Source organism: Gouania willdenowi, chromosome 15, assembly GCF_900634775.1.
Source record: "Gouania willdenowi chromosome 15, fGouWil2.1, whole genome shotgun sequence".
Classification (NCBI taxonomy): Eukaryota; Metazoa; Chordata; class Actinopteri; order Blenniiformes; family Gobiesocidae; genus Gouania; species Gouania willdenowi.
The window spans coordinates 719,462-782,406 of record NC_041058.1 but is presented as its reverse complement, the minus strand read 5'-3'; the positions used below and the strand labels follow the sequence as shown (position 1 = coordinate 782,406).

Sequence of the window (62,945 nt, the reverse complement as noted above, 5' to 3'; positions counted from 1 at the left end):
CAGAATCATCTAATGAAGTCTGTGTCCACGTAAATCATTAATTAATTCAAACTTCACGCGTCTGTGCATACGTAGATACAGGTTTCATCATCTGACTGTAGATCAGTCCATCAGATATAAATATCTATGTTTCCTAAATGATGTCATCAGTAAATGAAGGACTGCATCAATGTCTAAATATTTTCTCTCCTGTCAGCGTCAGATCAGATCCACACAGTGACGTGTTCACACATCACCTTTTATTGGACAGCTCACTTTCTAAGTAATCTGATTGGTGAGGAGGCGGGACTTTAGCACTTGCTAAGATCCAAGCAGAACAAAACCTGCTCTCAACCAGGTTAGTCATTCAGCCTAAGTTACCATGGTGATTTAGCTCCGTAAGACGTTAGCGAGCTTCGTAGTCCAGCACACACAAGTTAGCGCGATAAGAGCTAATCTAGATTAATAACATACCACCTAAAAGAAACAACTACATAAATACAACACATGTCAGATAAATACGCAAAACATTGTGAAAAAAAAGGATCTGTGTTTGGTTTTTGTTTTGTTTCATTTTAAATCAGTAAAACTAAAATCACCAAACTGTTTATTTGGTTTTCAAACAGAATATCCAAAGAACAAACGATACACGGATTGTTAACCCAAGAAACTGTTTTAATACAAAATATTTTCTTCCATTTTGTGTTTTTGTTGTTTTGTGTTTTTCGTCGATTATTTTTCATGTCTTGGGAGTTTGTGGAGGAATTACTGTATGTGTATACTGTATATATTTTCCATTGTGTATATTTCTGTAATTTTCTGTTTTTTTAGTAATTTTGTGCGCACAATGAGGACCCACACTGAATAAGAGCACAGCAGCATGATGCTGCCACCACCATGCTCCATAGGGTGGTGTCACCAGGCAATGAGCAGATGGAAACGGTCAGTTATTGGTTGATGTTCTGGATGGTTCTCAGTAGAAGAAAAAAAATTATCTGTGATGTATTGCAATATTTGACTGCGCGATTATCGTATTGATCCAAAAAATGTCCAAATTGATTCTTTTAATCATGTTTTTTAACAAAAAATAAATAAATAATTGCACTAACATCTGCATAGCACGTAAACTCCCAGGTGTCAGTGAACACACCATCAGATCTACCGCTCCTCTATGCATTTTAGCTTTATTTTCATAAAACATATTGAGCACTTTGATCGATGTGGTTACTTAAAAAAAAAAAAAAAAAAACTGAACAGAATCAGTTGTAGAAGTAAAAGTTACATTTTTTTGAAAAATGTAATTTGACAGTTTGATAAAAAAAAAATATTAAAAAAATTGTAAAATGTTTATATTGATGCTTCAATTACAGTTAGTTACCATTTACTTGTTCTCACAAGTTTAAAAATTAAAGTTAAATTTGTAATTATTGATATAGTGATATTTCGTGATGTATATTGTATTGTTTAGTATTGGGATATATTGTATCGTCAGGTCTCAGTCACATCTGGGTTCTAGTCCCCTCTCTGACCCTGGGACTGATCTAAGGAGGGTCCTGGTCCACCTTTGGTCCCCGACCCACTGATGGAGACCACAGAGCTGCTCTCTGATCCTCAAACTGAGCTTCACTGATCCGCCCGAGGACAAACATGCAGAAGTCTGAAACTCCTGATGGACGTCCGTCTCTCACAGATAAGGAGGAGCTTTGATGTGAAGAAGCTCCAGGCAACATGAGAAACAAAGGAAGCTTTTAAAAGATTTACCCTCACTGATCTTATCTGTTTTATATCTATTTAACGCCGTATATTCTCTTCATCTTTGCACATTTATTCAAGTTTGCTTCATTTACATATCATTTATTTTCTAATTTATTATTAGATACTGATGTAAATGTATGCAGTGTCTGTCTTTTCTTTTTAGTTTATTGCACCACAAGGTCAATTTTAAAAATAGATAACATGAAAAAAAATCAAAAAAAAATAATTTAAAAAATAGACAATATGTAATTAGGACCCGAGCACAAAGGTGTGTGGGACCCTATTGTAGTGCACCTCGTTTTTATTATTGTTTTATTCACGGCCAAACAATCACATGTTTGAGGGCCTAAACATGTATGTACGCATATTAGGTGGAAAAATTGATATTTGGGGGGATTGCACATGTGAATGGTAAACTGACTCAATAGCGCCCCCTTGAAAATTGTGTTTGCTCCTAGCTGGCACTGATGACATCATCACTGTGGAATTTCTGCAAAGTGTACTGATAAGTATTACTTCAGTACACTGAGGATTTCCCTGATCTGTGTAAATACTGTTATTTACCACAACTAGGTTCTCACCATGAACCACAGCATGGTAGTTTTTAAGAGTTATGGTTAAACCCAACTGTCATTCATAGTCATAGCGCCACCTATTGGTAAAATGAAATCATAGACATTATATTTACACAGAACATTGCAGGAAAGTTTGTAAAATAATGATCAGCTACGTCTCAACACTTTAACATTTCTGCCACATGCCGACATGAAACACACCTTAACGTGTGCCACGTTCCGACGTGTGTGGTTACGAGAGCCCGTTCAACGCTGCTTGCAGCTTTAATTTTATTTTGTCATTTTTTAGTCATTTCACAATAAGTAATTTACTGATAAATTTACATACAACATCCAACACATTTTGTAGCTTTAACCAAAACATTCAAGCAAATTTCAAATAATAAAGTTGTGGTTTATACATAACTTTGTTTTTTTTACAGTGTATAAATATGTTATGTGTATTTAAGTTTTTCTATTTTTTTCTTTTGAATCATATTCAGCTTTTTTATTTAACCACTTCAACTCAAATAGTTACTAAACCAAAAGAGTTTTTACATTGCATGTACTTTTAAGTTATGTATTAAATTATTTGAAAAATATATATTATATTTTAGTCTTAATTTTAGAATATTTTAAATGATTCTCAACAACTTAAAATGACACATTAATACATTTATTGACTCAGTTAATTCCTACAAGCTTAAAATCCTTGGGGCTGTTTTTGTTTTGTTTTTTAAGCGCTCGTGCGCTGCTGACGCACGCACGCACGCACGCACCACTTTGTGAATGAACGAGCCTCTGTAGCTCGGTGACGTCACAGGTGAAGGTGGGTCGGGAGGCGCGCGGTGCTCCATAAAAGCGCAACGCAGGCTTTGGAGGAGGAGGAGAACGGGACACACTCAGCTGTGTGTGCGAGAGAAAGAGCAAAAGGTAAGGGCGCGTGCGTGTGTGCGCATGAGAGGGAGAGTGTGTGTTTGTTTAATGTGGAAAAAAAAGAGTTTTTCAGTGATTTTGTGCGTTTAGAGCCCGTCAGACCTGATTTACTGCCTCATGATGGACAAGTAGCTGCACGCACTAAACTACTGTTAGCACACACACACACACACACACACACACACACACACACACACACACACACACACACACACACACACACACACACACACACACAGTTCATCCTCATCCTCAAAAAGCTTCGATTCTTCGACAGAAAACTCGGAACATGTGTTTTATTCTGTTAAAAAGTTTAAATCCTGCAGGAAAAATAAGCCGACAGGTAAAGTTTGATTCAGAGCATCATCTACATCCTCACTTTCAATCACTAGCTTCACGTTTCTGCAGAAAAAATGTTGGAAAATGTAGATTTAAACACAAAGATTTGAAAGCACAACTGCAGTTTAAAGTGACAACATGAACAGAAAGTCATTCGTTTTCTTCTGTGGTTTGTCTGTTTGATTAAGTTTGGTTTTGACTCTAACTCTGATTTATGATGATCACATGCAGTAATATGTAATGTATTACAGTTAAAAAGATGTTTAAAGCAAAGTCTGACAGAAAGTTAGTTTCTACAAAAAAAGTGTGAAAATCAGTGATTCAATGAAGAAACCTGAGCAACATCTGCAACTCAAATCTCAGAAAGTTTGTGAAAAGTGTTGGAAAAGTGCAGATTTAACATGATAACGTTTAAAGTGACATAAAGTGTGAGTAAAAAGCAGATAGAGGACAGAAAAGGATGTGTTTGTGAATCAGACTCTTTGTGCTGAACAAACGGACTTAAACAACTAAAACTAATCCAGTTATTCATTTCTCACACCAAGAAAAAGACTAAAAAGTTCTAGTTTGTGATGATAAAGAGCTTTAAAAGGCATTCATGTTATAAAGATGCACAAAATGTATAAAATAAATGTGATAAATGTAATTATGGGGAAAAATATTGGACATGTTAAAATACCTTAAACTCACTTATTTTAACTTCTCACACATGATTAAACCTCATGTAGATTTAAATCTGACTTATTTTTAAAGTTATAAACTTTTAAATAAATGGTAAAAAGAAGCAAATTGTGAATAAAAGTGAATTTAAAGAGAGTTTAAGCATTAATTTTTACTTTCGTCTCTTTGTTTTATAAATAAACCATATGAACAAACTGGAAAATATTTGAAACTGTGTCTAAAAGTGAAATTTGTTCAACTTTCAAATTTCATAAAACTACGTTTTTTGGACGGGACATCTTTCCTTCCTTAATTTCATCCATAGACTGAAATGATAAAAGCTGCATAAAGTTTAATGAGTATTATTAACAAAAAGAACGAGTTTAAACCTTTGAATGTAAAAACATCTGAAAGAGTTCAAACGAAGATGAAACTTTAGATTTCACTCAAACTTTGTTTTTTGTTTTTTAAAGTTTAATATTTGAAGGTGTTTTATTGTCACTAAATCATTTTATAAATTACAATATTTCTCCAAAACCAAAACATCCCATTAAATAATAATAATAATAATAATAATAATAATAATAATAATAATAATAATAATAATAATAATAATAATAATAATAATAATCCAGTGAAAACGACAAAAAGTCTTTAAAACTACAAATATTTTAAAAACTACAAAAAGTTCTAGAAAGTGTCTTTTTTGGCACATTTTTAGCTGGTTATTCGGAGGCTTTTCAAATCCATATCAGCTCGATCCCCTCCTTAGCAATATTGCAGATTTGTGCTCGTATCGTTTGTTTTAAGGTCAAATATTTGATTTTTTCCCAATACTTTGATTGTAAATTGTTTCTGCTTTAAGAATAGTTGAACCTTTACTTTTGTACTCCGTGCACGGCTCTGACTCTCTCCTCTCCTCTCACTCTCAGACAGAGGAAAAAGCTGAATATTCCCAGAGAAGGGACGGACGGAGACGTTTTACGCACGGATTTACGCACGGACGGCCTCACGCTCTGTGGCTCGGCGGGCGGAGATGTTCCTGTCGGCCCAGTTCGGGCTCGTGTCGGCCCTGTTCTCAGCACTCATCTCCGTGCTGTGCGCGCTCCTGCTGCTCGCGCTCACCCGCCAGCTGTGGAGCCTCCGCTGGAGCCTGACGCGGGACAAAGAGAGCAGTCTGCCGCTGCCCAAAGGTTCCATGGGCTGGCCGCTACTCGGGGAGACGTTCCACTGGCTCCTTCAGGTAAGAAACATCTGGATTCCTCACACAAACTGCCCGAAGTCCTGTTGGAACGCGCATGTCATCCCCGCACGGAGCAGTGGAGTTTGCTTTGTGCTTTTTCGTGCGTAAAAGTCGTGATTTCACTCACTTGGTGCAGTTCTGGAGATCATTTATTCAGATTTAATGGTTTATTAGAATTTTAACATTTCATAATCTAAAGGATGAAATAAATAAGCAGCTGATTTCAGATTCAGATGCAGCAGTTTGTGCGTAAAAGTTGTAACGCGCTCACTGAGCTTTGGTGATATTTGGTGTTTTACGTTCATTCCATGTTTGGCAGAAGAATATTTCAGAGTCAGGGGTTTATTTTGTTGTTTTTCTCACTTTATGACTTCATAATCTGAAGCATTAAAAAATTCAAAGTTGATTTAGTGATTTTTTTTATGCATAAAAGTAGAATTTCCTCTTACATTGGATTCTGTTCTTATTCATGTTCAGAGGTTTGTTTTGTTTTGTTTTATCACGATGTGTAGCGTCATCATTTCAAACCAAGAATTATATAATCATCATATGACTGCGTCTCTCCGCCTGTTTGTGAAGCATTTTGTGCCAAAAACATCCACATGATTGATTTGTTTCATTTGTAAACGTCATCACTAATTAGTGGATTGGACAATCATTACTTTTCTGCTGAAGATATCAAGTTCACAGCTTCAGATTTATCAGAAATAAACGGTTTGGTACAATAGTACCAAACATTTAATTATTTTTTGTTTCGTAATCTGTCAGAAATCCTTCAGGGTTTGTTTTTAAAGTCGTTTGATGAAGCCGCAGTTTGAACTCGTGCCATCGTGCCACGTTACAGAGCGCGCAGTGGTGCGTAAAGCTGTGGATGTTGAGCGGATCTGATGTGAAAGGAGGAAGAAGCTGAGCTCACGTTATCGCCGTGACGCGCGAGGAGGAGGTGGAGGAGGAGGTGGAGGAGGAGGTGGAGGTGGCGCAGATTCTTGGAGACAAGTGCGGACTTGACGCTCAGTGCGTGAAAACAGACGTTTTTCCTGCGACCCTCCCGCCCCCACCTCATCCAGAACACGCGACGTGCTATTCAACGCTGAGACGTTCCGCGGACCCAGCTGTAATTAATCAGAACTTGTTAATCCTGAACTGATTTTAAAGAACAACTGTGACAAAAATGATCAAAAACATGTCCACATTTAACACCTAATGCAGGGGTCTGCAACCTGCGGCTCTGGAGCCTAATGTGGCTCTTTGACTCTTTTGCAATGGCTCCCTATAGCTTTAAAAAACTATTGAAACAAGTAGTTGTTTTTATTTTTTATTTATTTATTTTTTTTTACAGACGCTATTAATGATTTATGACAAATAAAATCAAATAAAATAAAGAAATAACAATTTATTAACCTAAAATAAATCACGTTGTACAATGACTCAGCACATTCCTACAACATCTACAGACCATCAACTTTCCTCCACCTGTGACTAACCTTAAGTTTTAAATCCCTGGTAAGAAACTAAACCAACAAAAACACTATTTCTGGAAGAAAATACAGATTTTAATTGTGTGGGAACAGATTCATTTAACCACCAATGTACAGGTTAAATATGTATGTTTTATGTGTGGCAACAAATGAGTAATTAGCATGTGTTGATCACATGATCATGTGTTATTATATTCATGTTACTTTTTATAGACTTTCATATAAAAAAATGTTCTTTATAAACATTGTGTTCATGTAAACTGAGATGTGTAAGAATTTGAAGATGCAAGAAGACATTTACATGATCGACATAAATAACTAAATCAAATTAAATTAAATCAAACATTATTCTATATAACTGTATATAATGTAATCCACTGTATTGTCTTCATAGAGAAGGTATTTATGGCTCCAGGAGGACTTTAATCCAGGTGAGATGAGGTTCAATGGTAAAGGTTGCAGACCCCTGATGAATAGATCATTATTTTATTTATTTTTAAAATAAGAACTTCAAATTATTTGTTATAAAAGACATTTTCTCTTTCTTCAAGAATTGATTTTTGATCATATTTGTTTTACTGAGTAGCCTGATTTTAAGCTTCATTGTATTTGAGAAAGTGAAAGTATAAAATACAGTTGGTAAGGATTGTGTGTTGTTTTAGTTTAAAAAAACCATCATTAAAAAGTATTAACAATACATTTCTAATCAGTGTTTTTATTTTTTATTTTAATTAATTAGTAAATATTACAAACCACTCCACATGGAGCCCCGACCCCAAGGTTGAAAAACACTCCTTATGGAGCAGGAATAATTAATAATAATTAATATTAAGTGAGAAATGAACACGTTTGTCTGAAACATCAGTGGTTCTCACACATGTTTGGCTCTAGTCCCTTTATCTCTAGATCATAATGATGGAATGAATAAGTGATAAAACACATTTGAAATAATCTCATTTTATAAATAAGTGAATGACAGTATTTAGTGCTTCCTGAATACATTTATGTTTATATTTTTGATCGTTTCCAGTAATCTTTGTATTTTCAGTTCATGTTCTAATCAAGATCATTTCTACCATCATTGTGTGTGTTATTGTGTGTTGATATGGTTTAAATTATCCTGTGTGTGTGTGTTTGGTGTCGTTTAGTACGTTTTGTAGTGATCTTGTGTGTTTTGATCTCATTTAGTGTGTCTCCATTTGTCGTTTTGTGTTTTTTCTCTCTTATTTTGTGTGTTTTTGTTGTCATTGTGTGAGTTGCTGGTAATATTCAGTGTGATTATCATTTTTAACTAAAAATAAACATTAGAAAACCTCATATTTTTAATGCTTTCATTTGTTAATTTTCTTCTCTCTATTGTGGTACACGTACCCCACTTTGGGAACCCATTGTCTACAGGACTGCACTCGCTCAGAGGCATTAATGTTATGGTTCAACTGGTCGTCGTGTTATCATGTGACATGCTATAAACCTTCCATTTCTCCTCAGGGCTCTAACTTCCACATCTCTCGTCGTGAGCGCCATGGAAACGTGTTTAAAACTCACCTCTTGGGGAAGCCAGTGATCAGAGTGACGGGGGCCGAAAACATCCGAAAGATCCTCCTGGGGGAGCACAGCCTGGTGTCCACCCAGTGGCCCCAGAGCACACGCATCATCCTGGGGCCCAACACGCTCGTCAACTCCACCGGAGAACTGCACAAGAGGAAGAGGAAGGTGAGGAAGAACATGAGAACACATGAAACCAGGATTAAAAAAAACATAAAAAAGAGAAGAAGCAGCAAAAAACAAATCTGTGAAAATAAAGGAAATTGTTTAAAATACGTTCATGGAAAAAGTTAGAAAAGGGGTTTTCAACCTTGGGGTCGTAACCCATGTGGGGTCGCCTGGAAATAAAATGAGGTCTTCTGAAATGTCTCGTAACAATAAAACAAAATTACACATTAAATATATATAAAAAGTGATTTAATGTTTAATTGCAGCAGTGTCCTTAGAGCAGTGTTTTTCAACCTTGGGGTCATGACAAGAAAAAGGTTGAGAACCACAGGTTTACAAAGAGAACGTGTGAGAACAGGAGGGAAAAGAGACGAGTTAAGAAAATAAAAGTAAAAAAACACAAAACTTTAACTAATTCTGAACTCCCACTAAATAAAACAAACTCTCCAACAACAACAATAAATACAAAGAAAACTATTGACAAACATCAACAAACATCACTTCCTGCCCTCATTTTGTTAAACAAAGCTAAAGATTTGTGTTTGATCCCTTTATAATTCTTACAGTGTGTGTGTGTGTGTGTGTGTGTGTGTGTGTGTGTGTGTACGTGTGTGTTACAATGACATCAGATAATGACATCATTAAACACCAGAGAAGAAGAATAGAGGCCTTTATAATAGTCCTGATTAAAAATCTAAATAATAATAATCCAAAAAATCACAATAAAACTACTACTACTGTTACCTTCCACCCCTGGTTTTTTGTGATTTAGTAATATTTTGTGTGTTTTATGTTGTAGTTTTTAGTGCGTTTGTTGTGGTTCTGATCCTGATCCATAGTTCTCATTAATCTCTACGTGTCCGTTTTCTCAGATCCTAGCGAAGGTGTTCAGCCGCGGGGCCCTAGAGTCGTACCTGCCGCGTCTACAGGACGTGGTGAAGTCAGAGATCGCTAAGTGGTGCTCTGAGCTGGACGCGGTGGAGGTGTACGCCGCTGTGCGCTCGCTAACGTTCCGCATTGCCGTGAGCGTCCTGCTGGGCCTTCACCTGGAAGAGGAGCGACTCGTCTACCTCTCCGCCATCTTTGATCAGCTGATGAACAACCTGTTCTCACTGCCCATCGACGCCCCGCTCAGCGGCCTGAGAAAGGTTGGTCAGCATGTGGAGTTCCTCAGGGCTCCGCCCAAGACCCAGCTTTGTTTCTATAGAAACGTATTAAATAAAGTTTGCGTTTGACTAGAGTTTGTTTCATTGTTTTAATGCTGATGGGGAGAACACTAAGATGCTAACGCTATTACATACATCCTCTTAAATGTTTGATTCATGTCATGGATCAAACATTGAGGAAAAGGCCGACAAAAATGAGGGAATGTTTAAGAAACTTTTATAGTAATTGTCACGTGCAGGTGTAGGTGGAAACCCAAATGCAGCGATGAAGGCGGAGCTCAGGTGCATTAAACCATTATTTATTGTTCGTTTAAGCATCGTCGGACAAGCAGGGAATCAGCACACAGGTGGTGAGTCCAGGATGCAGAGGTTTCCACAAAACCAAAAACAACGGAGTGAGAAGAATGTCCAAAAGGAATTAGTGGCAGGAAACTGTGATAACATAGCAGTTAATTACAGCTAGTGACAAATCACCAAAACCTGAAAAGTTCCTAGTGATGATGTCCTCCTTCCTGTTCCTCTTCTCGTTCCTGTTCTACTTCCTGTTCTACTTCCTCTTCTTATTCTACTTCCTGTTGTCCTCCAGGGGATCAAAGCCCGTGAGATCCTTCACTCCAACATGGAGAAGATCATCCAGGAGAAGATGGAACGTCAGCAGCAAAACGACCACGAGTTTCACGACGCCTTCGACTACATGTTAGCAGGAGCTAAAGAGCACGAGCATGAGCTCAACCTGCAGGAGCTCAAGGTACCAGTAACGAATGAATAATGACTAACGAACGACGAAATAACCATCAACAAATCATAAACAAACTACAACTTCTAAGCTAACTACAAACGCTAAATAAATTACATGTACTGGTTATATTGGTTATAACAGTTTATAATGGTTATAATAGTTTACATTGGTTTATATTGGTTTATACTGGTTTATATTGGTTTATACTGGTTTATATTGGTTTATATTGGTTTATATTGGTTTATATTGGTTTATATTGGTTTATACTGGTTTATACTGGTTTATACTGGTTTATACTGGTTTATATTGGTTTATATTGGTTTATACTGGTTTATACTGGTTTATACTGGTTTATATTGGTTTATATTGGTTTATACTGGTTTATATTGGTTTATACTGGTTTATACTGGTTTATATTGGTTTATACTGGTTTATACTGGTTTATACTGGTTTATACTGGTTTATACTGGTTTATACTGGTTTATATTGGTTTATACTGGTTTATACTGGTTTATATTGGTTTATACTGGTTTATACTGATTTATATTGGTTTATATTGGTTTATACTGGTTTATACTGGTTTATATTGGTTTATATTGGTTTATACTGGTTTATATTGGTTTATACTGGTTTATACTGGTTTATATTGGTTTATACTGGTTTATATTGGTGTATATTGGTTTATATTGGTTTATATTGGTTTATATTGGTGTATATTGGTTTATATTGGTTTATATTGGTGTATATTGGTTTATATTGGTTTATATTGGTTTATACTTGTTTATACTGGTTTATACTAGTTTATATTTGTTTATACTGGTTTGTATTGGTTTATACTGGTTTATACTGGTTTATATTGGTTTATACTGGTTTATATTGGTTTATACTTGTTTATATTGGTTTATACTGGTTTATACTGGTTTATACTGGTTTATACTGGTTTATATTGGTTTATACTGGTTTATATTGGTTTATATTGGTTTATACTTGTTTATACTGGTTTATATTGGTTTATACTGGTTTATACTGGTTTATACTGGTTTATACTGGTTTATACTGGTTTATACTGGTTTATATTGGTTTATATTGGTTTATACTGGTTTATATTGGTTTATATTGGTTTATACTGGTTTATATTGGTTTATACTGGTTTATACTGGTTTATACTGGTTTATATTGGTTTATACTTGTTTATACTGGTTTATATTGGTTTATACTGGTTTATACTGGTTTATATTGGTTTATACTGGTTTATACTGGTTTATATTGGTTTATACTGGTTTATACTGGTTTATACTGGTTTATATTGGTTTATATTGGTTTATATTGGTTTATATTGGTTTATACTGGTTTATACTGGTTTATACTGATGAGGTTGATAAACAGCACCCAGTAACCCTCAGCTCTGTTTGTATTTCATGTAAATCTGATTAACTGACTGACGGTGATAAACCTGTGGCTTTGGCCCCCATCAGGAGACGGCGGTGGAGCTGATCTTTGCGGCTCACTCCACCACAGCGAGCTCTTCCACGTCGCTGGTTCTGCAGCTGCTGCGTCACCCGGAGGTGGTAGAGCGGGCGAGGGCGGAGCTAGAGGCAGAGGACCTGGGCTTGGAGTGTGACGTAGAACGCACACGCACACACACCAAGGAGGAGGAGTCGACCCGCCTCCTGGACCAGACACGCCCCCACATCCCCACCCTCAGCCTCAACAAGCTGAGCCGCCTGAGGTACCTGGACTGTGTGATCAGAGAGGTGCTGCGGTATCTGCCGCCCGTGTCCGGAGGTTACCGCACCGTCCTGCAGACCTTCGAACTGGACGTGAGTCTGTTTCTCATGTTCTCATGTTTCACTTTAAACACCATCTAAAAAATATGGGGAAAAAACATTTGAAAACATAATAAAAATAATTTCAAATGTTTAAAAAATATAAATCCTCTTTTTTTAAAAGCCTGTGTATTAGTATTTGATTAATATTATTATTTTAATATTTAATCATCTATTCTTGTGTGTCACCAGAACAAAAACACACAACACAACTGTGAGAACAAAAACACAAAAAAACACACACAAATTCATAAAAATAAACAAAATGACAACAGAAACACACAAAATGATGGCAAAAATATACAAAATGAGAGAAAAATATACAAAATATACCAAGAAATCACAAGCAACAACAAAAAATACAAAAAATAACAACAAAAAACACAGAATGACAGTAAGATATGCAAGATGATGACAAAATAACAACACACAAAATGACAGAAGAATACACAAAAGGATGGCAGCAAAAATATACAAAATGAGAAAAAAAGTTTAGAAAATGATACCGAGAACAGACTACAAAGAAAATTTACAAAATACTGTAACAACAAAAACACACAAAATGACAAAAAAATAAACAAAATAACAATAAAAATACACAAAATGAAAAACACACTGAACAACAATTGTTCAATATTCTGATATTATGACTGTTGATCATGTGATCCTTAGATCCCTTGTTGGTTAGCATGTTAGCATGTTGGCTGTGTGTTTGATGTGAGACGACCTTTCTCACCTCAGTGTGTCCTGGGAAAACGCCGAGTCATGCCCGTCCTTAGAAAGCCTCAACAAGTCCTCGCCGTGGCCCCAATTTAGTGATTCTGCTACGTTTAGAGGAGCCTCTCCATACGTCATTATGTGTGTTCATCCAAGTGAATCTCAGTGGAACCTCAGCTCTGCTCCACAATGGGTGATGATGGGTTCACCGTGAGAGGAAAGGGCCAGCGGACGCTGATGGGAAGGTCCCAACGAGACGTTTAGAAAGAAAAACTTTCAAATATTACTATTAAACATCACCAAAGATACTCAGACCAGGATTTGAACACACAAACTGACTCCAAAAACACACACACAATTACAGAAAAATATACAAAACAATGACAAAAACACACAGCAAGAGAAAAATATTTATCCAATTATACCAAAAACACACAAAACAACAACAAAAGCACACAAAATAACAACAAAACACAAAATGAGTGTAAATAATACTAAGAACACGCAAGCAACAACAAAGATAGACAAAATACAGACAAAAACACACAGAAAGACAACAAACATACTCAAAGTGGGAGAAATATATCCCCAATGACACCAAGAACACAAAAACACAGAAAGACAACAAAACACACAAGATGACGACTAAAATAACAAAAAATGTTGGTCATGTGACCCCCAGCTCGTTGGTCCATCTCTCATTGATGTGATGATGTCACTAATGCACATTAAACTCCTCCCCCCTCTCTCTCTCTCTCAGGGTTATCAGATCCCTAGAGGATGGAGTGTGATGTACAGCATCAGAGACACCCATGAGACGGCCGCAGTCTTTCAGAACCCCGAGAAGTTCGACCCCGACCGCTTTGGGTCGGAGCGCGAGGAGAGCCGGTGGTCACGGTTCAGCTACGTGCCATTTGGCGGTGGCGCGCGTAGCTGCGTGGGAAAGGAACTGGCTCAGGTCATCCTAAAAACTCTGGCCGTGGAGCTGATGGGGACGTGCACGTGGACGCTCGCCACCGAGAAGTACCCCGACATGCAGACTGTGCCCATCGTGCACCCTGTAAATGGACTGCACGTCAACTTCACCTACAGACGCCCACTTTAGAGACGTTATGGCCTCCGAGAACAGCTCCAGACCAGCAGGGGGCGGGGTTTTGTCTGAACCTCACTTCAAATTTCACTCAGGCGCTTATTTAAAAACACTTTTTACTTTAATAATATTTTTTATTATTTCATCTTACCGCCAAACAGTAAAGTAGTAGAAATGTCGCGACCTAGAGTTCAGTGTGACTAAAATAAATAAAAATACAGGTTAAATAAATGCTTGTGAGCCACTGAAGATGGGTTCACCACCCACTATTGGGTCCTGACACGCATATTGAAAACCTTTGCTCTAAAAACACTAAAAAAAAACATTTAAAGCGTAATTTTTGATCTCAGAAAGTTTTTTCTTCCCTTGTGTCTTTAGGTGTCGTATACTTGCGGCTAACGAGCTAACATAGCACATCCCTTATTTCAACACTAAATAGTACGGTTATTTAAAATCTGCAAAAAACTTCTGCCATGCACTCTAGTTATGTTACATAATACAAGTATAAAATGATTGAGTGTTTTTGGTTGTTTTTTGTATTTCGCATCGCTTTCACAAACTGCTGACTCAGCACATTTCCAAAACAGGACGAGTATTAGACAGTATCAGATAACGGAAAAAAAGTAAATATCCAACGTCCTTACTTTACACACAACACTGATCTATTTCATTAGAAATAATCAATATTCTGAGGCCAAAAAGAGTCAGAATAATACATTTTATAATAATATTATAGTTGTGGTTACTCATATCGATCTCTAACTACACGTATTAATATCATCTAATGAAAAACTCAACAGTGTTAGCAAACGAGCTAATGTTGCACATGCCCCTTGTTCAGAGTGTGAATAAAATAAATAAATGCTTGTGAGCCAATGAAGACGAGTTCACGACCCATTGTTGGGTCCCGACACACAAATTGAAAACCTTTGCTCTAAAAAGCTTAGTTTTCTGAACTCAGAAATTTTGACTTTCCTCCTTTCTATAGGTGTCGTATACCTGCGGCTAACAAGCTAACAAGCTAACGTAGCTCGTTCCTTATTTCAACACTAAAAACAGAACGGCTATTTAATTTTAAATGAGCGTAATTTCAAATTTAAATTGCTAGTGATGTTTTTAATACAAGTTAAAAAATTTTGGCAGGTTGTTGTTTTTTGTATTTTGCATAGTTTCCACAAATTGCTGACTCAGCACATTTCCAAAACAGTAAAGGTGTTGGACAGTATCAGATAACGGGAAAAAAGTAAATATAAATAATAAATATTGGATGTCCCTACTTTAGACATTTTAGTAATCTTAAAATCTGAAAGATAATTGGAAATAATCAACATTCTGAGGATCTACAAACTGCTGACTCAGGAATTTTAATCCCTTTAATAATATTATTGTAGTTGTGGTTACTCGTATGGATCTGTTACCACCCATATCATAATCAGATAATTAAAAACTAAAATTCAAAAGTGTCAAACATTATTAGCAAACAAGCTAATATTGCACATCCCCTTTTTTTGTTTTTTTGTTTTTTGTTTTTTAAAAACATCAAAAATGGTAAAAAAAATCAATGTTTTAAAAGCAATAATTACCTCTAACTACAAATTGCTGACTCAGCAATTTGTGGCCTTGTTTCCGAGGTTCAGTGAAAGGTTTTATTTAACGGGACGACTTCTGGAAGTGCCTGATTGTGTGTCCTCCTCTGAATGTTGTACATACTGTAACTGTAACACACTTGTGTATCAAATGAAGTAGCGTAATTATTATTAATATTATTATTATGACTAAGCTGTATTTAAAACACAGATGTTATATTTACTTTGATTTGTAACACGGTAGCGTCACTAACCTTAGAGAGTAATATTATTATTATTATTATTATTATTATTATTATTATTGTTGGTCTGATGCTGTGTGTGTGTGTGTGTGTGTGTGTGTGTGTGTGTGTGTGTGTGTGTGTGTGTGTGTGTGTGTGTGTGTGTGTGTGTGTGTGTGTGTGTGTGTGTGTGTGTGTGTGTAGTAAAGCTGCTGGAAGGAGAGGAAGAAGCACTTTTTCCAATTTAAGGAGTGTGTAAATATATATCTGTGATGTTGATGTAACTGCTGTTCAGTGCATGACCGAGTAAAACTACACCATGAAGCTCTTTGTGTGTGTGTGTGTGTGTGTGTGTGTGTGTGTGTGTGTGTGTGTGTGTGTGTGTGTGTGTGTGTGTGTGTGTGTGTGTGTGTGTGTTTGCTTCATTACAAATATCAGAAAATTGGTGATAGTCTTTCTTGCATTATAAATAGACGAGTACAAATATGTATTCATATTGACAATAACAGAAGTTCCACAGTGTGGATGGGAAAATGAATGGGACATACAGTATATATATCTATATATTTTCTTTTGGCTGCCAGAACATCACCAAAATGTTATCAGCTGTTCATTGGCCCATTATCCACATTTCCTGAAAATCATCAAAATCCCTTCATAACTTTTCAAGTTATCGTGTACAGACAGACAGCATCACACTGCATTAGCTTAGCATTAGCATAGAATAGAATAGAACACTAATGATGAAGTCACTGTTGATGACATCATCAATTTGAACATTCTTGGAACTCTGATGACATCACTTTTGATGACATCATCAGTGTTCTAAAACAGGAGTTCCACAGTGTGGACTGGGCATTTCAAATTGGTATTGAAATTACCAAATTACTTCAAAATTACTGTTGCACACACTCAAGGTATTGGGAAGCCGTTGACAACATTTCATGTCGATCAGACACTGTGTCAGAGAGATATTCGCTAAGCAAACACACGCACACACGCAGACATTTCTTGTTTTATAGATTGTTCCAATATTGACACTTTGAACCCTCTTTACTACTTTTTATCTCTGTTTTTATCTACTCTAATTTGCAACTTTTAACCAATTTCTGTGGTTTTTAAAATCCCATTTCACCACCTTTTCCACCATTTTTGGTCACTTTGAACCCAAGTTTAGTTACTCTCTAAAAATAGAAACTCGCATATTGAAACTGTCAAATTACACAAAAACCTCCGTGAACATGAGTAGAGCAGCAGTGGGAAAATACATGAAAACACTGCTGTCTATTAAACACAAAATATCCTGTTTATCATCTTTCAGGGCTTCTGTGTCTGTTTCATATTCCTCATATTGCTTATTTTTCTGTTTGTTGTCATAGTTATTGTATTGTTTTGGTGTTTTCGTCATTTATTTTGGTTGTTTTTGTTCTTCTATGTCTTTTTGATTTCATTCTTTTTGTGTGTGTGTGTGTGTGTGTGTAATTCATTATTTGGTCCGTCTTTAGTTGTCGTATTTACTTGTTTGTGTTTCACTACCACATGAAAGATAATAAATGGTTGTGATGAAGATTTGGTCAAAAATGTAAGAAAATTGCAATGATTGGATAAAGTTCCTGATGGAGCCTCACAGAGAGGACAGAGAGCCTCGTGTTGCTCTAGAACCAGGAAATGTCTAACACTGACCTGAAGTAACTCCAGGAACGAGCCTGAGGTCACCTGTGAGTTCACCTGTGAGGTCACCTGTGAGGTCACCTGTGAGGTCACCTGTGAGGTCAGGGGGCTCCTGCGGCCTTGTTGGCAGGAGAGAATGTGGCTGACCACTAATGGTGGCCTAATTAAGCGTGCCGCGGAGCCCTGTGGCTCATTATATGACCGAGGCTCAGTCACTGTGAACTTGGCGACGTTTTGAACCGGAGTTCACCGCGATGCCACCAGCGCTGACAGCAGCACGGGTCAGAGAGCGGTCAGCCCTGGGCCCGAAGCCTGGGAACCAGTACAGAGCAATGCCACTGCTGAGCGTGCATATTACACAACAATTAACTGTAACTGTTAAATAACCACAGGAAGGAAGTGACAACAGCAGGTCACGACCTATGTCACAGACGTATACAGTATAGATCTGTTCCTAAATGTAGAAACATGATGCCACAATAAAAGATGAAAAACTTCTCCTCCATATCATTCAGGTTTTTTTCTGACTGTAGTCTGTGTAGCAACTCCCACATGTTTAAGTTAGCTTAGCATGTAGCAATCAGTACAACATGTTTAGCTTTGCTTAGCATGTAGCAACTAGTGCAACATGTTTTGTTAACTTAGCGTGAAGCAACCATTGCAACACGTTTGGGTAAGCTTAGCATGTAGCTATCAGTCCTACATGTTTAAGTTAGCTTAGCATGTAGCAAACAGTCCTACATGTTTAAGTTAGCTTAGCATGTAGCAACCAGTAATACATGTTTGGGTTAGCTTAGCATGTAGCAACCAGTGCAACATGTATTTGTTAGCTCAGCGTGTAGCAACCAATGCAACATGTTTGGTTCGCTTAGCATGTAGCATCCAGTCCCACACATTTGGGTGAGCTTAGCATGTAGCAACCAGTGCAACATATTTAGGTTAGCTTAGCATGTAGCAACCAGTGCAACATGTTTTTGTTAGCTTAGCGTGTAGTAACCATTGCAACATGTTTGGGTTAGCTTAGCATGTAGAAACCAGTGCAACATGTTTTTGTTAGCTTAGCATGTAGCATATATTGCAACATGTTTGGTTAGCTTAGCATGTAGCATCCAGTCCCACACGTTTGGGTTAGCTTAGCATGTAGCAATCAGTCTCACATGTTTGGGTTAGCTTAGAATATAACATCCAGTCCCACATGTTTGGGTTAGCTTAGCATATAGCATCCAGTCCCGCATGTTTGAGTTAGCTTAGCATGTGGTAACTAGTCCCACGTGTTTGGGTTAACATAGCATGTGGCAACCAGTCCCATATGTTTGAGTTAGCTTAGCATTTGGTAACCAGTCCCACATGTTTGGGTTAGCTTAGCATGTAGCAACCAGTCCCACACGTTTGGGTTAGCTTAGCATGTGGTAACCAGTGCAATATGCTTGGGTTAGCGTAGCATGTAGCAATCAGTCCTACATGTTTAAGTTAGCTTAGCATGTAGCAACCAGTCCTACATGTTTGGATTAGCTTAACATGTAGGAACCAGTGCAACATGTTTTTGTTAGCTTAGCATGTAGCATCCAGTCCCACATGTTTGGGTTAGCTTAGCATGTAGCATCCAGTCCCACACGTTTGGGTTAGCTTAGCATGTAGCAATCAGTCCCACATGTTTGGGTTAGCTTAGAATATAACATCCAATCCCACATGTTTGGGTTAGCTTAGCATGTAGCATCCAGTCCCGCATGTTTGAGTTAGCTTAGCATGTGGTAACCAGTCCCACGTGTTTGGGTTAGCTTAGCATGTGGCAACCAGTCTCATATGTTTGATTTAACTTAGCATTTGGTAACCAGTCCCACATGTTTGGATTAGCTTAGCATGTAGCAACCAGTCCCACATGTTTGGGTTAGCTTAGCATGTGGTAACCAGTGCAACATGCTTGGGTTAGCGTAGCATGTAGCAACTAGTGCAACATGTTTTAAATTTAATTAAAATTAAAATCAATAAACGTCTTACAGTCCACCGAGAAGTCTGAAAGCAAACATTAAATCCATGAAAATATCAGAGTGAGGGGACAAAGCTGTCCCACTGTGTCCCTGAAGGACATTTCAGATTATTCCCTGTGCCATGAAAATAAACAAGCAAACAAACAAACGATCAAGTGCGTCAGGATTTGGACGCTCGCTCCAACGAGCAAACAGCAAGAACTGCTAATTGTTTGTGTAAATGGTTGTTTGAGGTCATCGGGAGAGGGTTTGCTTCCCGTGATGAGAAGAAAGAACAGTTTAGGTCAGACCATCAGATAGCTCAGACGCTCTTTGATCCACAACCAGCAGTAATGAGTTCACCTAAAGTAACACAGTGACAAACCTGCATCTGAAGCACAACAATGTTCACATTATTTACTGTATATTAGCATGCATTAAAAAGTGAACCAATGGGAAGCACATTTCAATTTGTCACATCTATCTATGAAAGCAAAGAAAGTCTGTGTGTGTGTGTGTGTGTGTGTGTGTGTGTGTGTGTGTGTGTGTGTGTGTGTGTGTGTGTGTGTGTGTGTGTGTGTGTGTGTGTGTGTGTGTGTGTGTGTGTGTGTGCGCGCGCGTGCATGTGGAGCGAATTTCTTCCTGACGCGGTATGAGTTCAACCTGAAACTTAGACAACGGCTTTTTTAATACAATGCATAATATAATAGTATGTGCATCTGTTAGTTTGGAGTAATTTGGTCATTACCGAATGTTTATTTTAATTTTATTTCACTTTTGGAAGGCCCAGAAGTGAAACCTATTCAGCTTTTCAGAGTGTGAGGGGGCGCTAGCGCACCATCTATATCTTATTCACTGTACAGCTAGAGCCAATCACTGTGTATACAGCCATGCAGACACGAACTGTAAACACACGAGTGAGAGAGAGGAAGATAGTGGGGGGGGGGCGTCTGAGCAGCCGCGCTCACACTGATAAACCCGAAAAGCTCTCAAGTCTCACTGATTGGACCTGATGTGAGTCACTGATATGTGCATGTGAACAGCTAAAGCACGTACGTGTGCGAGTCGCGCACGCACACGCACACGCACACGCACACACACACACACCTCAAAATACACAAAACTACATATTTATACAAAAAACATAAAATGACAACAAAAATGCACAAAACTACACTAAAAAACATACAAAAATACACATAATCCATCCAAAGAACATTTATCATATTCATGTTTCATAGAATTAAACCAGATAAATCACACACTATTTTATTTTACACCCACAAATAAACCCTTTATAACACTACAGAGTACAGAGTGTGTACACCTCTATGTACATGAAACCTTCAAATACATACTCATTTGGACATAATTGCCAACTCTACTTAAGCTCCTCCCACTATATGAATACATACTTCTGACGGACACTGTACTAGTATATATAAGATAATATAAAAATGGCAGAATTACTGCCCCCTATGTGTTAAACCAGGATATTACAAGTGACATTTGCTAATGTGACGTTTTGGGCTGAGAGAATAGTGAAGATTGAGCTATAGTGAGTAGCTAGTTAGCATAGCATAGACAGTTATTTGTAAATTTTATAGTATATACTAAGCGTGTCTTAGCTGCTCCAGAAGCCCCACCCATAATCAAGACATTTTTTAAATTTAGACACACGTCCTCTCAAACCTCAGGGCTTAGTTACTCTTTAAGAAAATAAGTTACTCTTTACATTTTCTAAGTTGAATTTATTAGATTGAAAAATGCGTCAATTGTTGTAATTTATGTTCAATAATGATATGGGTAACTGGACGAAAAAAACACAAAAAGCACAAAAATACACAACAATACACAAAGCAACAACAAAAGCACACATAATGACAAAAAAAAAAAATCAAGAAAATTACTTTTTTGTGGCCCCTACTGTGATAAAGGATATACTAAACACAGCTCTCCCTCATTAGCTTGATGCTAACCAAACACAGCTCTCCCTCATTAGCTTGATGCTAACCAAACACAGCTCTCCCTCATTAGCTTGATGCTAACAAAACACAGCTCCCCCTCGTTAGCGCATTGCTTACTAAACACAGCTCTCCCTTGTTAGCTTGATGCTAACCAAACACAGCTCTCCCTCATTAGCTTGATGCTAACCAAACACAGCTCTCCCTCATTAGCTTGATGCTAACAAAACACAGCTCCCCCTCGTTAGCGCATTGCTTACTAAACACAGCTCTCCCTCATTAGCTTGATGCTAACAAAACACAGCTCCCCCTCGTTAGCGCATTGCTTACTAAACACAGCTCTCCCTTGTTAGCTTGATGCTAACTAAACAGCTCTCTCTTGTTAGCTCAATGCTAACTAAACACAGCTCTCCCTCATTAGCTCAATGCTAACTAAACACAGCTCTCCTTGTTAGCTTGATGCTAACTCAACAGCTCTCTCTTGTTAGCTCGATGCTAACTAAACACAGCTTTCTCTCGTTAGCTCAATGCTAACAAAACACAATTCTCCCTCATCAGCTTAATGCTAACTAAACACAGCCCTCCCTTGTTAGCGTGATGCTAACTAAACACAGCTCTACCTCGTTAGCACATTGCTTACTCAACACAGCTCTCCCTCATTAGCTTAATGCTAACAAAACACAGCTCTCCCTCGTTAGCTAGATGCTAACTAAACACAGCTCTCCCTCGTTAGCTTGATGCTAAAAAAACACAATTCTCCCTCATTAGCTTAATGCTAACTAAACACAGCTCTCCCTCGTTAGCTCGATGCTAACTAAACACAGCTCTCCCTCGTTAGCGCAATGCTAACTAAACACAGCTCTCTTAATGCTAACAAAACACATTTCTCCCTTGTTTGCTAGATGCTAACTAAACACAGCTCTCCCTTGTTAGCTTGATGCTAAAAAAACACAATTCTCCCTCATTAGCTTGATGCCAACTAAACACAGCTCTCCCTCGTTAGCTCGATGCTAACTAAACACAGCTCTCCTCGTTAGCGCAATGCTAACTAAACACAGCTCTCCCTCATTAGCGCATTGCTTACTAAACACAGCTCTCCCTTGTTAGCTTGATGCTAACTAAACATAGCTCTCTTAATGCTAACAAAACACATTTCTCCCTTGTTAGCTAGATGCTAACTAAACACAGCTCTCCCTTGTTAGCTTGATGCTAAAAAAACACAATTCTCCCTCATTAGCTTGATGCTAACTAAACACAGCTCTCTCTTGTTAGCTCAATGCTAACTAAACACAGCTCTCCCTCGTTAGTGCAATGCTTACTAAACACAGCTCTCCCTTGTTTGCTTGATGCTAACTAAACAGCTCTCTCTTGTTAGCTCAATGCTAACCAAACAAAGCTCTCCCTTGTTAGCGTGATGCTAACTAAATCAGTGATCCCAACAAGGAGCTAAGAAAACCAAGAGTGTAGTTGGTGTGAGGAGCTGCAGGAGGAGGAAGAGGAGGGTGAGGAGGAAGAGCAGTAATTACTGGTTCCGTCAGACGACATCTGTTATGTCAACATTCCAGACGCCTGCGGACCAGAGCCTCCACTACAGAGTCGAGGTCGTAAGTTCACACCTCGTCTGATTGGCTGATCTGTCCTTGACCAAGACCGTCTGCCCCCCAGGCCACAGTCACAACCTTCACAATAAAACACCTGCTTTAGCCCCGCCCCTCACACTCCAGCAGACTGAGAATCAACAATGAGTCATTTTCACAACACACACACCGTTTAATCCTAGAAATATCACATTTATTTTTATTATTATTATTATTATAGTTATTTATGATAATTATTATCATCATCATCATTGTTATCATATTAGTGTTTCTGTCAAACTGGTGTCCATGTTAACTAATGACTGACTTCAGAGCACAACCAGCATACACCAGTTAACATGATCACCAGCTGGTTTAAAACACCACCGATGCTTATCTAGTTCAGACTAGTTTTAGACTAAAAAGTAATTTAGACCAAATTACACAAGATCTGGACATGTAGACTTAACTAATTTAGACTAGTTTAGGTATAAAAACTAACTTGGACAAGTGCTACAATAATCCACACTAAATCTGCACTAGATTAGATTAGATCTTAACTAGAACCAGTTATGAATCCAGCTCTGATCTGTTGTGGGTCACATTCACTTGGTGGCAGAGGAAACCGTACAGTTGTCCTGTGTGAATGTGGGCCTCGCTCTGATTGGACACAAAACCAACGTACGACAAATAAACTCAAAATGACAATTACATGAAATGACAGAAATAATATATGAAGCATAAAATACACAAATCAATCAAAAAGGACAAAAAGGATTGGTCGTTAACCTGTTATTCTAAATGATGATGTGGATGTTGGTCATGTGACCCTCTGATCATATTTGTGGCTCCGCCCCCTTTAAAAACAACTGCCGTCTCTGGTTTAGAGACACAAGGGACATTTAGCATCTCATCCTCTGTGCAGTGTGTGTGCGTGTGTGTGTGTGTGTGTACTGGTTCCCCGGGGCCTGCGGTGGTCAGGGTTACCTGTGACAGGGAGTGAAGCAACATTCCTGAGCTCAGTTCAAGAGTTCAGGAAATCCATGAAGAGTGTGAGGAGCCACGCCCTGTGTGTGTGTGTGTGTGTGTGTGTGTGTGTGTGTGTGTGTGTGTGTGTGTGTGTGTGTGTGTGTGTGTGTGTGTGTGTGTGTGTGTGTGTACTTCTTCTGCGTGATTACACTTCAGTTCTCTGAGTATTTTCACCTGCAGCTTCCACTGAACTTTTCTGACTAAAATCATTTTTGAACGTCGTCTTTGAAAGACTTTGAATCAAAATGTGGAACTTGTTTCCTTCTCGTATCGTCTCTGGTTCTGGTTTTCACTGAGAAACAGTCGCTGTGTTTAAACTGGTTTTAAATTCAAAGCAAAGTTTGTAAATGTTTCTTTAAATCTTTAACATAACTTTAAAGTTGTTCAGTAGTTTTTAAATAAGGATGTAAAATGATTGTTTTACAGAAACAGAGAAAAGCACATTTTCAGCTCGACCTAAACTTGTTTTGGGATTTTTTTAATTATTATTTAGGATAAAAAAAATCTAATTTTGTAAGTTAGTCCAACTGGTTTTTCACATGTTCTAAATCAATGTTGGTCTGAACACTTTGTTCTGTTTTTGTGTTTGAATTGAACACGTTTCAGGAGAAAATTGATTTGATTTAAAATCATATTATACTGGTTTTGGTCAATCTTCATCTTCACCATCATCATCATCTTCATCATCACGTTCAGAACAATCAGAGCTCGAACAAGTCTACATTTACCGTGGAGGACACTTACACAGTGCGTACGCTAGCGTAAACTTGTTTAGACTAATTCTAGTCTTGTTTAGACTAATTTGGAGAGGTTTAACTCACTCACTGCCATGGACGCATGTATTCATGTACCTGTCAGGTTTTGGATTTAAAAATAAGGGACATTTTCTGGCATCCACTACGATCCGTCCCACCCGTCCAACCAGTCTCCAGTATCACTTATATTTTAATATAGATGTACAATAAATCTAAAATATTCACTTATCAAACACTTACTAAATACAATTATATGATTATAATCTGGTAGGTCGACCTTTATTAACATTAAAATACTGTAAACATTCCTACTAGGGCTGGTGATATGAACCAAAACTAATATCTCAATATATTTTATCAAAATGGTGAAATATGATATAAATCTAGATAATTTTATTGAATAAAGTCTGACCAGAAAAACAATTCTGGGTTAAATTTGCTGATGTAAAATGTTACACAGAGACATTTATTAATAAACAGATGATCAATATGTGACACTTTTGGCTTTTTCACCTGTAAGGGACAGCACGTGTGAGTGAGTTCTGTAGCGTAGCTTGTTATAGGGAAGGTCTGGGTTACTTAGGACGCACTCATTAATCCATCTATATATATCTATATATATTGATATATGCAATATTGTAGTTTTCTATATCACCAAAATAGATATGTGTATATGAAGCACATGTTTATTTAATATACTTACAGTTTATATACAAGTCAACGCGTTACATATTTACTGTTAATTTAACATTGTTTGTCTTTAAGTTAAAGAATAACATTTTATTTTATTAAAAATGTTCTCACGCTCACTCATGTGGTTCTCTACAACGTATTTACATGAGTTCTTTGGTTTTTTTCGCCGGAACGTTTTCATTCATCATCTCTTTTCTGAGTTGTTTCTGGGTTTGTTGCCGCTGTCGGCACTAATCTCAGGTGGCAAAGTTAGTGACGGCGTTTAGTTTAGTAAGGCATCTTTTAATTATTATTACATTAAAATAAGGGATATTTACGGGAAAATACTAATATGGGAAATGGCTGGAAAGAGGGGTAACAAAACAAAAACAAGATACTTGACAGGTATGTGTACAGTATGTGTCAATTGTGTTTTTCAACGGGGGTTGCTAGGATACACTGTGGTGGAGTTCTCACTTGAAAATCAGCATTGTACTATGATGTACTGACCAGCTGGTGCCATGTAGGTGGCAGCAGCACACCTTTAGATAGAGAGGAAAGGAGTTCATGAAGCAGAAAATGGTGCTACAAAGGAATATTGTGAAGTATCCAGCAGCTCACAACAGTTCACACTCAAGCAGATGTGGATCTAAGTGAACTATTGAGTGTCGCGATTGTGAGAGAAGACGATTAACAATACGGGCCAACTCAACATGTCGGGAGGAGGAGGAAGTTGCATGTGTGATGAAGGCCAAAAGTAAGGAAACCATACAACTCTGACCCAGATACCATAATAATAATAATAATAATAATAATAATAATAATAATAATAATTATAATAATGTCATCAAAAGCCTGGTCTCAGTGTTGTTTTTTGTAGTTTTATAAAAGGAAACTAATGTTGACGTGTCACTAAAACAAAAAAATGCTTCAAAGTCACTGACAGGTTTTTTCAGAAAAAGCTGTTTTTCTCAGCTTTTTCTCACAAACTGGCGTTTTGTGTGAAACTTGCCTCTATTCAACTGATGATTACAAAAGAACAAAACAAGCTAGAAACAAAAACAAAATTCTGATGAAAGTAGAGATTGTAATCTGTCAGAATCTAGCTTGTCATAGTACAAAATATTCTGAGGATCTTTAAAAATCAGTCAAATTGTTCTAAAATGGCTGGCAGTGAATGAGTTAAATTAGTTCTGGACTCGTTTAGATGTTTAAACTAGTTCCTGACTTGTTTAGACTAATTTGGAGTTATTTAAACTAGTGCTGGACTCGTGTAAACCATAGACTGTAAAAAGAATGGACGGAACAATCTCCTGGTGGAGTGAAGCTTTTATTTTTAGAGCTCCCCCTGCTGACTGGCTGCAGAATCGGTCATAAGCCCCGCCTCCTCAATGATAACAGATGAGATGTGGGTCAAACTGTAAAGTTAAAATACTCGTCACATCATTTTTTTCCAAACCTAAACTCTGCTGTGATCATTAGTTATTATCAGCCTACATTGTGTTTAAGAGCTCATTTTTCTGTGAACTTTGTGTTAAATAAGTTATTTGAGGTTGAAAAATCTCATATATGACGATAATTGACAGCCACGGATCTTGCGTAGCTCTCTTTGTGAATAGCAGTTAAGTTGTGAAGGAAAGCTGACGTGTGATTCTCTTTATTTTTAAATAGAGTACGTTTAGATATTAGAGTGTAAATAAATGGTGGTTTTGTTCTAACCTCTAAAGATACTTATGTTCGTGGCGTAGCTGGGCTGCGTAAATCATCAGGGCAGTATGCTAAATGGGCGGGGCGTGTTACCAGGGCTCCTCCCACTGGATCCTACTGCGCAGACTCTGGCTCCAAAATTGCAAGATGGCAGCACCCCTAAGCACCGTATTTTGGCTTCAAGAACGTTGAGTGGGAACAGCTACTGGTTTAGACTAGTTTGTTAGTTGTTAAAACTAGTTCTAAACTTGTTTAGACTAAGTTGGACTTGTTTAGACTAAGTTGGAGTTGTTTAGACTAGTTTGGGACTCGTGTCCCTAAGTGTCCTGATTTGTCCAAATAGAGCTAGTTGGAGCTAGTTGGAGGACTAGTTGAGGAGGACTAGTTGAGGAGGACTAGTTGAGGAGGACTAGTTGAGGAGGACTAGTTTCTGTGTCTGGTTTACCAGTGAATGTGTTTGATTCAAAAGTCCCAGTGGGTCATGTGGAGGTCTCTCTGCACACATTCCTGATGTGTTGATGTGAGCTCCGTGTGTTGATAGTTCTCCATGTGGACTCAGTGAATCCAAACACGGAGGTCAGGACCTCCACACGTCTGCGCGGCGCTAACAGCTCACGGCTAATTCGCTGTTGTTGAAGTAAAGCGTCACATGTTGCTGCTCTGTGCCCACTTCCTCTGATCGGCCGTGAGTTTAAACCCAGACAACAAAGCAACGCAGAGACAATAGAAAGGGACACAAACCAGAACCAGAGGCCGTGAACCCAGGTTTAGATCTATAAACTGATGATGGGAAGATTAGCTTTAGCTAAATACAATACCCTTTTATTTTCAGGGCCAAATTGAAATAATATGTATACAAGCAGCATATAAAAATAATAAACAAAAACATTTAAATAATATCAAATAAAACAATATTGTATTAAACAATATAATAGGGGAGATTAATGTTGTTATCATGTTTTTTTGTCAATAATCATTAATAGTCTTTGTAAAAACAAAAAAAAAACTCTCTATTTCAATATTTTTTTTAAAGCTATATGGAGCCATTGCAAAAGTGTCAAAGAGCCACATGTGGCTCCTGAGCCACAGGTTACAGTAAACCCTGAGCTAATCTGTTACATTCCTGTGGAAATGCTAAACTGTGACTTTTAAATCTGGTGTTAAAGCTTAAGTTTAACATTGTGTTTACAAACACGACTTGTTATGAGCTTAACATTAAACAGAAAGTCAGCGGACACTGAGGAGGCGGGGCACCAAAATGTTCGTTCTTTTTGGTTACTACCGTTTACGTCAGAACCAGTGCCATATTGATACTGTGTTTCGTACCCAACCCGACTCACGAAAAGCTTCTATTTGCGCAGAAACTGTAAATGTTAAGTGAAAACTAAAATGGTCATGAGCGGTAGAAAAACCAGGGGAGCGTGCACATTTATTTTTTTAAGATATTGTAAGAAATGACCATGTGACGGCAGTGGAAAAACAGTCATTCTATCAGGAATCTTCAGTTTACATTGGCTCTTATGGGAAAAAAATCAGGAACCTCAGCCTGAACTATTGGCTTCCAGTTGACTTTAGAAAGGGTGAGATCTTCAAACTTGGCTTCATATGAAGCCCAGGAACCATAGCTACATTCACCTTCTATGTATTGTTTGGCCTAGAGGGCGAGTTGTTCGGAAAATTTTCAGGTAAATTTCTGCTGCTCCTCCACTCTAAGATTATGACATCACGCACGCTACCAGGGGCTTTTTGACTCGAGTCAGGAGGTTTTGAAGACTCGGCTATTGAGAACTGTAACCCCATCCTCACGCCAAATACATCCCTGCAGAGGACAAAAAGCCCTGCATTTTGAAGTTCAACTGAAGTCTCGAGGTGAAATTAGGGCGAAGCAGTAGCGCTTAGGAAAAGTTACATTTTTTGACTGATATTTTTCTCTCCCTTTTCATTTGTTAAGGGACTTTTTTTCGCAGATGTTGGCGATTTATTCTGCAAAAAACTGATGAATCTCTTAGAAAAGTCATAGCACTCGATTCCCGATCAAGCCACACGTTTTGATGTACAATTTGCGTGGGTTCTCTGAAAGCCGTAGGAGGAGACGCGTTCTGGAAAACGGTGGAAGGTGAAGAATAAACACGCGAAACAGCTGCTACTGAGGACAAAGAGGGCTAGCTCCATCCAGATGTTAAACATTATGATCGCACACAAAATGTATAGTTGAAGATTATCACTTTTGGCCATTTGTCTTTAATCTATTTCTATTGAGTTTTTTTTAAGTATTTATTAAGGAACTCATGAATGTCAGAATTTTAATGTGTGAATGGATATGAACTGTGTTTTATTGGTTCTGTGTTTTATTGTTGCTGCACTGGCCTCTCTGTAAATGAAGTTCCTAACAGATAAAATTGAATTTGATAGTGGCTCCATGTAATGGAGAGGAGTGGTGGCTCGTGAAGTAAAAAACTAAAAGTGTAATAATTTATACAGAGCACCAGGATGTAGTATTAAAGTGTTTAATAACTGGATAAGGGAAATATTTTAAGAAGCTAATCAAATAGTTGATTAAATATTGATCTGCTCAATCCAAATAAGCACAAAATGGCCAACAAATGTATCAATACTACGTACAGTAAACCTGATAGAATTACATCATATTGTGCTACTTTCATTGAAATAATATATTGAGTGGATTATTAATCAATGACATCAGTGACCACCTTTTTAAATGAACAAAATGACACTAAAGTACACAAAATTACTCCTAAACACACAAAATAACTATACAATAAACAAAAACAACAATATAGAAAATATACAAAATTACTCCACAAGCATAAAAAAAACACAAGACCAAAAAATGAAAGATACACACAAACTGTCATTTCCTGTTAATGCTCTGATTGGTCGTTATTCTAACGCTAACATGATTGTTAATCATGTGACGCTCATGTGTGTGGCTCCGCCCCCTGTGATGAACGACTCTGATTAATTATATAGTTTCTTAATTGATCTAATTTTATCTGATTTATTGGTCATTTAACTCATCTTTATTTTTCTCATCTCCATCTGAACCAGCAACACAAACACAATCAATGATTCCCTCCTCAGGTTAGCTCCTCCCACACCTGGAGAACAGCCTTCAAAATAAGATCAGCCTTCAAAATAAGAGACGGAAAATGTAATGGACACTTCACTGACTGTCAGGGATGAGCAAGGACACACACACACACACACACACACACACACACACACACACACACACACACACACACACACACACACACACACACACACACACAGTGATTACAGCTTCAACTTTTCACCTCACCATCAAACCGCCATGAGCTCTGCCTCCAGGACTAATTATAGGAGGAGGAGACGGGCGTGGTCCCCCCACACACACACACACACACACGTTGAACAACGACAAACACTCACAACATCAACAACAAAGGAGAAAGTACAGGTGTGTGTGTCTCACCTCTGCATGTCCTGATGGGTTAGAGCTGCTGCTGTGACCTCACCCTGACACACACACACACACACACACACACACAGGTCAGATGAGGACAGGAACGTTGAAACACTTTCTCTTTATGTTCGTGTGAATCCTGTTTGTTTGGTTCCAGATTAAAGATTTACCGACAGGAAGGAATGTATTTATTTATCCTGCTGATGAGAACTGACTAGTTTTCACACACACACTACTTACTGTCATGCAGCAGCTGGTGACCGTGCTATCTGGTGACTGAGTGTCAGCTGGTTAAGGTCAGAGGTCAGAACAGTCTTTTCAGTCTCTTCACTCACGGTGACCTTTGACCTCGTTTTGAACAAAGCAGGAAACACTAGTGCGCATGTGCTGCTCTCTGCTGGTCACAACAGGAATTACAGCGGAAATAAAGACCTTTTTTGTTGTTTTTGTTTTTAATTGTTTATTTTAAAAAGAAAAACCGATAAAAACACAATACACAACAATGACAATCAAAAACCAAACCGAAAAAAGGATAAAAACCAAAATAAATCGAATTCACTCAAAGCATAAATTTCCAATTATTTTTAAATAGCAGGATTTCAACTTTTTTATTTATTTATTAACACGTACAGAAACAAACAAAAGGGCACATTTTCACATTAATACAGATTATAGATAAGGTAAAAGACAGAAAGAATAAAACAGAAAACAACCAAGGGGCTTAACTGTGTGCAATAAAAAACAACAACAAACTAATTGTGTTATTAAATGAAATCACATCTGATACAGTGAACATATGAAAGCCTTTTAGATAGAAACAAACTCTGAATATCGCTCCACAAACTCTGCACGATGTCACACAAAAAGAACAGATGATCCAAATAATCAGTCCATACTTCACAAAATACACAATAACCAACATCTAAACCAAATCTCTGTCTCAGTAATTCTTTTGTGGGGTACACATCATTAATAATTATTTCACTTTGGGCAAAACTGAATAAACTAAATATTTGCTTCCAATTTTTTCATTTCGTCAATTTTAAAATCTTTGATGGTGTAATGTCTTTTAGCAGAGTTGGTGGAACAGGAACTCAAAAAAGTGTTTCTAAAAAATGTGTTATTACATTTAGTGTTACATTATTAATATAAATCTGTCTTCATTAAGGTATATAACTTTGGAATGTGTTATATCTTGTTTAATCATATTTATAAGTGACAGTGGAAGAACCTTAACATTCTGGGTATATTTTTTACAAATGATCTGAAATTTTTCACAGAAATCAGTGTAATGTAGAATGTTTTCATCACCATCCATTAAATGGGAGATGGTTCATACACCTTTGCTATACCATTCATTCATAAAAACACATTTTCTGCTCACCACAATATATCTATAATTTCAGAATGGTGTGTTGTGTGAAATTGTGTTTGAAAATAAGTTTCCAATCAAGAAGGGCTTGTTTATAAAAATCTGAGAGTTTGACTGGCAACTTGTTGATATCATAATCACATTTCAGAAGAAACTCAAGTCCACCTATTGAAAGTCTACAGCATTGTCTCCTCCATTCTCATAGGATTGCGAAAATAAAGACTTGTTTTATTGTAAAAGTGTTTCCAATGATCCACAGAATCATGAAATTGATTTTGGATTATTAGTTATTCTTCGTTTGGATGAAAATAATCATCTTTTTGTTTGATCATTTATTGTTTTCTACCACACTTTAGAATTTCTTAATAATAATGATATCATGTCTTTTATAGACAATATTACTGATGAAGGAGTGCGCCTCGCCTCGTGCGTCATTACGCACACGCTCTATTTATTTTCTCCTATGAAACTTCTCAATTTTAGTTTAGTTTTTATTTACAGATGTATGGCATGGCTGCACACCTTAACCAAATAAAAGCAGGAAAATGGTTTCTTTCACGTTATAATCCGGTCCATTTTGGTGCGTATTTTACGCACAGCGTTCCGTTATTTTCCCCTTCACAATAAAACTGAGGCACGAAGACGCATTGTGTTTATTTGTGCATGACCTTTTTCTCTTATATTTTATGTTTTGTGTATTTAAAAAGAACATATGAGAGCAGAATTAATCTTTTACGCACGTCCAGGGTTTTCTCTTCAAAAGGCTCGAGGGCATAATAAATGTTTAGACGTATCTATTTATTTTATTTTCTTGTTTAGTGCATTTGAAACACAATGTAGAATAAATGCAGGACAAGCGGGATGCACGTCATTGTCTTGTGTTTTACGCACGCATTCCGTTGATTCTTGGAAATTATGAAGCTCCGGCTATTAAATAATGTTGTGTTTATATTCATTTTAAATGCTCGTCAATGCTATATTTGGTTTTTAATTCGTTATATTTTATGTATGTTATGAGTTCAATGTTTAAGAACGTTTTAAACGTCACGGTCCGTTCCATTCCATGTGTGCATGTTTTACGCACACGTCTCCGTTCTTTCTTTCCGCGGGGTTGCTTATTTTTTTATTTTATTTTTTTACTTTGGGGGTTCGACCCGGCTCGGCTCGGCTCGGAGCCGTTACCCGCTCTGAAGCGGGAACGCGCCCTGGAGAGTCGGAGCGCGTCACACGGAGCGGTGAGCGGCGCGCGGAACGAGCCGCTTCAGGTTGACAATGGAGCGGCTGTGATCAAGTTGAGCTGCGGAGGATGGAGCGAAGGAACCTGACGGAGGATCTGACGGAGGTTCTGTTCTCTCACACATTTATCATTCATATGGTTTCTGTTGTTCTGAATCTGTTCTTCACATTTTGGGTTTCACCGGTTATTGTGAAATGAATATGACCTACAGACCGTTTCATTTACAAAAAAACCCAAAACCACAAACTTCTCTATGAGGTGGAGAGTTTTCATTTTGTCATCTCATCCTGACGTTTCTCAGGAGGATCATTTATCACCAGGTTCTAAAAATCACACTAACCTCATCATAACTGCAGCAAATGTCATTATATTTTGTTTTGTCTTATACAATCTCATTCTATCTCATCTTATCTCATCTCACCTCATCAGTAAGAATCACAAAATACTGACCTTATCTCATTCCATTTCGTTTTACCTCATCAGGTTTCATGTAATCTCATTGTATTTTGTCTGAATTTGTCTCATCTCATTTCATCCAATTTTATTTAATCTGGTCTCATTTCATTTATTTTTTCTCATCTTGTCTTTTCTCACCTCATCTTGTTTTATCTCATCACATCTTTTCTCATTTTATCTAATTTACATCTCATTTTATATCATCTCATCCTTAAATGTCTCATCTCATTTCATTTCGTTGTGTCTCATCTTCTCATCTCATCAGGTTTCATATAATCTCATTTTATTTTTTCTCAACTTGTCTCATCTCATCTAATTTCATCCAGTTTTATTTAATCTGGTCTCATCTCATTTTGTTTGATGTAATCTTGTGTTATCTCACCTCATCTCATTTTATTTCATCTCGTCTTGTTTTATATAATCTAATTTGATTTTGTCTCAACTTGTCTGTTCTCATCTCATCTTGTTTAATCTCATTTTCATCTGATTTCATCTCTTATGAATGTAGGATAGCCAGTGAGTAAGAATCACAAAAAGACTGATCTGACCTTATCTCGTTTCATCTTATCTCATCTTTTTGAAATGTGATCTTGTCTTATTTTGTCTCAACTTGTGTTACTACACTTCATCTTGTCTTTCTTATCTCATTTCCATCTCATCTATTATCATCTCATCCTTATATCTTTCAATTTATCTCATCTCGCCTCATCAAGAAGAATCACAAAATGACTTATGATATCTTATCTCACCTTAGTCCGAGGACTCTGAGGACAACGGGGGTTCTGGTGGTCTGCGTGTTCTGCTGGGCTGCGTTCTCCTCCTCCTCATCGTATCCACGTTGCTAGGCAACACGCTGGTCTGTGCGGCCGTGGTCAAGTTCCGTCACCTTCGCTCCAAGGTCACCAACTTCTTTGTGATCTCGCTGGCGGTGTCGGACCTGTGTGTGGCCGTGCTGGTGATGCCGTGGGAGGCCATCACCGAGGTGACGGACGCCTGGCTCTTTGGCAGCTGCTTCTGCGATGTCTGGATCGCCTTCGACATCATGTGCTCCACGGCGTCGATCCTCAACCTGTGCATCATCAGCGTAGACCGATACTGGGCCATCGCCAGCCCCTTCAAGTACGAGCGCAAGATGACGCAGCGCGTGGCCTTCGTGATGATTGGCGTGGCGTGGATGCTCTCCATCCTCATCTCCTTCATCCCGGTGCAGCTCAACTGGCACCGAGCCGAGGACGATCCGGCGTCAAACGCCAGCGCCAAAGGCTGCGTGGCCAACCTGAACAAAACTTATGCCATTAGCTCCTCCTTCATCAGCTTCTACATCCCTGTGGTCATCATGATTGCCACTTACACACGGATCTACCGCATCGCACAGACGCAGATCAGAAGGATCACGTCTTTGGAGAGAGCCGCACAGAACCAAGGTCAAAAGGTCACCAGGTGAGAAAATGTTACGACACCTTTAAAGTCTCCATGTCAATAATCCTGACTTTGAATGTAATATTAGCTTATTATTCTACTAAAAGAGTCAAGAAAACATCTGCTTAGGTAAACTAGCTTAGCACGTAGCAACCAGTCCCACATGTTTGGGTTAGCTTAGCACATAGTGACCAGTCCCACATCTTTGGTCAGCTTAGCACGTAGCAACCAGTCCCACATGTTTGGGTTAGCTTAGCACATAGCGACCAGTCCCACATCTTTAGTTAGCTTAGCACATAGCAACCAGTCACACATGTTTGTTTAGCTTAACACGTAGCAACCAGTCCCTCATGTTTGGGTTAGCTATGCACTTAATGACAGTGTTCCACATGTTTGGATTAGCTTAGCATGTAGCATCCAGTCCCACATGTTAGGGTTGGCTAAGCATGTAGCCGCTAGTCCCACATGTTTGGTTAATTTAGCACGTAGCGACCAGTTGCAGGTTTGGTGAGCTTAGCATGTAGCCACCAGTCTCTCATGTTTTGATTAGCTTAGCACATAGCCATCAGTCCCACATGTTTAAGTTAGCTTAGCATGTAGCCATCAGTTCCACATTTGGGTTAGCTTAGCATGTAGCAACCAGTCCTACATGTTTGTGTTAGCTTAGCATGTAGCCACCAGTCCCACGAGTAGGGATGGGCGATATGGACAAAAATATCCCAATAATTTCTGGTATTTATCACGATAACAATAAAAATCACAATAATAAAAACCATAAATAAAAAATAAAAATAAAATAATTCTCAACTTAAAGTGTAAACAGGTTCTTTACAAACATAAATAAATGTTAATACATCAACATTAGACACATTAAAAAGTCTACAATAACTGCTGACTCAGAGTTTATGAGCTGATATTTTATGGAATATATTAGTGCATATGGATCATCTATTAGTGTTATTGTATTTAATATATTTATTTCCTCACTTAAAAAGAAATTCTTTTCTAAAAAATAAAAAAGCACAAATAACTTCAGTGTTTTTACTGCTGATGAATCTTGTTTCATTTATTTTATGAGTTACATAAAGTTATGGTTAATAAATAACTATGATTTCCTATAATTAAACCAGATCAAGCTGATGATGTAATCATTCAGTATATTTATGTGTAATAATATCAATAGTTACATTAGTCTAATAGGACCAGCTTTGTCTGTGAACACGTGAAATATAATAAAAATATTGTGTTTCACAAATTGGGACGGATGAATAGTGACATTATTATTGATGCTAACATTTATTTCACACAATGTGTGACATGTTTAGTTTTTATTCTTTCATACAAGTATTAAATCTGACCATAAACTAATCTATGGTTCTCTGTGGTTTTATGACAGTTAGACGTGTTCTTTATTTGGTTTGTTCCTTATATGAAGTGGTTAGCATTAGCTCTTAGCCCAGTCTGTGTGTGTTGGTGTGTTAGCTTAGCATAGTTAGCTGTAGTTGTGTTTCCAGTTCATAATCGTTGCTACAGGTTAATCTCTGTCCCTGTGTTTGTAGATCTTTGGGTGGATCTGATGGAGGAACTAGATTGGTTCACTTTGTTGATGTTTATCTGGTTTTAACCAAATAGTGGGTCATGATGTATCGCTGCTCGGCAGCTTCAGGTAGCCATGACGATCACCTCACACAGAAAGACAGCAGTGTGTGAAGGGGCGGTGGCAGTGCACACCGTGCAGAGCTTCCGTACACAGCGTGGAAACGCGTTTTTTTGGGGCATTCTTGGCTACATTGAGGGACAAATGACCCTCGCTAATTTCCGACATGGAATTTATCGTTGATATCGTGGGATGACAAATTCTTACCGGTGAAAATGTGTTTGATGATAAATCATAAACGATAAAATATTGCACATTCCTACCCACAAGTTTGGGTTAGCTTAGCATGTAGCAATCAGTCAACATGTTTGGGTTAGCTTAGCACATAGCAATCAATCCCACATGTTTGGGTTAGCTTAGCCCTTTAGCAACTAGTCCGACATCGACATGTTTAGTTAGCTTAGCACATAGCAACCAGTCCCACATGTTTGGATAACTTAGCACACAGCGACCAGTCCCACATGTTTGGGTTAGCTTAGCACATAGCAATCAGTCCCACATGTTAGGATTAGCTTAGCACATAGCAATCAATCCCACATGTTTGGGTTAGCTTAGCCCTTTAGCAACTAGTCCGACATGTTTGGTTAGCTTAGCACATAGCAACCAGTCCCACATGTTTGGATAACTTAGCACACAGCAACCAGTCCCACATGTTAGCACATAGCGACTAGTCACACATCTCTGATTAGCTTAACACGTAGCAACCAGTCCCACATATTTGGTTAGCTTAACATGTAGCCACCAGTCCCACATGTTTGGGTTAGCTTAGCATGTTGCGTGGAGCACAGATCTGTAAAGCAGTGTGTGTAAAAGTTTTTTTAATAAAGTTTTGTTTTATTGTCAGGAGTCAGCCGACCAATGACGAGGCGTCTCTGAAATCATCGTTTAAGAAGGAGACCAAAGTGCTGAAGACACTGTCCATCATCATGGGTGTGTTTGTGTTCTGCTGGCTGCCGTTCTTCGTGCTGAACTGCACGGTTCCGTTCTGCGACCCCCCGTGCGTCAGCGACACCACCTTCACGGTGTTCGTGTGGTTCGGCTGGGCTAACTCCTCCCTCAACCCCGTCATCTACGCCTTCAACGCAGACTTCCGCCGCGCCTTCGCCACCATCCTGGGCTGCAACCGGCTGTGCCCCAGCAATGCGGTGGAGGCGGTAAACTTCAGCAACGAGCTGGTGTCGTACCACCACGACACCACCCTCCACAAGGAGGCGCTGGTGTCGGCCCAGCCACTCTGCGCCATCAGCGCCGCCTCCGAGCGCCTGGAGGACGTCAGCACGCGCTTCGACGACGACTCCACGCTGTCGGACGCGTCCGCCGAGTGCGGCCGAGCGCTGTTGGTTCCTGCCAACGTGAGGTTGGAGGAGGGGGCGGAGCTTTCTCTGGAAACCATCAAAGCGTTCACTGCCCTCACGGTGCTGCAGAGGGACGCAGGGATACCGGGACAGGTTTTGCAGGATGGGTGGGACTAGCAATGACCTTTGGCCTCAACTTATTCACTCTTTATGTACTGAACACACCCCTGAGCCCCGCCCACTCTCAGCTGGTACTGCTCCCTGGTTGGTTAAAGCTTGTGTTTGTTTGGTGTTGTGTTGATGTTGGTCTGTGTGTTGGTTTGAAGATGTCTTTATGTAATAAATATTTGTCTTCACTGGTTTTCTTTGATCTCCCCCCTCCATTTTAACTAACCTAATAATCAATAACATATTCAAAATACATTTCACCACCAAAATTGTTACTTCTTTCAACTGAGCTAATACTGAGCTAACGCTGAGCTAATAGCCTACTGCGTTAATAGCCTACTGAGCTAATGCTCAGCTAACACTGAGCTAATACTGAGCTAATAGCCTACTGAGCTAACACTAAGCTAATACTGAGCTAATGCTCAGCTAACACTAAGCTAATACTAGTATTGTCCCTTAAAATACGGAATGGTTCCTTAAATCTCGTACGGAGCCAAAACGCTGTTTGTTCCGTATTTGACCAGAACATTAGAGACATGTCTGTCAGACGTCACACAAAGCAAAACGCAGGAAATGCCAGGACAACATCGTGGTGGTGGGATCTACGTAGGACCCCGCTCTGTGTGTGTGTGTGTTCTGTGTACATGGATGTGTGTGTGTGTGTGTGTGTCCTGTGTACATGGATGTGTGTGTGTGTGTGTGTTTGTGTGTGTGTGTGTATTGTCTTCATTGAGAAGAAAAAATAGCTCCTTAGAGAATAATAGTTCCATACGCTGCCCTAGGTAAACATGAACACCTTTCAGGAGGTACACACACATTTCAGTTTATTTTTCAACATTATAGATTTTTTTTTCACACGCGTACAGACTTTTTTTTTTTTCATCCATCAATTATAATTAAAAAGGTGAATGAGAAAAACGCCAAAAATAAATGAACAAAAAAGCTTAAATTCATGGTTAATGTTTAATGAGACACAGAAAGAGTTTAGACGAGTCAGTAGACATTAATAAATAATATATAACATGTGGTAATAACATTTGGTAAACACTGTTCTATGTCCAAATGTTTCTATTTTGTTGACGACCCCCTGAGTGTCCCTTATTTTCTATTCTGAAAGGTGGTAACCCTAGCTACTGAGCTAACACTAAGCTAATACTAAGCTAATATCCTACTGAGCTAACACGAAGCTAATACTAAGCTAATATCCTACTGAGCTAACACTAAGCTAATACTGAGCTAATATCCTACTGAGCTAACACTAAGCTAATACTGAGCTAACACTAAGCTAATACTAAGCTAATATCCTACTGAGCTAACACTAAGCTAATACTGAGCTAATACTAAGCTAATATCCCACTGAGCTAACACTAAGCTAATACTGAGCTAATATCCTACTGAGCTAACACTAAGCTAATACTGAGCTAATACTAAGCTAATATCCCACTGAGCTAATACTGAGCTAATATCCTATTGAGCTAACACTAAGCTAATACTGAGCTAATATCCTACTGAGCTAACACTAAGCAAATACTGAGCTAATATCCCACTGAGCTAACACTAAGCTAATACTAAGCTAATATCCCACTGAGCTAACACTAAGCTAATACTAAGCTAATATCCCACTGAGCTAACACTAAGCTAATACTGAGCTAATATCCTATTGCGCTAGCACTAAGCTAATACTGAGCTAACGCTGAGCTGACTCAATTTAAATGGAATAAATTGTAATTTTCTGCGTGAATGAAGACAGTTTGTTATCAGTGTACGGTTTCTCGTGTTCAATGAAAAGCTTCAGGAAAACTGTTTGTCTCTCAGTGTGTGTGTGTGTGTGTGTGTGTGTGTGTGTGTGTGTGTGTGTGTGTGTGTCCTTTCATCTTCAGTCTAGTGCAGTTGAAAGAAAGATGATTCACTGAGGGCGAGACAACGACCTCACAGCTGCTCTGAGAGTCAGAACACCAGCAGTCTGATTAATGACACACACACACACACACACACACACACACACACACACACACACACACACACACACACACACACACACACACACCTCTGAGACTCTGCCCCCTGTACAGTATGTCATTTTTTTATAGCATTTTTGTGTATCAAAATGCTTGTTTTTGGAGTCGCTACTTTCACTACTTCTCAGAACAGCATGAAAAGAACAGTTAGATGATCACTGAGTGCTTCCTAAACAAGCCACACTACACAACTCACTCACACGTGCTGTCTTTTAGACGGTAAAAAGCAAAATGTGGCGCATGTTGTGCAGCTGTTTGTTAATAAATGTGCCTGAAATACACAAAAGAAAAACTAAACTCCAACAAATGACTCAAAAAAACACACAAAACTACTACGAAAAAATCAACAATTCGACAACAAAAATACATGGAATGACTCCAAAATATATAATTTTTTATTTTATTTTAGTGATTTAGGAAATAACATCGCCTATTTTCAATATAATTTAATTTTATAGCTTATTTTGTATTAAAATACTGGTTTCAGAAGTGGTTTCTTTCTCTACGTCTCAGAATATGTAAAGCTCAGTTATATGATCACTTTGTGTTCTAACCCAGACCTTTATCTACAGAGCTCACTCACATGTGCTGTCCCTTAGAGGACAAACAGACTAAAGTGGAACATATTGATCAGCTGTTTGTTAATAAATGTGTGACATTTTTCATTAGGCAAGGCAAACGTATTTGTATTTGTATTTCATACACAAGGCAACTCAATGTGCTTTACATGATCAAAAAGTGAAAGAGAAAACATTCAACAGCTTAAAATCAATAAGAACATTAAAGTCGGCAACTATTATTATTTTTTAAATCATCAGCAAAAACATTTAAATCAGTAAATTTAACACTGAATTGTCTTATTGGGAAGATTTTATTGAGTTAAAATGATCAGAAACATCAGAAAGGCTGTTTTTCTGGACTAAACGTGTTTATTGTTTTGTGCAGTTCACAGGTTTACCCACTAGGTGGAGCTGCAGATATGAGTCGTTTCCATGTAGACAGCAGTGACTGGTTATGTGGACGATAAGATGGTATTTAATGTGAAGGACTCTCACATCATCAGTGTGTCCACGTCTCAGATGGACTTTCAATGGCTCTCTGTCACACACACACACACACACACACACACACACACACACACACACACACACACACACACACACACACACACACACACACACACACTCTATAATCACTGCAGAGGCGAGCCACGTTCTGATTGCGCTCGACTCTCTACGATCATTCAGAGGCTCAAAGTGGACGTCAAGGACTAAAAATCATCATGTTATGAACACACGCGCACACACACACACACACATGCGCGCACACACACACACACACACACACACACACACACACACACACACACACACACACACACACACGACCGTGGCTCAGGTGGTAGTGGGTCGTCTTCTGATGGAGAGGTTGGGGGTTTGATCCCAGTACCTGACTATGTGTCGAAGTGTCCTTGGGCAAGACACTGAACCCTAAGTTGCTCCCTGTGGTTGACTAGTGCCTTGCATGTCAGTCCTGTCCCACTGGTGAATGAGCTGATATGTAAAGCACTTTGAGACTGTTTCAGTGGAGATAAAAACTCTATATAAATCATGTCCATTTACCATTACACACACACACACAATCAAAGGCAGAACACTCTAGATGTTTCCACACATTATCATTCTGCTCAGAGATGTTTTCAAACACTACTGAAGGGCATGAGCACATGAAATTTCTAAAATAATAATTATTAATATTTTAATAAATAGAAGAAAATACAATAAATTAAAGGAAACATATATGTATATATACACAATAAGAATAATATTTATAATTCTAATAATGGGCTAAAAGTAATTAGAAATGATATCAAGTATAATTACTTTGATAAATAAAATAAAATACATTTTAAAAAAAATCTTCTGATCTTACAAAAAAAATTCAATTAATAAAATCTTTAAATTAAGTGAATGTAACTTCCTGATATTTAAATTGAAGAGGCCATTGACTTCCATTGAGCCACATGTGTTTTTAGTAATAAAACCATCATGGACACTGTATCCTGTGGCTCTATGTTACTAATCTAGATTATCATATCCTGGATTAATCTCCGTTAGCTCAACTAACCAAACATTACCTGTCAGAGAGAAGCTGTCCTACGAAGGTCGATAACAACACGCTAATTTAAGCCAAGTGTTTTCAGCCTTGGTACGTGCGCGTTCACATAAAAGGGGTGGAGCTTGCTGCGTCTGACCAATCAATGGAGAGCCTGTCAGAGTGAGTGTTTACAGGAGGAACAGTTTATGATCTTAAATAAATATAATGAATATAAATCCTTGATGACAGTGAAGAGCAACAGTGTTAGTGCAGCGCACACCAGGAGGCGGAGCTTTTATACTTGCTCATATCTGATCCACTTCATAACTTAACGAGCAGGTCAGGCAGGAAGCTGCTGACACTGGTAACACGTAAGAGATTATTTATGATATTAATCCATTAGATGGGATATCCAAATAATGTGACGTTGTCAGCGTCAGATCAGATCCACACAATGACGTGTTCACACATCACCTTTTATTGGACAGCTCACTTTCTAAGAGATCTGATTGGTCAGGAGGCAGGACTTTAGCACTTGCTAAGATCCTAGCCAGAACAAAACCTGCTCCAGACCAGGTTAGTCGTTCAGCATAAGTTACCATGGTGATTTAGCTCTGTAAGACATTAGCGAGCTTCGTAATCCAGCACACTGATTAAATCCTGGAAGTTAGCGCGATAAGAGCTAATCTAGATTAGTAACATAGGCCCTTAAGGACTGAATTATCAGTAATTTATAATGATACGTTCAACATAAAGAAAAACATTAAATGTGGATGAAGTGTTGTATGTGTGTATGTATCAGTGTGGTAGCACTACCTGCTCAGCACAGCTCCTCAAAACAACAATAGTCTCAGTATTTCAGTCTTTAACAGAGGAAAGTTGTTGTTGTTGTGATTAATGCGTTACAGCTGAGATGTCTGAGAGGTCTATTAAGAGTAAAATTAGGTTTTATTATTTAAGCAATAACAAATAAATCCTGATATAAACATTATTACATTGTATTTGTAGGGTTTCTCTAGTTTGATTAAATCACCAGCAGGGGGCAGTAGAGGGTCTGATTCCCAGAGGTTGTGGTTTATTGAGCGTTCTGATTTTGCCTACATCATAGATCTCCTGTGCTAGCCACACGTGAGACGACGCCCCAAAAGTAAACAAATAAACAAACAAACAAACAACGGTCGAGCCGTTCACTCTGCTCACATGTTTAGTTTTCATTTCTCCTTTATTAGCAACAAGCTGACATATTAAATGGCTAATCTTCTGCTAGTTAAAGCCTAACTAACCTACCCAGGGGTTAAGTGTTAACTAGTAACCAGCTCATCCCTGGAACACCCTGAGCAGGAAGGAGCAGACGGAGCTCCATCCCTCCTCACACACGCTCTGCAGAGGCTCCATGTCGTTCAGGACTCCTTCCTCCTCAGAGTCCCTCCTCCTCTCCTCTTCTTCCTCCTTCCTCTTCCTCTTCTCCTCCTCCTCTTCCTCCTGCCGGCTGCTCTCTGCCAGCTTCATGTGAGCCTCGGGCGGAGCTTTCTTACACGTCTTGGCCTTCAGGATCTTCTCCCCTCTGCACACATCCAGTCTCTCCTTCAGCTTCCCCACCAGCTGCTTCCAGTACTGACTGGACCTCAGACCATAGTTTGGACACAGCTCAGGTTTACCAGCAAAACGACACCAGTACCTATAGGAGGAGAGGTAGTTAGCACGTTTAACTAACCAACTAACTAACTAACTAAAGGCTTCCCAGCAAAACCACACCAGTACCCGAAGGACAGGAAGGAGGTGTGTTTAACTCAACCAACCACCCAACCAACCAACCAATCAACCAATCAACCAACCAACCAACCAATCAACCAATCAACCAACCAACCAACCAATCAACCAATCAACCAACCAACCAACCAATCAACCAATCAACCAATCAACCAATCAACCAACCAATCAACCAATCAACCAACCAATCAACCAATCAACCAACCAATCAACCAATCAATCAACCAATCAACCAACCAACCAATCAACCAACCAATCAATCAACCAACCAATCAACCAATCAACCAATCAACCAACCAATCAACCAATCAACCAATCAACCAACCAACCAACCAATCAATCAACCAATCAATCAACCAATCAACCAACCAACCAACCAACCAATCAACCAACATGTAAAATGGAAATGCAAAAGCCAACCAACTAGAATATTTGTGAGGATGCAGGTGCTGGCTCGTGTCACACTGAATTAGCTTAGCATTAACAATAACATAGCACTAGCATACGCATAGCACTAGCTTAACATTAGCAAAGCATTAAAATTAGCATAGCATTAGCATTAACCTAGCTTGAGCTTTAACCTACCATTAGCATTAACCTAGCTTTAGCATTAGCCTAGCATTGGCATTAACTTAGCTTCAGCATTAGCCTAGCATTATGTGCAAGATGAAATAATATGGAATAAAAATGTCTAATATATGAATAGTGCCTCATCTTAAAATACCCAACATACATGTTAATAAATAACACAGTGCTGTAAAGGCCAGTAATGTGTTTTAGGAACTCTTAATGTTTAATCTAATCATTTAGTTTCACACATTAAAATGTATGTTTTTTAATGAAAAGTATGATAACATCATTTTGTTGGTATTGTAGGTTTAGAGCATGTAACGTATGAGCTGTTTATTAAATAAAGTGTGTGAGGTCTGCAGATAGAGGTTGATGTAGAACAGAGGTTCACCTGGTCTCACCCTGGGACACACATTTTTCCACGGTCATTAAATCACGACCAAGAATTCAACCAATTAAATTTAGTTTTTCAAAAACAGCTGTTGAAAACATAATGTAGGATATTTGTGTACGTGTGACACCGTGTTTGGTTGCAGTGGTAACGCACGGGAGGCGGGGTCACATGTCAGATGAGAGCTGGGAAGCCATATTTATTGTTGATCACATGCTGCTACATGTGGTCAAATGTACACAAACACATCCAGTGTGTGTTAACTGTTTTATTTCATCGCCATGACGGCAGCGCGTCTGACAAGAACAGAACTTATTCATTTCCTCTCAAGCGACAAGGCTGCTTTGAAGTCGCAATAAATAATATTCTTTAAAACATAAATATATATATTTTGTCCTTGCAAAATGCATTTTACAGCATGGCTGTCAAAAGAAAAGGTTCTTTTAAAATAAAAGACAAGTCCAACATGAGAGACTTTTAAGTATCTGTTTATTTTTGACCAGCTGTCCACGACCCACCAGTTGAGAATCACTGATTTAGAACACAATGGCACGTCCTGTTGTAGGCAGTAGATTGATGGTTTATTCTCACACATAAACATACACACAAATCACACAAACACCTGTGCGGAGCAGATAAACATCTGTGCACAGTGCACACACACTAGCGTCAGGCTAGTTAGCATCAGGCTAGTTAGCATCAGGCTAGTTAGCATCAGGCTAGTTAGCAGAGAGGCTAACGATACGTTTGGTCTCTTCCAAACTGACTGACCTGATGTTGAACTCATTTATTCACAAACGCGTGAGAACTTGTGTCTAACTCTCCACTTCCGCTCTGCATCCTAACAACAGACAGGCTCCTCCTCTTTTTGACACAACTTCTGCTGTGTCATCATGTTCTACAGCTTGAGGGCTCTCTTATCCATTTACACCGTAACCATGGTAACCGGATCGCTACTGTTTACCTTCGCAGTGCAACAATGAAAAGGCTCCGGTCTGACGCGTCGTAGCGTAGCGTTCAGAATGTTGTGTAATCAATATCAACCAAACAATAACATTAACCTAGCATTAGCATTAACTTAGCAATAGCAACAACCGGTTGTATAATGGATGAACAGTTCAAAGTTGAAGGTTTAAAATGTTGAAAATGTCCAATGTGGAGGGAAATTAAAAAATTAAAAACTGGACGAAGTTGAAAAGTTTTTAAAAAAAAGTGTAAAATAACAAATACAAAAAACTAAACTGCGTATAGAGGATGATCTCAGACAGGTCAGGTTAGACACAGTGTCCCTGACATTCCTTTTAGCTTTAGCATTAGCATTAGCTGCAGGACCATCCACATGAACATGGATTATCTTTATCTTTGATACATGGATTATATAAACAGATCCACAGGATGTTTGTGTGTCTGTTCACATCAACAGTTGTTTAATAAAGTGAGTTTATCACTAAAACTATTGGAGGAAAAATGAGGTTTAACTCTGGTTCAGGTGAAAAATGAGGCTCTCTAGAGTAGACCTGGTCTCACCTGTGGGTGTGTCCTCCCTCGGGGGCGGAGCTACAGTTGACCACCAGGCTGACCAGTCCCTCTCCTGACGTCTGCCACGTACATCCATGGCCTCCTTTAGACGTCAACTCCCCTGAGCCAATCACAGCACGGCTCACGGCTCCACCTGATGATGATGATGATGATGATGAAGGAGGGAGGCGGGCTTTGTCCGACTTCTCCTGACCACGTTTGGCCTGGACGTCATCAGTGACGAAGAGGAGGAGGAGGAAGAGGCTGAACAGCTGGACGTTCTTCATCATGTCAACTCTGAGAGAGAGAGAGTTACCTAGTTATTAATGTACAGTACATACCTAGTTATTAATGTACAGTACATACCTAGTTATTAATGTACAGTACATACCTAGTTATTAATGTACAGTACATACCTAGTTATTAATGTACATACTTAGTTATTAATGTACATACCTAGTTATTAATGTACATACCTAGTTATTAATGTACAGTAATTACCTAGTTATTAATGTACAGTAATTACCTAGTTATTAATGTACATACTTAGTTATTAATGTACATACCTAGTTATTAATGTACAGTAATTACCTAGTTATTAATGTACAGTAATTACCTAGTTATTAATGTACAGTACATACCTAGTTATTAATGTACAGTAATTACCTAGTTATTAATGTACAGTAATTACCTAGTTATTAATGTACAGTACATACCTAGTTATTAATGTACATACCTAGTTATTAATGTACAGTAATTACCTAGTTATTAATGTACAGTAATTACCTAGTTATTAATGTACAGTACATACCTAGTTATTAATGTACATACTTAGTTATTAATGTACAGTACATACCTAGTTATTAATGTACATACCTAGTTATTAATGTACAGTACATACTTAGTTATTAATGTACAGTAATTACCTAGTTATTAATGTACAGTACATACTTAGTTACTAATGTACGGTACATACTTTGTTATTAATGTACAGTACATACTTAGTTACTAATGTACGGTACATACTTAGTTATTAATGTACGGTACATACTTTGTTATTAATGTACGGTACATACTTAGTTATTAATGTACAGTACATACTTTGTTATTAATGTACAGTACATACTTAGTTATTAATGTACAGTACATACTTAGTTACTAATGTACGGTACATACTTAGTTATTAATGTACAGTACATACCTAGTTATTAATGTACAGTACATACTTAGTTACTCAGTTACTTAACTAGTTACTACGCTATGTAATTACTTGTATTGTAGAAGTGATGCAGAGAAGTTGAGAAAGTGTTGATCTGCTTCATTCATCAGTATTCAGCACGAGGAAGATGAAGATGAAGATGAAGATGATGATGAAGATGAAGAGGATGAAGAGGATGAAGAGGATGAAGAGGATGAAGAGGATGAAGAGGATGAAGAGGATGAAGAGCGAGACAATGAGGAGGAATGTGAGCAGCTCATTAAAAATCAGGAGAATAAAGAGGAAAAGCTGGAAGGAACAAACATCACGTCAGAGAAACTAAGGACGGAGAAGTTAGTGAAACTCAGAGTTCCTGTTTCCTATTGGTCCAGACTCAGCCTCTTGTTACTTACACACCAATTTAGATATTTAGTAATGTATTTAGTGTACCTAGTTACTAACTTTATCTCTAATAACATTATTCAACTACTAATAACTTTATTACTAATTTAGTTGCCTTTTCAGTTACTAACCTTGTTACTTAATGCTTTGTTGTTTAATTACTCACTTGAATACTTCTTTGCTTACTTAGTTACATTCTTAGTTACTTACAATTTATAAATTGTTAATTAACTTATCGTGTCTCATGATGTATCTAAATTTAAAAATCATGAGCTTTATTTTGAAGGGGAATACTTAGGGACATGTAATATCCTGTCAAGTTTCTGTTCGCTGAAAAGATGTGATTGTTTTCTCTAAACTGCTTCGTTTGTTTAGCGTTAATTAATGAATAAGACATTTATTGACATTCCTCACTGTGCAGTAAAAATTATTTCTGCTAAATAACTATGTTAGATAAACTTCCTGTGCTAGCATGCTAGCTATGCTACATGTATTAGCGCTGATGGTTCAGTGAAAATCTTTCTACATCAGAATAAAACTTTTTCTTACCGTGTGACGCTGAGTCTCTGTGGGAATGTTGGACCATCAGGATCAGAGAGGGAGGTGTGTGTGTGTGTGTGTGTGTGTGTGTGTGTGTGTGTGTGTGTGTGCATTCAGCATTCAGCTCAGTTACAGTGTTCTTCCATTGTTGCTTAGTAAATTGTTACCTTTTCCCATTTTATTGCTAAATATTTTGCATTTTTGCTGTAGAAAAGTCTCTATTTTTGCTATAACTTACATCTAAAACTTGAGAACTTTCTCCCTTGTTTATATTTAGCTACATTTTTGGTATTTATTGTTATAACAGAAACAACAATAATCATTAATGTTGTGTTTAGTATTATATTTTAAAGCACAGAATAGATACAAATAGAGAAGTTTAGAAAATAAAGTGAAAAGATAAAAGTAGCTGCAAAAAATAAATTATGAAAACAAACTGAAGCTACTGAGCTCACTAATGGCTCTGCTGCCACCTGATGGTAACACATGTAACTACAACCATAACACTTTCACACAACGTTTTAGAAATCACATTAAAAAACTAAGATGCTCACATCTGTTATTTTTATTTTTATTATTATTATTATTATTATTATTATTATTATTATAACAATGCATTGTATTTCATATAGCTCCTTTCATAAGCAAGGGAAAGCAAGGCAAGGCAAATGTTTTTGAATAGCGCATTTCATACACAAGGCAACTCAATGTGCTTTACATGATCAAAAAGTGAACCAGAAAACATTCAACAGCTTAAAATCAACAAGAATAATAAAATCTGCAGCAAAAAAACATTTAAAATAATTGGTATGGTTTGTAGACCGTCTGTAGATGGAAAGCGTATTTGGGTTTAAATCCTACCAATCAGACAGAACCACTTTGTTCATGTTAATCTCTCCTCAGCCAGAGTTAATCATGGAGTTCCACAAGGTTCAGTTTTAGGACAAATACTCTTTACATTATATATGCTTCCACTAGGTAACATTATCAGAGAACATATACATTTCTATTGCTATGCAGATGATACACAGCTTTATCTCTCAATTAAATCAGATGAAACTCATCAGTTATTAAAACTCCAGGCTTGTCTTAATGACATCACATCCTGGATGAGTCGTAACTTTCTCCTTCTTAACCAGGATAAAACCAAAGTGATTTTATTTGGTCTAAAACACCTCAGAGATAAATTATCAGAGTAAATAGTGTCTCTGGATGACATCACTCTGTCACCCAGCACCACAGTAATAAACATAGACATTATCTTTGATACTGACTTATCCTTTAATTCTCATATTAAACAAATCACAAGGACAGCCTTCTTCTACCTCTGTAATATCTATAAAATCAGGAATATCTTGACCCAGAGTGATGCTGAAAAACTAATCCATACATGTGTTACATCTAGATTAGATGATTGTAACTCTATACTGTCAGGATGTCCTAGTAACTCACTAAAAAGTCTCCAGTTAATTCAGAATGCTGCAGCTAGAATACTAACAGGTACTAACAGGAGAGAACATATTTCTACAGTGTTGGCTTCTCTTCATTGGCTTCCTGTAAAATCTAGAATAGAGTTTAAAATCCTCCTGTTAGCATACAAAGCTCTACATGATCTAGCTTCTGTATATCTATAGAGACCTGTTAGTGCTCTATCGTCCAGGTAGATCACTCTGCTCTCAGTCTGATGGTCTTCTGGAAGTTCCTAAAGTGTCTAGAAGTAAAACAGGAGGCAGATCGTTCAGCTACCAGGCTCCTCCCCTTTAGAACCAGCTCCCACACTTTTGAACTTTGTTGCATCATACTGCACACACTGCTTACACACCATTTACATTGATCACATGTGACCATACCAGCCTGTCATTGCCTGATCCCGTTAGATCTGTGAAGCTAAGCAGGTCTGGTCCTGGTTAGTAGATGATGGCGTGTGATTCTCAGATCACTGAGAATTCCAGGGGCCACAGTGGGGGACAGTCACCCCAGTGGTATCTGTCATTGTGTCCTTGGGCAAGGCACTTCACCCACATTGCCTAGTATGAATGTAGTGTGAGTGAGTGTTGGTGGTGGTGGGAGGGGCCAAAGGCACAGCCTCGCTTCCGTCAGTCTGCCCCAGGACAGCTGTGGCTACAATAGTAGCTTACCACCACTAAATGTGGAGTGAAAGAATAATGCCTTAATTCTGTAAAGCGACTTTAAGTGTCCAAAAAACGCTATATAAAATTGATGCATTATTATTATTACTATTATTATATTCATTCTCATTCCACTGTATTCCTATATCATGTTTTTCTGCAGTCAGTGTCTTCTCCTCGCCCTTCTCTCTTTTCTCTGTTTCAGATTCTTGAAGCTGATGATGGCAGTTCCTGATCTGTGGTTCACGGCTCAACTAGTCTGGGACACTTGGATGGTCAAGATACTTGCTGACAGCAGTCCTCTTTTCCTTGTTACCAAAGACAATCAACTCCATCTTGTCATGATTTAGTTGAAGGAAGTTTTCACTCATCCATCAGTTTATTTTTTCTAAGCAGTCACACAACACCTCAATGGGACCAGCCGGTGAAGGAAGCCGAAGCTACTGTAAAAACAGCCCAAACAAAGTCTAAACGCTCGGCTCTGAGAAAACCTCAGGGTTTAACAGTTACCGTAGACTCACGGTAGAAGAAGCAGCAGTGTTCCTGGGTTTACTTAGCTTCTATAGCATGACCCGTGTTGTGCCAAAGTCTGTGACCCAAAAAAAATCTGTGACCGCTGCGGCTTCTCGGCGGTAGAGAAGAAGAGCGCTAAACTTCTTCGTAGCTATTAAAGAGCTATTTACTCCCCCTTAAACATGACGCTTTGGTGGGTGAAGTAAATGCAGACTGGAGAAGAATTACAATCGTGTTTAAGGGAGAGTAAATGTCCACTGAGAAGCTGATTGTGTTGGAACTGTCGCCACCTACGGTCACCGATTTTTTCGGGTCACAACTCAGCTCAGCTTCGGCTCTTGGTGACGTCATCGACTAGTATGCACATAAAGTCAACCTTTAAAATTATGCAGTCGTTCAACCCCTACCATGCGGTGGCTAACAGGTGCTAGCAGGGATGCTGTCAAAGACAGCGTTTTTGGCTCAAGACGGCAGCTGGTGTTCTGGCGTCTGGAAGCTTGGATACTGGTGGTATGGAGCATGGAGCTGGTCTGTTCACTGAAACGTGAGCACCCGTGAGGAGGATTAACGTGCACAGGAGCGCCAGAGGCTGGATCTGAGACAATAGCTGGTGTGCTGGAGTCTGGAAAGCTCCGGACCTCCGGAGCGTGGAGTGGGGCAGTCACCGGAGTTGGGGCTCAATGGTTTGACACCTTGGAGTGGTGAAGAACCAAGGACAGCACTAGACCAAGCTCAGGCAAGGTAAGTGCTGTGTTCTCCTCAACCTGGTGTGGTCTAAAAGCGTCAGTCCTACCAACGTCCATCGACTGGAGGCTAAAAAGATCTGCCTGTGGACAGTTAAGCTGATAAAACAAAAACCCGAGATATGCTGAGAAAGAGAAAAGGTGTTTGAATGGACGGCGTCTGTCCGCCTCCTTGCTTTTGAGGGCTTGAGATAGAGGGTGGATCCAATAGTGAGGTTTACCTATGATGAAAATTACAGGCATCTCATCTTTTTAAGTGGAAAGTACTTAGACAATTGGTGACTGACTGAATACTTTTTTGCCCCACTGTAACTCATGATTGACCTGAAGAAGAGGAGGAGGGAAAACCTCAGTGTTTGTAAACAAAGTTATTTTGATTCCCAAATCACGCGATGAACCTTAGACTGAAACTCACGCACGCTCGCGCACACACACACACACACACACACACACACACACACACACACACACACACACACCAAGGCCAGAGGTGAGCTGAGGCCTCACTGTGTGTGTTTATTTCTGTATCTGCTAAGTTTAGCGTAGAATATCTTGCTCTAGTTACATCGCTATGTATGGAATCACAGGAGTGCCAAGTGCAGGTCTTTGCTTTGACATTGATTTTACTTGACGGATTGAGCCATCAAGTAAAATCAATGTCAAAATGCAAATAGAAAAGACAAAGACAAAGCAAAATGAAAAAACAATGACTACATTTGTATTTTTTTAAATTTTTTATTATTGATTCTCTTTATATTTCCACATTTATTCTCTTTTAATTTTGGCTCTCCTGTGATTCCATAACTCTGAGGAGTGAGCAGGACAAAGCTAAACACCACAAGGGGGCACAAACACAAAAAGAGATTCACCAACTGTACACTCCATATTATTTGGTGGAACTAGGGACTGTAACTAAGTAACAAAGTATAAGTAACTAATTAGGTAAATAAGTAATAAAGTAATACTGTCACTGATTTGTTACATTTCATCACTTCTGGTCCCATTTCCTCCTCAGCATTCTGTGGACCAATGAGTGAGCAGCGTCGTTGCTATGACAACACCAATGACCGTGAGAGTATCTGATTATTACTATTATTATTATTATATTTTAATTTTCTGACTGAAAGGAAATAAGAGTGAAATGTGCAACATTATTGTTAATAAAAGCTTGAGGCTAAAGACTAAAATGAGTCAAAACTGTATTCATCCAATCACTGGCTAACTTTGAGAAAAGGGGCGGGACATTATGTTGGTTGAGCTAATCAGGAGTGAGACATTTAAACAGACTAATGTGTTCTATACGATCAATAAAACATTTAGATTATGAATAATAAGACAGTAACAGTATCATCACGTATGTCATCCTGTTGTGATTAAAGTTGTGCAAACATTAAATTATATATATATATATATATATATATATATATATATAATATTATTTTAGTGTGTGTTTTAAAGCTTGGGCTCAGACTGATCCATGTCATGTGAGCGCTCTCAGCCAATCAGAAGTCAGACAGCTCAACCTAATCCCTCTGCCGTCATCCAGTTGCCAGCTGGTAACCATGGTGATGAGCCTCCAGCACCCCCCCCCCCACACACACACACACAGTTTGTTAGCCAACGTCCTGTTGCAACATTAGCTCACACTGTCCAAAGTCACAGCCAGAGTCAACATTAGGATCAGATTAAAGCTCACGTGCACGCTCACAGCACCGTGCACATCTCCATCTGAAGCTCAGTGTGTGCTCAAAGGTCAAAGGTCACGCTCTCCAACCACTGAGGGAACCTTTAAAGTTGACCGTGTGTGAAAAGAAGGAAAAGCTCCCGTTTACCTCTGTGTCAAAGTCAAGGTCCGCGGGCCAAATCCAGCCCTTTAGAGCAGTGCTTCTCAAATGAGGGTACGTGTACACCTCGGGGTACATGACAACAGTACAGGGGGTACTTAGATAGAGAGAGAGAATGTAGAAAATTACAAACTAAAGAGTTTTATAATGTTTTTTTTGGTTAAAATTGATAATCATACTAAAAAATTAACAACACACAAAACGACAAAGAAACGCTGAATGAGAGAAAAATATACAAGATCACAACAAAATACACAAAAACCGAGAAACATACAAAACAACAATAGAAACAACCAAACGACACCAAAAACACACAAAATTAGGGTCCGAAGGAGTGGCCGGGGTCGTTAACCCATGTGTATCACATATGAGACTGAACGTTGTATTTGAGAGTTATCACGGTTTTTTTATTAAGGCGTGGTACATCTGAGAACGCAAAGCATGATGGGTAATTTTCACCTTGAGTCTTGTTTAGGGATGGACAGTCATGTGTATCAAATATTAGGCAGTTTGAACGTTGTATATGAGAGTTATAGCGGTTTTTCTATTATGGCGTGCAAAATGGCGAAGATACAGTATTTAGACGTGACAACAAAGAATTTTCCAGTGACATTATAGGCCCCTCCCACTGATCACAGCCTGTTTTTTCTTCATCAGCGACCTGCTCCCATCTTATAAGATTCATCCAACACGATCTTGAAGTCAACATAACATATCGTCTTTTTGCTAGAGCTGGTAGCATTGGACTCCATTAAAAGCGGCGCTCTCTGAGAACGCAAGGCATGATGGGTAATATTCACAATGAGTCTTGTTTATGGATGGACATCATGTGTATCAAAAGCTAAATGGCACCAGTCACGCTACGACCAAATCGTTAGAGATACACAAATTATTTCAATGGTTTTTATTCTTCAGTGGGTCGTAAATGTTCTGGCCGAGTTTGAAGCCAATCAGACTCGTTCTCACAAATGCGTTTCCAGGGCGAAACGCCATTTTTTGACCAAAGATGACTGACTTCCTGTTTTGTTTAGGGCGTGGTCATAATGTAACTTTTTGCTCATCTTGGGGTGAATTTCATATGAATCGGACAAACCTGCTGGTCGTGCGGTTGTATCTCATTTTTGGCGTCTATAATACGCGCCGTGTGGCCATTTTTTAAGTGATTTTTTTCATTGTGTCAAATGATCTCGTTATTCAGCAGGTGTGAGGTGTGTGTAGATACTGGTGAGACTTTGAGCATCTTAAGGAGGTGTGGAATAATAATAGGGAAAAAGAGCAAGAACAAGAGGTTCCTACGGCCTTTAGGCCCTAATCAGAGAAAAATATACTGGATAATAAAAACAAAACCAAATGATAGAAATGATCTTGATTAGAACATTAAGTAAAAATACAAAGATCTGATTCATTCACTTATTTACAAAATAAGATTTTTTAAAATGTGCGTTATCACTCATTAATTCCATCATTATGATCTCTCTCTCTCTCTCTCTATATATATATATATATATATATATATATATATATATATACATAGATGTTTTTTCACAGAGTTCTGAGTCAAATGTTGACATAAGGGGGACTAGAACCAAAAAAGTCTGAGAACCACTGCTTTAGAACATCGACTGTGGGCCTCTGGAAACAGAAAACATGAATCATTGTGTGAAAGACTAAATAAATCATATGATATTTACAGGATCACGTTTTACCATGATTATATCACATGATGGCAGCCATTTTTAATCTCACATTCTTGAAATAAATCGAGTTATTCCACAAAATGTCCCCAAATTAAACAAAAATTGGTGACAAAATGAAGGAAATTCAAAGTAAAGACAGCACAGATAAACTACAGGTCCCTTTTACACATTTCACTTCCCTTTCCTAAACCATCTCTGTTTCCATGGAAACAACACTGGGATAAACAACACAGATTAAAATGGGCAAAAAAAGGTGGAGACGCCAAGTTTAAAGGTGAGGTGAGAGAGGAAGAGAGAAAACAAGAAGAACAGCAGATGAAGTCAATAAAAGCCTGTTAAGCTAAAGTCTGATTGATTGATTGATTGATTGATCAGAGATCAGTGTGATTATATAAGCTTGCTCTCAGCTCTACGTGACCTGCTGTGTTTGTTGTCTCTGCTCCACTTAATGATGATGATGATGATGATGAAGATGTTTTCACATCGATCGGCCTCCACACTTTGAACTTTATTGATCGTGATCAGGCCACGTTCGTGTGGAACCATAAATAACTCCAAGCAAACCAGATTGTTGACAAAACAAAGGTTGGATCAACCTGTAACATCCACCTCTAGATCTAAAACCAATAGATCTGTTCCTGTCCTTCTTGATTGCAGATGTATAAAGAATAGATCTGTTCCTGCGCTTCATTACAGATGTTGTCCGTTTCTTTCTTTAATACACACTATGTTATGTTGCCAGTTTGGAAGATTCTTTCCTGCAGTTGGGAGCCTTTTCTATAGTGGTGATATGTCTACATTGAAACATGTTGATTCAGAGGGAAGTGTTGTTAGTTCCCCTCCCCCACCCCACCCTACACATGGTGTTTCCCACTCTGACTGGATGCAGTGAATGGTTTGTTTATCAGCTCCTCTCGGGCCTCTGACAGCTCTGTGATTAGTTCACGGGGCCTCACATTCCCAGGTTCTCCTCTGAGGAACCCACTGACCTACTGAGCTCACAGCAGCTCCTACAGATCTTCAAGCTCTGGTTCTCAGGTTGTTTTCGCACTGATTGGGTCAAAGCCAGCGATGAAGAGTCCGTTTGTTCTTTAGCAACATTCAACAATGGAACAGCAACAAGTTGTCCTGCTTTTCCTGGTTTTAAAGCCCTGGTTTGGGCTCTCACCGGTTTTTCTGATCACCCACAATGCAGTGCGCTCTACGTCATCTCTGATACTTCCTGTGTTTGATTTCCAGTGAATTTCACTCTAGACGTTGATTGGAAACGCTCTGACTCACAGAAACAATCACTCTAGAATTCTCCTGTTGGATCCCTCCGTCTGATTTTATATGGTCCCCAAAATGCTAATGCTAAGTTAGTGCTAAGGCTACGCTAATGCTAAAGCTAGGTTAACGCTGATGCTAGCTAAATTCATGCCAATGCTAGCTAATATTATTGCTAATTTATACTAAAGCTAGCTAATGCTAACTTATGTTAATGTTAGTTATTATTAATGCTAATGCTAACTTATGTTAATGCTAATGGTACCTTATGCTACTGCTAGCTAATTCAAATGTTAGCTATTGCTAATGCAGTGTAACGCATGTTAGCGCCTGTATCCTCATTTTCTTCAGGAAATGCATCTAAATATTTTTGTGTCAGTTTGTGTATTTTTGTGTGTGTCATTTTGTGCGTGTGTATTTTTAAGGTCAACAACCAGACGGCGGTTAATGATGTTCCTAACGTTTGGAGAACCTCTAATCTCCTTTACAGTAGTTTGGGATGATTTCTTTGCTGTAAACTTTGAGTGGCTTTTCTTCTTGTTTTGTGTAGTTTTGTGGGCCTGTTGTGTGCTTTCATTGTATGTATTTCTTCATAACGTTTGTGTAGAGCGGACGTTTCATATCCCCTTCCTCCTGTTGTCAGGGTTGATCAAGGTGAAAGACGAGGAAGCACGCCCACATGTGTTGTGTTAGCTTAGCACGTAGCTTAGCACGTAGCTCGCAGCAGTGCATGTGATGAAAGCAGCTGATGATGGATCTTGATGGAGCCACTGGGTTCATGTGAAGGTGTTGTTGTAGGCCAGCAGGGGTCTATCATGGTTCTCCTTTAGCAGCTGAAGCAACAGCTTGGGACACGCCCCCCTCCACTGGACCACAGCCAGGCCACGCCCCTCTGCACTCCCATTGGCTGCTAACAGCCAACAGTGGATATGGTATGCAAATAGAGCAAGAGAGGCAGTTAAAACTAGTGTGAGCACAGCAGTCAGTGAGGCAGAGGAGAAGGAAGGAGAGACGAAGAGGAGCCAAGGGGGGAGTGGCCATTAACATGACTGTCTGCGTTTAACAAGGAAGCCACAGTTTGGACACCATCGGATCTATTCTCGTCTGCTCCATGAGTGCTGCAAGGTGAGAGGAGAGATACGTAGAAACAAAAGTTCTCATCTGCTCGGCAAAATCACCTGTTAAAGATTTAACACTAAGAGGAAAATATCTGTCATCCAAGAGGGAAAAAAGCCCTGAAAGAACAGATCTATGGTTGATATGTCTATGAGAGAGGACAAGAGAAGAGAGTTTAAAAGGAGAGTTTGCAGAGAGAGAAGCCGAGAGAGGGGGGGGGAAGGGGGCGTGACGGCACATTTCTAAACCGAGGATTGAGTCAAACAAAAAGTTTTTCATCATCGAGAATTTTTAATTTGATGATTGTGGACAAATTGAGAATTAAAACTGACACGTGACAAAATTAAATCATCCGAGTTTAGATAAGTCTGAATTGTTGAACAGAGAGAGAAGGGGGGAAGGGGGCGTGACGGCACATTTCTAAACTGAGGATTGAGTCAAATGTTGCTGAAAAAGTGACGACATAGAACAAAGAGTTCTTCATCATCAATAACTTTAAAGTTAATCATTGTGGATGAAATAAGAGTTGAGATTAAATCATCTGAGTTTAGATAAGTCTGAGTTGCTGATTATTGCCCGATTGGTTGATGAGTGAATGTGTGACGCTGACCTTAGACACGCCCCTTTCTCTCCACAGCATCCTCTCCTTCAGTCCGTCTGCGATGCCCGGTCCTGTGATGCAGATGGACGTGGCCATGCGCTTCTACATCAGCCACTCTCCTCCGGCGCTAAGAAGCTTCCTCAGCTCCTACGAGGATCTGCAGAAAGCCAAGAACTGGGTCAACCTGTCCAACAGCCGCGGCCAACCGCCCCCGCCGCATTACAAACCGCTGCGGCCGTGCCTCAGCAGCAAGCAGAGGGCGACGGATGGCGGTTGGAGCGGCGAAGGAAAGGCCTGCAAGAAACGCGTGGTGTTTGCCGACATGAAGGGCATGTCGCTGACCGCCATCCACGTCTTCTCCAAGTTTGACGACGAGCCGTACCCGTCACTGGGCGCCCCACAGTCCAACGAGGACCTGCAGTTTGACATGGCCGATCTGGAGGAGGCCACCATGGACCTTAAGATCAGCTCGGTGCGAAACCTGACGCTGGACTTCAATCCGCCCTCCGCCGACTACCTGGACTTCAGGAACCGTCTGATTAAGAATGCTGTGTGCTTGGAGAACTGCTCGTTGCAGGGCCGCTCTCTCACCGGCACCGTCAAGGTGAGGAACATCGGCTTCGAGAAGCAGGTGAAGGTCCGAGTCACCTTCGACTCGTGGGCCAGCTTCATCGATGTCGGGTGCACCTTCATGAACAACGTGTACGGCTGCCAGGACTCCGACACCTTCGCCTTCGTGCTGGAGTTGCCGGACAACGTGCCGCCGCACAGCCACGTGGAGTTCTGCATCTGCTTCACGGTCCAGGACCAAACCTTCTGGGACAACAACGACGGGCACAACTATGTCCTCAAGCACGTGGGCTGGAACGGCGAGAAGCTGCCAAACGCGGAGCCTCCTGCCTCTGCCGAGCAAAAGAAACCGGCCGAGCAGAAACATGGCAGCGTCAAGTTGCTGGAGCTGGACTTCGACCAGTTCGGCAGCCCTCGCATGTCCAGCGGACTTTTCCCCGGTTGGCAGAGCTGGGGTCAGATCGATACGGCCGTGCCCTATTGGTAAAGTCACACAGACGTTTGTGGGCGGGAGGAAAGGAACCGCAATGGGCATTGGGTACAAACTGGACCCAAACAAAGGAAGTCCATGTCTACTGACCTGCTTAGTGACCAGGAGTTGAAGGTGTAGCACTGATGGAGATGTCCTGCTCCATGTGACGTCTGAACACATCCTTCATATTGAAGGAGACGCACAGGGCGCGCACGGTGAGCACGGTTTTACAAACGTTGACCCGACAACCCGCTGAGCTTCTCATTTTTAAAATTTTAACTTCATGTTTCAGACTAAAAAACTCTAAAGCACAGCTTCACGGATGAAGACGAGTTAGTTTTTTAACTGGAGTCTTTGTACCAACTTTTCATCTTTTTCAATTTGAGCTACAATTTTAAAATTCTGTAAAAAAAAAAACCCTCAAATAATAATTCACCAAACGTGCTTAATGTGAACGTTAATCGTCGCTGTGGCTAACACAGGCTAGCTAGCACGCACCCCCACGGGTATGTTGGGTTGTTTGTTACATTCGATGCAGTTCGTAATTTAAAAAACAGTAAAAATAAACTAAAACAGACGTTAGGGGACTGAAGGAGTTGCAGGTTCTCTGTGCTTTGTAACTATGGAAAAAGGTTAAATGCACTTTTAAAGGAACACTTGTGGGTTAGGGTCCAGCCCGGTCGTCCCAATTATGAAATGTGCCAAGGTCGCGAAAAAAGGTTTGATGTAAACAGTTTAAAGCTCGTAAAAAACTGTAAATATATAAAGTAGTTGAAGTAACTTTTACACTTTTACGCGCCCTCAACATTTTTTTTCTACAGATTTACTAATTTTTACACGCTTGTTTTTTGCGACCTTTGACGTTCCTTTGTAAAACTTTACACGCCTGCGTAGAACTTTTCGTCTCTGAGAACTTTTGAGGTTTTACTATTTTTTTATGCATTTGCGCTGTTCGAACGTTCCCACTTTGAACTTTTTACGTTTCTGTGTAAAAACCTTTTATATGTTCACGCAGAACACTCGAGCACGTACAAAAAAATCAAATGAGAATAAATAAATTAATAACATCTGTATTTTGAGCCAGGGTGAAAGAGAGAGAGTGCGTAGTGTTTGGATCGCAGAGGGTTGAACGTCCGGCTGATTCTTGTGTAAATATTGACGTTTGCACCATCAGAGTTACAATAACTGTAATAAGGATAATAATGAGTGGCCTTCATCTCCTCCCTCTGCGTTGCACATGTTTGATTGATGAAAGTGTCGTTAGCAAACCGCGCTGCTAGGAGTGACTGAGTGTGTGAGAAGTGACGCCACAGGTGATTGGTCGGCCCGTGTGAGGGGAAGGAAGTGATGAAACGGTGTTGTTGTGGTATGTGGACATGAAGAAAGGATGGAAGTGGAAGACTTTTGGTTTGTTGAGAGAACGTTTGGCTGGAGGTGAAACGAGCTCCAGCATTTTGAGCATCACTTGAAGGTGTTTGTTGCTAACACACACACACACACACACACACACACACACACACACACACACACACACACACACACACACACACACACACACACACACACAGTGTCAGTTGTGTTTTTCTTTTTTTCTGAATAAATTTCTATATTTGTGCTAAAAATGCTTCCTGTTTCTTTCTTCTTTTTAAACTTCCAAACATATTTTTATTTTACAGTGAAACACCTCAAACCTACGTTAATTTAATATTTTCCAACACGTTTAGGAAGTTTTCTGCCATTAAAATCCTAAATAAAACACACATATACATAACATTAAAACACATTGGGTTTATATATAATATTATATTATGAAACGAGTCAATATTAACTCCCATTTACTTTAAAACTAAACTATAAAAACTCTCATTTAGATTTTTTTTTATTTCAATCAAATAGAAATAGAAATATAACAACTACATACAACATTAAAAACATGTTACATAACATTATATAATGTCCTCAGTCATCATTTAAGCACATTTACTAATTTCAAATAAAATATTTAACATAACTAATCTGTGGAATAAATAAACTTTATTTTTAAAGGTTTAAAGCTAAAATACTTTGATCCATTAAAAACCAAATAATCAGCCGATCGATCAATAAACGAGCCGATAAATAGAGTCACATTTCACACACAAAAGGTTTTTTAACACCTGTGTGCAGAGCCAAGTAAATAATCTAGTAACTAAGTAAGTAAATAACTAGCAAGGAACTAAATAAGTAACTAATATGAAGTTTCAAGGATTTTTAAATGTCATTATGTGTGTAACTATGGAATCACAGGAGTGAAAAAATTAAAAAGAAATGCTTGTGGAATTATAGAGAATCAGTGATGGAAAAATCTACAAATATATTCTTTTTCCATTTTGATTTTTCATTCATTTACTTCATGACTCAAGTTGTCGGTAAAAGCAATGTCACATCAATGACCTGGGTCATTCTGTCCAGGCTGACGAGTCGATACCTGATCACACGATTCCTGCTTGCAGCAGACTTGGGGAGTAATGGATTACAAGTAACAGTGTTATGTAATTAGTATACAAAAATCATGTAACTGTAATCCGTGACAGTATATTAAAAAACATGCATCAGATTACAGGTTTTTTTTAAAATAAAAACTGGGATTATTTCAGGGGATTACATTTTAAAAGCAAGCAGAATATGCATCAGTGCATCAAACACACAGTGCATGCACACGCATTGAGACACTTCACGGTAGTTCACCACAACAAAAGAACACGTAAAACAAGCTGTAACAATGTTGTGATGACGCAAACAGCGCGATCACTGCGCGCTTATCTGGAAACGTGTCCATGGATTTAATATAAACAAGCAAAAATCCCTGGATGACATTTTAACAGCAGGCAAAGATCATTCAAATTGTACTGTCAGTTGATAAAAAGCTATATAAAATTCAATGCATTATTATAATTAATATTACTGTGATATTGTTTCTTTTTTAGGATTTAAATGAAACATGATGCAGTCGTTTCCATTATGGATGCACTCAAATGACATTTTTTGTCCGAAACTGAAACACCAAAATAAATTATGTAAATGATTATTCCCACAT

General features: G+C 38.8%; 4 protein-coding genes and 1 long non-coding RNA gene across 6 annotated transcripts; 3 read left to right on the top strand and 2 right to left on the bottom strand.

Moving 5' to 3' along the window:
* The first annotated feature begins 3,104 nt into the window (after positions 1-3,104).
* On the top strand, positions 3,105-16,701 carry cyp26c1 (cytochrome P450, family 26, subfamily C, polypeptide 1). The gene is made up of 7 exons (XM_028468535.1): positions 3,105-3,221; positions 5,156-5,466; positions 8,433-8,657; positions 9,530-9,805; positions 10,410-10,571; positions 12,038-12,382; positions 13,866-16,701. The coding sequence occupies exons 2-7, from the start codon at positions 5,260-5,262 to the stop codon at positions 14,208-14,210; spliced, it is 1,560 nt and encodes a 519-aa protein (XP_028324336.1). The 5' UTR covers positions 3,105-3,221; positions 5,156-5,259; the 3' UTR covers positions 14,211-16,701.
* Positions 12,299-31,138, bottom strand: LOC114476713 (uncharacterized). The gene is made up of 4 exons (XR_003675631.1): positions 31,051-31,138; positions 30,820-30,863; positions 13,125-13,339; positions 12,299-12,426 (listed from the first exon to the last, which is right to left on the bottom strand). It is a non-coding gene; the product is annotated as an uncharacterized LOC114476713 (long non-coding RNA).
* A 2,350-nt stretch (positions 31,139-33,488) lies between these two features.
* On the top strand, positions 33,489-38,423 carry LOC114476838 (D(1)-like dopamine receptor). The gene is made up of 3 exons (XM_028468805.1): positions 33,489-33,524; positions 34,630-35,315; positions 37,796-38,423. Exons 1-3 carry the CDS (start codon positions 33,489-33,491, stop codon positions 38,421-38,423), a joined length of 1,350 nt encoding a protein of 449 aa, XP_028324606.1.
* A 5,309-nt stretch (positions 38,424-43,732) lies between these two features.
* On the bottom strand, positions 43,733-49,040 carry fgfbp3 (fibroblast growth factor binding protein 3). Of its 2 annotated transcripts, none has more exons than XM_028468556.1 (3): positions 48,928-49,040; positions 46,788-47,075; positions 43,733-44,207 (listed from the first exon to the last, which is right to left on the bottom strand). In XM_028468556.1, exons 1-3 carry the CDS (start codon positions 49,029-49,031, stop codon positions 43,847-43,849), a joined length of 753 nt encoding a protein of 250 aa, XP_028324357.1. In that variant the 5' UTR covers positions 49,032-49,040; the 3' UTR covers positions 43,733-43,846. The 2 variants fall into 2 exon arrangements, with proteins under 2 accessions (XP_028324357.1, XP_028324358.1); XM_028468557.1 differs by lacking the exon at positions 48,928-49,040 and adding an exon at positions 48,049-48,140.
* A 9,033-nt stretch (positions 49,041-58,073) lies between these two features.
* Positions 58,074-60,400, top strand: ppp1r3cb (protein phosphatase 1, regulatory subunit 3Cb). The gene is made up of 2 exons (XM_028468552.1): positions 58,074-58,235; positions 58,864-60,400. Exons 1-2 carry the CDS (start codon positions 58,222-58,224, stop codon positions 59,882-59,884), a joined length of 1,035 nt encoding a protein of 344 aa, XP_028324353.1. The 5' UTR covers positions 58,074-58,221; the 3' UTR covers positions 59,885-60,400.
* Positions 60,401-62,945: the final 2,545 nt, after the last annotated feature.

Excerpts from the sequence above, each read along its gene's own strand:
- cyp26c1 (XM_028468535.1), top strand. The coding sequence starts at position 5,260 with ATGTTCCTGTCGGCCCAGTTCGGGCTCGTGTCGGCCCTGTTCTCAGCA. Across the intron at positions 8,658-9,529 it reads TGCACAAGAGGAAGAGGAAG|ATCCTAGCGAAGGTGTTCAG; the intron begins GTGAGGAAGAAC and ends CCGTTTTCTCAG. Across the intron at positions 9,806-10,409 it reads CGCTCAGCGGCCTGAGAAAG|GGGATCAAAGCCCGTGAGAT; the intron begins GTTGGTCAGCAT and ends GTTGTCCTCCAG.
- LOC114476838 (XM_028468805.1), top strand. The coding sequence starts at position 33,489 with ATGGAGCGAAGGAACCTGACGGAGGATCTGACGGAG. Across the intron at positions 33,525-34,629 it reads TGACGGAGGATCTGACGGAG|TCCGAGGACTCTGAGGACAA; the intron begins GTTCTGTTCTCT and ends ATCTCACCTTAG. Across the intron at positions 35,316-37,795 it reads CAAGGTCAAAAGGTCACCAG|GAGTCAGCCGACCAATGACG; the intron begins GTGAGAAAATGT and ends TTTTATTGTCAG.
- fgfbp3 (XM_028468556.1), bottom strand. The coding sequence starts at position 49,031 with ATGCACACACACACACACACACACACACACACACACACACACACACAC. Across the intron at positions 47,076-48,927 it reads CAGAGACTCAGCGTCACACG|AGTTGACATGATGAAGAACG; the intron begins GTAAGAAAAAGT and ends TCTCTCTCTCAG. Across the intron at positions 44,208-46,787 it reads GAGGGAGGACACACCCACAG|GTACTGGTGTCGTTTTGCTG; the intron begins GTGAGACCAGGT and ends CTCCTCCTATAG.